The sequence below is a fragment of the Anser anser genome, assembly GCF_964211835.1.
Source record: "Anser anser genome assembly, chromosome: 3".
NCBI lineage: Eukaryota > Metazoa > Chordata > Aves > Anseriformes > Anatidae > Anser > Anser anser.
The window spans coordinates 41,211,395-41,283,483 of NC_139722.1; the positions used below are offsets into that span (position 1 = coordinate 41,211,395).

The 72,089-nt window shown below is 37.2% G+C and overlaps 2 long non-coding RNA genes across 2 annotated transcripts; one reads left to right on the forward strand and one right to left on the reverse strand.

Annotated features, from left to right (window-relative positions):
• The first annotated feature begins 22,764 nt into the window (after positions 1–22,764).
• LOC310896130 lies at positions 22,765–35,711 on the forward strand. Its single transcript, XR_014581211.1, has 3 exons — positions 22,765–22,797; positions 25,253–25,370; positions 26,084–35,711. It is a non-coding gene; the product is annotated as an uncharacterized lncRNA (long non-coding RNA).
• A 16,336-nt stretch (positions 35,712–52,047) lies between these two features.
• LOC310898050 lies at positions 52,048–55,974 on the reverse strand. The gene is made up of 2 exons (XR_014582919.1): positions 55,620–55,974; positions 52,048–53,228 (listed from the first exon to the last, which is right to left on the reverse strand). It is a non-coding gene; the product is annotated as an uncharacterized lncRNA (long non-coding RNA).
• Between the last annotated feature and the right edge of the window lie 16,115 nt (positions 55,975–72,089).

Sequence of the window (72,089 nt, forward strand, 5' to 3'; positions counted from 1 at the left end):
GTGTTTGAGGAAGAAGAAAATACAGCCTACTGCCTGCTCATTTTATCCTATGTACTTTGAATGGAGTAATTGTAATGCACCATTTTTATGGGAAAATAAGAAACTTTCCCCATTCATATGGAATAAATGGCCATCCCATTCTTGAGGGAACTGCAGTTCCTCATGGCTTATTTCACATAGAGTGATAAAGAAGAATATTTAGCTCTGGTACCCAAAGTACCTTTTGCAATTTGGCATATTTATGTTTTCAGTTTACAACATAGGACTGTGCATTTATGACATCCTTGACCTCTAAGTAATTATAAGTCTCAGCCCTTGTATGGTACTTGTAATTTTCCTACCTATTTTACATGTTTTAAAGATGAGGGAGATAGGATATTCTCAAGAAACCAAGTGGAAGTGCCTTTTGCAGCCTGTAACACTTAGAAACAAATTTATCAATAGTGCTTATTCTGCATGTCTGCACAATGTTATCCCCTTTCAAATACAAATCCTCCATAGTCTCTGTTTCGATTTCTTTTTAGGTTAGACCCATCAAGTTCCTCCACAAAAGGCAATTCAAGGTCACAATCCTCAAAGGATATTTTTATCAAATCAATCTTTCATAAAGCTTGAAATATATAAAAGCATTATTGAACAAATTGGAAGCAGCATCTTTTTTAACAATTATTTGGTTCTGTACTGAAATTTTTCAAGCTTGTCTCTTTAATTCACTCTAACAAATTCATGCCTGCCAGAAGTGGAATTTTCTTTATTTAATTTTGCTAATTTCTCTTGGACAAACGGGGTAAGGAGATACGGTGGAAGTGGAATGGAGAGACAATGCAATATGCAAAGCCCAAAAGGCTGAGGGTAAAAACAAAATAAAATGAACATTACCAAACAGATAAATAAGTTTTGCATTAGTAGATTAAACAACAACAAAAACAGAAAAAAAAAATAGCCCCAAATGAGCAGCTCATGAAAGCATTAATATGGAGGCATATGTGATACATAGCAAGTACAGTATTCAAGAGACATCAACACCAGATGTGTTTGTTTAATAGCTCAAGCAATTAAGATGTGAAACAGACAGTGTTGTAGTCTCCTTAATGTTTCTTCCATCCTCACGTTGTTTTGCCTTAAGTTGGTTCTGTGAAGTAAATGATTCCAGTGAAGTCGACAGCTGGTTATTCTGGGGTAGGTTCTCTTTTCTCATGGCCCAAGCAACTTATTAAGAGTAGATTCCTGGTGCTCAGATCTATCCATAATTAATCATGAAATGATGAAATACTATCCATCATGAGTTTTTAATAAATCTGGAGACAACATTTTATAGATGCAAATGGGCTTATTCTGAATCAAGGAGCAGAATTTAAAGATTGAATTATGAATAAGTATTTTTTTAATTATTATTTATGTAATTTAATTTGACTCTGGCATCCTATCTTCCTACTGACATTGCTATTGAACTTTTAATACACTATTATTGTGCTCAGAGACGTTTTCCTAGCACTGCTGCCAATTTGCTTTAATTTATATGTGCTACTTTCAGGGATTTGCCTTGTGGTCTGATTTTGAGATCTGTTTCCTCCTACGACCATGAAAATGAATGTCATAACCTAAAAAATACAGACTAATTTTGGGTAGTAAATTCATATGATTAGTACAGTTTCTGTGTATTTAAGATGAAGTGAAAACACAGCCTTTATATATGTACATATAGCATCAAGCTAAAATTCATCTGTGCTACTCATGCACAATAGTGATGTAAAAGAAGTGAACAATCATGACTGCAGATGTTCCTGAGATGTGGATGAGGCCAGACTTCTGGACTAGCTTTGTGTCTACTTAATTAGTCTGTATCTGAGAGGAAGATACCATGCATAGTATTGCACTATTGCATTTTTTGCTCTATTACTTTCTCCAGTCAAGCCAAGAAGCATTGAAAAGCACCTTACTCTGTGAAGCCTGATACTGCTTGTAAGTAAGATGGCTCTAAGAACTTGATAATCCCTCAGTCTTCATCTTTGCCTAAACAGAGTCATAATTTAGCCCTTAGCAAGAATATATTGACAGATGCTAAAGACCTTGATGCTCCTCTGTTTTCAGAAAGATGAGCTAGTCCTCCAGGGACATAATGTAATTTTAGTTGAACAAAGAGGCATGCCTTGATTAGAGCTGAGCTAAGAGCAAACCTTCATATTTCTCACTTTGTCTAACTGTTATATAGATGTTTGTTTTCTTGCTTCTTTATGCCTGGTAAGCTTAGGATTTGTCTCCAGAGTCATATTTCTAAGCCCATTGTGTTCTACTACATGTTCCTCTGTCCTTTGAAACCTTGTTTTCATAGCTTGTGTATACATTTAAAAGTCTTATCTGAAAATTTATCTACGTGTTGCAGTAAAAATACTTACCTTTTTAGATTAATTTCTCTTTGACATATCTGACAAACAGATTGCATGGTTTTATTAACTAACTCTGTAAATCCACTGCATATTTAAGAAATGTAATGAATTCTGTTGAAGCAGTCCCTCGAGTGTTTCCTTTTATTTAGTAAGACTACAGAAAAGACCAGCCTTCACATCTTGTTAAACTAGAAACCCCCCAGACACCTAACAGTTCCAAGAGCTGCTGATAGAGAAGTTATCTAATACGATTATCAAGACAGTAATATTTATTATCTTGGAAGACTTCAATGACAACGTAAGTGATGTTCCCATCTATCCACTGAAATTTTCACGAAATGTTTCTTTCAGACAGTCTAACTCACATATTTTTTTATAGCATTATTTACTTTAATGTCTGACCAGGACATAAAACAACAGTTGTTTCCACACTTCCCTCACACAGTAACAGTTAAAATTGTTGGTCAGCTGGGATGACTTGTGAATGATGAAGGAAAAACTTCCATACGCAAAAAAGAGAAACAGTCAAACCTAAACTCATGAAAGAAAAGAAAGAGTATTGACATTACATTCAGAATGAAAACACATTTATTTATTTTTCAAGCTTTTTTTTTTTTTCACAAATGTTAATATTTAAATATCTGTAGGTAACAGACAATACATACAGCTGAGTGACTGATGACATTTGTTCATTGAAAGTGGGGCTTTTATGTATATCTGATTCTTATGATGCAGGTTTAGGTCACTTGGATTATCTAGATATCTCATGCAGCCTCATTAACCATGATTTCAGGCATCTGTCTCAATTCAGACCCATATCTCAGTTAGCAACAAAAAATAGGTACATAAGGAATATAGAATAGCATTACATTTCAGATATTTTAAATTTTATGTAAATCTAAAAAAAATAATCTGTTAATCTTTACCTGACGCTACATATATATATATATTAAAATGTGCATTGAAATATGTCACAAATATTTCTGACTGTAGACATCTGACTTATTTAATTCCAGCTCTAGGAAAAAAAAAAAAGTCAGAAAGAGAAATGGTTAACAGTTTTTCTTCTTTAATACCTGCCCATGAATTAATTAATTAAGGGACAATAAATAATGGGACCCAGAGAAAGGGGTGAATGGAAATCCTGATGTGAAGCTGTGTAACTGCTTTTCATTGAGAACAGCTACTTCTGGTTACATCACTTTGGGATGTGGACCACAATTTAGAAAATGCTCAAAATGCAGTGCACATTACTTATGCCCAGGAATGTCTTATCAGTTTGACAATAATGCAATATTAATATGAAACAATGACACTTGTGCTGTGCAGTGATATTATCCCTTTAAAATAATATTTACAGAAAAACTCAACTTTATTTAATTTCACAGGAAAGAATATTTTATAGATGTATGTGTATGCATGTCTAGGCAAAGCGCAATATAGGACTTCAGTTTGTTTATTTTCCCACAAATTAAAACCAAAGCAAGCAAACTTTTGTTACTGGAATAAGTTTAGATTTTAGTCTGATCAGGCTGCAGAAAATTTCAGCTCGGAATATTGCACCTGTCATCTGCTTTTCATTTCAAGGAATTAATCAAGCTGGCTGTTCAGAGTGTTTTTGAGAATGTTCATTATTTCAGCTATTAATTTTTAAAAGCGGCAAATGTTGCAAGTCAACAGCATCCATAAAAATTGATTTATTGCGCAATTTACCTCATGCTACTGGAAGAAAAGAGAAGGGTTTATATATATACTACTCCCCCTCTCCAGTGTATGTGACTTTTTTTTTTTTAATTGTTTTAAAGGAAAATTATTTAGCTGAAAGTAATAGAATCCTTTTTTGCATTTGTGTTACACCAATGTGAATAGGTAAGATTTGGCCACGTGAAATAACTGCAGAATTTAACATTAAAGAGAATGAAAAACAAAAGCAATTTCATAGAGTAGTAGTCACAGACATGTAATCTGAAACTGGTGGGCTCTCACTGTAAGAATTGGTTAGGCATCAATATAGTACTCTAGGCTTCAGTCTCAGAAAAGTCTATTAAGAGTTTTTCTTTCATAACATGTATTCGATGTATTTTTGCTGTGGGCCCCATAAAGACAAGTTTTAGAAGTTTAGAAGTGTCCAAAATATATGAAATGAGGCCTTTATGTTAAATAAGGTTTACAGAATGGTACAATGCATGAATCTGGTGCAAAAGTACATCTTGGGAGCAATTTCAGGCCTTGGTACATAACACCTTCTCCACAGTGTTGGCTAAAAACATAGTCCCATTGTGATTTGGGGAATTCAGTTAGCGATAGGATTCAATCTCTGCTTCTTTATGTGGCATAGTATAGTCTGGACTTGAGGGTTCTGTCTTTTGCATGTCAATGCTAAAAATGACAGACAATGAAGAACCCTGTTTTATGTATGTATTTATTTATTTATTTTTAATACAAGTTAGATGCACCATGGGGATTCCTACCCTGAATGTCAAATATAACATGCTAAATCTGCACTCCTGTAACAACATTGATCCAACTTGAGAGCATTGGGCTTGACCTGCTTATGCAAGGCTCCAAAGGGGAATGGAGGAAGGGAGAGAAAGGAAACTGTTCCAGGAGATAACTCCTGAACAGATTTTTTAAGAGGTTTAGAGTGAAAAGCTGTGGAGCACAGACCTTCCAAAAGATTATTAGTAACACAAAAGAGAGGCACAAATCTTATTATTTTGGCTTGAAAATCTTGACTATTCATGTAAAGAACATTACACAGTTCACAAAACTGCCCATTATAATTAAAGAAATGTTAGCTCTTTTCTATCTAAGTTTCTAAAATTGTGGATATGAGGATCAAAGATCTACTCTACTACAATATGAAGGAAAGACCATATAACATTTTTATAGTGTTTGTCTGCTTGATAGCTTTGCTCAAGAAAATATTAACTCACTTTGGACTTTCATATCTGAAATATAGACCAGATTATGAAATGAATAACATTGTGTTTGTTCTGACTGGAGAAATCTAGAGTGCAGGGAGCCATTATTTGTTTTACAAATCCTTTTTATATTACATATCCAAATATTCCACAGATAAAAGAAGAGATGAGAGATCACTCATGTATACTTTTTAAAAAGAAAAGACAGCATGTAGTGACATTTCCTGAATGGTTTTATAGGAGAGAGCCACAAAGGAAGTAAGGCTTTTATGTACACATTTCCCATACATTATTTTTACTTCCCATTAACTTCTATTAATAACATAAAGTCCCTACAAAACAGACTGTTTAGGCTGTGTTATAAGACCTTTATGTGTTATGTTCTTTATGACCCATTTATGTGTCTTAGCTTCAGGCTTTCATATAACCGTTGGGCAAACATTCAATGACACCAAAGCACACCTGTGGGTTGCTTGTGGATTAAATTCTAAATGGTGAGTGCTCTGCTGGGACATTCCACTTATCATCTTGATTCTTGTCATGGTTTTGTCTGGGAAATAGTTAATTTTCTTCATAGAGGAATATCAGGACATTGTGTTTTGGATTTGTGATTAAAACAATGGTGGTAACACAAGGATGTTTTCAGTTGTTGCAGAGCAGGGCTTACACAGAGCCAAAAACTTTTCAGTTTCTTGTGCTGCCCTGCCAGCAAGAGGCTGGGGATGCACCGGAAGCTGGGATGAGACACAGCTAGGACAGCTGACCCAAACTGGCCAAAGGGATGTCCCATACCATATAGCGTCATGCTGAAAAATAAAAGCTGGGGTAAAGAAGGAGGAAAGAGGGGGACATTCAGACTGATTGTATTTGTCTTCACAAGAAACTGCTATGTGTGATGAGCTCTGCTTTCCTGGAAATGGCTGAATATGCACCTGCTGATGGGAAGTAGTGAATGAATTCCTTGTTCTGTTTTGCTTTCCTTGAGCATGCAGCTTTTCCTTTACCTAGTAAACTGTTTTTACCTCAGCCCATGAGCTCTCGCACTTTTGCTTCTCTGATTCTCTCCCCCATCCCACTTGGGAAGACTGAGCAAATGGCTGTGTGGTACTTAGCTGCCTTCCAGGGTTAAATCACAACAATCCTCAAAAATATTCAAGCTGGAAATGATTTTATGCTGCTTACTGTGTAAGATTTCAGCTTCAGTGTAATATTTAATAAAGCATTATCTGTGGAATTCAGTGGTGCTGTATTGAAAAGAGTTGCCATTTCGAGACTTTTTGAGGCTTAGCAGTGGTGGCTATGAAACACAAACACGAGAAATAATGAAAAAAAATAAACTACATGATATGCAGAGATAAAATTTCACTGCAACTAATGAAGAAAAGCAATAGCAAAAGGAAAAATATTGTTGAATGAGAATGAAAACAAATAAAGAAATAGCAAAGAAGAAAAAAATAGCAAGAGCAAACTAAAAAATGAATAACAAATAATAAAATAATAATGAATAATGAACAATAGCGAACCAGACTTCAGAGGTAATCAAAGGGAGAAAGAAAGGGAAAGAGTGTATTATAGGAGAAGATGATTAGTGCTGCAGGCTCTTGGGATCAAGAACTCCAATACCTTTCATAAGTAAAATAGGTTAGGGAATATTTTTGCTGAAGTTTTGCACATCACAATAAACACCTCACAGTTTGCAGCACTGATTGTTTGTCAACAGAGATCTCAGAATTGCTAACCCATGAATTAACATGCAGGTTCATGGAAGGAGTGTGATATAGGGAAGCACGTAAGTTGCCTTGTGCTTGGCCCAACATTTGCTGTCCTGGTAAGTGTTTTGAGGAATCTCCCCATTAATTTCCAAGGTCTTTGGATCAGACAAGAAATAAAATGAATACATGAGTGAAAGAATGGAAACCAGGTATTTGCTTTTAATTCATGTTGGTTTCCTTCACTTTTTTTTTTCTTCCCCTCTATAAAAGCATTGCCTGTTTAGCATTGATCAGAACTTGCAAATACATTTTCACTGAAAATGAAATGCTTTGTAGAGGTATGTACATGCAGTTAACTCTTTATTTTTGCAAAAAATGAATGCTAATTTTTAATATTCTTAGTACAAGATGGTTTAATTTCTTATTTGAAATGACTAAACTTTTATTCTGTTATTACACATATTACTCCACTGTATTTTGAAATAAGTCGAAATCATATTGCAAGACTAATTTAATCAAAATGAAATGTTTTGATTGATCAAAATCAATTTCCAGTTATTCATTTCAGAATTTTCTTTCACTGAGCAATATCCCGTTCAAGTTGAAATAAAGATAGATTTGAAAACTCAGTATACTGCTTGTACTATGCATTCTCTGCATGTACCTACTTCTACAGTTGTGCAGTCTTTAACAATAGGACGTTCAGTGAATAAACATTTTAGGAAAAACACTTGGAAAAACATTATGTTTCTCTCATGTTCTTTTTGACCTTGACAGCAGCATATAGAGAAAGGGGCAATCTCAGAGGAAGAAAGGCAGAGGAGAGAGCAGATCATGAACGAGACGATGAGCTCTCCATCTGCAGAGAAGCTGCACATTCTGCAGGAATACAGAAAAGAGAGAGACAGGGAGAGAGAGAAAAAAAAAAACAACAATATTTGACCAGTTTCCCACTAACCCAGTGGTCAGGTCACTCTTGACTGAACTGTCTCTTCCTTAATTCATAATTTTGATCTGTCTCTTGTGTCTTCCCATGTCACCATGAGAGCTAGAAACAGCTCTCATCTACAGGTAGAGGCATCATGTGATTCATGTGCCGCTGGAAGGGCACTGTGTTTGTATGCTGCAGACATTGATTTCAGCAAACCATCAGTTTCAGTTGATACTGGTGACACTGAAAAACTACTGGTCTTCTTTATTTTGATAGCTCTCCAAACCATCTTGCACATGGAAATAGCATGCCCACTTCATGCCTCCTATTATTGCCCTTTACTTATTGCTTTGAAGGACAGGTTATCTCACAGAGAAAAGCCTTCCAACTGAGATTTTGGTACACTTTCTATCTTCCTTGTTTAAAATGCGTTCTTGTCTTCTCACAACTTACTATTTTAAAACATTGGATTTTAATGACATAAAAAAGCACTGAGCCAGCTGTCACTATATTACAAATGTGAGTTTGAGAGCAAAACTGATGAGAGCTAGAATCCACTAGGACTAGAATTATTGCGGAAGAGGTCTAAGGTCCTCTTCCTATACTGTTGACTGTGCAGACCTTATTGGATTGCAGACAGACATTTTTGAGTCAGTGAGGAAGAAAATAATATTGTAATGATCAAGTGAATTATGTTTAAATGACCCTAACCGGACCCAAAGAGAACCCCCTTTCTTCTTCCTCTCCACCCTTACAGCCTCTGACAGGTTTCCTTGCTGACTTCAAATGTGGCAAACTGCTTACAGCTCTGAATAAGGCAAACCAGCCAGGTAGCTAAGGGTATATTGACAGTGAAATGGAACACCACATCTACTTGTGTTAGCTTCAGAATAAAGCAATATTTCACTTGGTTTCTGCCTGACCTGAATAGCAAAGCCCAGATTCCTGCTTAGAGCCTGGTGCTGTACATTATTGTCCCAGTATTGTTACCTGAGGTTCAAACTTTAGTTTCCAGAAGTTTGCACTGTGCTAGACAGATTTGCCAACCAGAGTAATGCTTCCTCAGGTGTTTGTGATATATTCTAGAAAGCTCAAATGACCAGGAGTTAGAAGGACAAAGGTCTTTCTTTTTATTTATAAATGAACCTCTAGCTTCTCAACCACTAAACTTCTAATTTTGATAAACAAACAAAAAAGGATTTAGATATTTTTGCTAATCTAACACTAACTATCCTCCACTTTCTTTTGTTTTGCAGAATTGGATGAAAAAGTGTTGAGGTCAAATGCTGGTTATGCTAACAATTTTTCTGCTGAACTAAGATATTGGAAATCCAGGACACAAATAGGTATATCTCTTACAATTCCATTGCCTTAAGTCAAAGCTGAATTCAGCAGGGATCTCATTTTATGATAACTAGTATCATTATAACATAAATTGAAGTCAGAATAAATGTTGGTATGTAGTACTAAAAATAACATTTCATGCTGGCTTGGGATTTAGGAGGTTAACATGGGAACAGACACATTTTGCAAATGATTAAAATGTTAGACTTTTATCCATCTTTCTTTGCTATTCAGCTGTGTAATCTATTTTACTCTAACTCAGATTTTGTGCTGATACAACAGTGATGACCACAGATGCTAAGCCTTTATTTTTAAATGACTTCTCTGTATATTATATCATATTTCTCTATAATCTGATCTATGGATGTTAAATTAGCCCTAGAGAAGCCCAGGTTGCTGGCAGGGGTATCATATATGCATCCTGAAACCACTGAGTAAAAGATAATTGAAATATATGGAACAGCTAGATCAGTAAATCAGGTCCAGTATCGTTTATTCCATGCTCACTAATAGCCGCTGAATACTATAATAAGTTGCATATATATCAGTGCAGTTCTAGTGGAAAGAAGGCGCTGAGTTTAAACCTGGCCATAGGTCTCAGGCAACTCTGCTGAGTTTGGTGGAATTTCCTTGGATTCACAGCTACAAATATGAGATTTTATTCTAGTAGGATTTCTAACTGCAGAAGATGTACGCAGAAAGTTAAAACAGCTTCTGTCTGTTTTGTCTTTACATGAAATTTCTGCAGGGCTGGGTAGGAAGGACTAAGAATGTGCTCTCCAATTTACCCTCTCCATATTGGCTGGAGATATCCTTTAGCCCTTTAACTCATCAACTTGTGTGGCTACTCTTTGCTGTGTGAATGTTCATTTTTTTTTAAAGTTCACCACTGGTCTGAGTGAATACAAGAGGAATCTATTAGACAGCTGAAATGAGAAAATATGTTCAATGATAGTCCTAAATTTACATGGAATTTAGTGCTAGAACTGAGACTCAAATTCTGCCCAAATGCAGGTTTATGTTAATTTTTTAAATTGTTTTGATTGTCATCTGCTTGATATTTTGAAAATATTTAATCTCTTTTTTTTTTTTTTTTTTCCTAAATTGAATTGGATCAAGATTAAGCCAAGGATATGAGAAACATTAAAAATGGGGAAAGTAGAATCTGAAATTAATGTACTGCTTCAAATTATTTTTCTTTTTTTTTTTTTTTTTTTTTTTGTGGCTCTGCCTGCATTAGAAGGAACTCTGTGCCTTATTCAATTGATGTTCTCATGACAGCCCTTAGAATTGCAAAGAGTTAAAAACTCACAGAGAACTGTAATGGTAATGTGTCCTGAGAGATATTCATTTGGCCTCAGCTGTCCATTTTATTCCAAGTGCTAAATGCTTTAATATACATAGACTATCATTTACATAGCAAGTGGCTATGCACGATGAATTATTTATTTTGTGACAAATACCTAATACCCAATGTACTGTCAAATACAAAGAACTTCCTTATTTGACCCCCATGTGTAAATTTGCATTAGAGAATTCATTATCTTTGCACATAAGTCACATTGAAGTTATGTGCAGATATCTGTCAGTGGAACTGCAGATTATCTCAGCTTTGATTTAATTGCACTATTTCCTGTTATGCCATACCTGAACAGCAAGGAACACTTCTTTTTTTTTTTTTTTTTGGAAAGCTTTGTGCCACAGAAGCTGGTTTATTAAGAGCTATACTTCCAATGTAAAAAGGGTAGGTGAAATAGAAAGAGAAAGTCAAATTATGATGAAAATATGATGAAAGTCAATAATTTACGTGAGACAAATTGCACCAGGATTTCTCACCTCTGGAGGAAGACAGGTTGGAAAGCAAAGCTCCTAAGTTCGACAAGACAGTATCACAGAATCACGGAATGGCTGAGGCTGGAACGAACCTCTGGAGGTTATCTGGTCCAACCCACTTGCTGAAGCAGGGTTACCTAAAGAAGGTTGCCCAGTTCCGTGTCTGGGTGGCTTTTGAAAATCTTCAAGGAGGGAGACCCCACAACCTTTCTGGGCAATCTGTGCAAGTGCTCCATCATCCACGCAACAAAGAAGTGCTTCCAGGTTGTGCCCATTGCTTCTTGTGCTGGCACTGGGTACCACTGAAAAGAGCTTGGCTCTGTCCTCTTTACATCTTCCCTTCAGGTATTTATACACATTGATAAGATCCCCCCTGAACCTCCTCTTCTCTAGGTTCAACGGTCCCAGCTCTCTCAGCCTTTCCTCACAGGAGAGGTTCTCCAGTCCCTTCACAAACTCTGTGGCCTTCTGTTGGACTCTTTCCAATATGACCATGTCTCTCTTGTACTGGGTGCCCCAGAAATGGACACAGTACGTCCATAGAGATGCGGCCTCACCGCTGTTGAGTAGATGGGAAGGACCACCCGCTGGTGATACTTTACCTAATACATCCAAGAATACTATTAGCTTTCTTAGCAGCAAAGGCATATTGCTCGCTCATGTTCATCTTGGTGTCCACCAGGACTCACAGGTCCTTTTCTGCAGAGCTGCTTTCCAGCTGGGTGGCCCCAGAATGTACTGGTGCCTGGGATTTTTCCTACCCAGGTGTGTGACTCTGCACTTCTCCTTGCTGGACTTCATGAGATTCTTGTCAGCCCACCTCTCCAGCCTGTCAAGGTCTCTCTGCATGGCTATGCAGCCCTCTGGTGAGTTTGCCACTCTCCCCACTTTTTTGTCATCTGTGAATTTACTGAGGGTACACTTAACCCCATCATACAGATTGTTAATGAATACATTAAACAGGACTGGACACAGTATTGACCCCTGGGGTACTCTGCTCATTACTGGCTTCCAACTAGACTTTGCACTACTGACCCTTGCCCTCTGGGCCCAGCTCTTGAGCCAGTTTTTGATCCATCTCACTGTCTGCTCATCCAGCCCATACTTCAACAGCTTCTCTATGAGGATCTTATGGGGAACAGTGTCAAAGGCCTTACAGATATCAGTAAATATCCACTGCTCTGACCTCATCCATCAGGCTGGTCATTTCATCAGGTTGGTCTATCATGACTTCACCTTGGTGAATCCATGCTGACTACTCATTGATATCCTTCTCCTTCATGTGCCTGGAAATAGTTTCCAAAATAGCTGTTCCATCACCTTCCCAGGTATCAGGGTGAAGCTGACCAGCCTGAAGTTCCCTGGGTCCTCCTTCTTGCCCTGATTGATGATAGGAGTGACATTTGCTTTCTTCTAGTCTTTGGGCACTTCTCCCAGTTGTCACAATTAAGTGAAGATTACAGAGAGTGACCTCACAATCACATCTGCTATCTCCCTCAGCACTCATGGGTACATCCAGTCAGGGACTGCATAATTCAGTCAGCTTTCCCCAGGCAATAGGTGACCTGATCTTATGCAGCCAGCTCCATGTTTACATTCCAGAAAAAGGTAAAAGAAGTCAGCTTGCATAAGAAATTGTATCACATCAGATTTACAATTCTTATATTGCATACAGTTCTGTTCATTCTTACAAAATCTTACATTAAATTTTGATACTCTCTCTGCTTAGAATCTAAATCTCATATTAACTACATTTTAACCATTTATATACCTGTATTACTGTAAAGACTATAAATTGTATCCCAGGATAAATATCATACTGCTCAGCCTAATAACTGTTTGCCAAATTTGACATTTATCACCATGTACTTACATGACAGTGATGAGAGGAGAGGAGAGGAGAGGAGAGGAGAGGAGAGGAGAGGAGAGGAGAGGAGAGGAGAGGAGAGGAGAGGAGAGGAGAGGAGAGGAGAGGAGAGGAGAGGAGAGGAGAGGAGAGGAGAGGAGAGGAGAGGAGAGGAGAGGAGAGGAGAGGAGAGGAGAGGAGGAGTCCTCAGTGTTTAGTGTATCAAAGATGGAGAAAATGCTGAGTTCAGAAACATTGCATCTTCTCTCTGACATTGGATGGGTATACTTCAAAGGGTTCTGGGGTATGATTTAATTTGTGTGCACAGCACACAAGATTCAGATATTTATTTGCATAATTTGGAGCCATAAAACATGATTAAAGATCTCACATAAAAAAACTACATCTTATACATTTTTTTTTACCCTTCTGGTTTGACATTTGACATAACATGTGGGAGAAAGAGTAAATAAAACATTTCTGAAACTTGAAAGAGATTTTGCCTGGGATGAAGTCAGAACGGGAAGGTCAGGTCAATTTTTATTGAATCAGTCCAGCTTCCCACCCTTTTCTGAGATACAGTTTCTGAAGCTGCTGCCTTTTAGGCTGGCTCATTTTAGCAGTTAGCAGATGAGAGGGAGCTGACAGAGCACCAAATATTTTCATTCTGTAGGTTAGAAAGTTGGTAGAGTCACAGACCAAACTCAGCCAGAGGGAGTTTATGCCTGCTAAGTGAACTGAAAATTAGTATTGACCCTGAAAAAAAGCTCCTCTGTAGTTGTGGAATTTGTTTATCTGCACTTTGACACATCTTGGATAATGAAAGCCTTTAAAGCACAATAGGCCAATTACAGACCTGGTGTGAATGGGCACAATGCCACTGAAACCAGACAAGCTGCGCCCACTCACACCAGGTTTGAATTTGGCACATTGCCTTTGTCAATGGCAAAACAATGTTTTCAACAAATTTCCTGGCAGAAGCTATGCTGCATGGAAAATGCATTCACTTAATATGTTTATTTGCATTACAGCTCTGAGCTTCAGCAGAGCTTATTATTCATTATGCAAGTTCATTCCCTTCCCAGGCAGCTTTCTGAAATGCACATCAGAAAGTATAGTTAGAGTCTTTTAGAACTGAAGAGACATTCTTCTGTTTGTTTTTATTAGAGATAATACAGATCTTGTTATCTCCCTCTACTTTTTCCCCCACAAAGAAACAACTTGAATGCTGGGCCAAACCCTTCAAAAAATGAGAGTTCAGGAGTAGATAAAAATAAGGTCTTATTCAAAGACCTGCTTGGTTTTCAGTAGCATGGACTGCTCTCCGGCTCTTCTGCTGATGCATTCTTTGATTCTTAAACAATCTCAAAGAAAGTAATAGGAGCTCGGATTTTAATTGGGCAGCGAACTAAATATGGATTTAGGAGACTGACTTCAGGCTTCTATTTTCAAGAATCGCCCCAGATTTTCAGAAAGAATGATCATTCAACTTAAATTCTTAAACTTACTTAAAAGTAAGAAAAATTCCTGTGGGAGGTAGAGGATGATGTATTTCTATGGGGAGAAAATGTAATTTCTTCTGCTACCCTATATGAAATTTTATTTATTTGGTACCATTCACTATTTAGTGATTTTCTACCTGCAGTTTTAAGGATTATGACCCTCTGAGCAGGCAGTAAGCCATGCCTTTTATTGGGAAGTATCTTAGAATCATAGAATCTTAGAATCATGGCTTGTGTTGGGAGGGACCTTAAGCATTATCTAGTTCCAAACCTCCTTGACATGGGCAGGAACACCTCCCACTAGATCAGGTTGCACAAAGCCCAATCCAACCTGGCCTTAAACACTTCCAGGGATGGGGCATCCACAACCTCTCCAGGAAATCTGTGCTAGTACCTCATCACCCTCATAGTAAAGAATTTCCTCATAATATCTAATCTAAATCTACCCTCTTTTAGCTTTAAACTATCACCCCTTGTCTTATCCTTACACTCCGTGACAAAGAGTCCCTCCCCAGATTTCCTGTAGGCCCTGTTTAGGTATTGGAAGGCTGCTATTAGGATGAAGGTCTGTTAGCAGGAAGTACACGCATACATATATAGATACACTGTATGTCTGCCTGCTGTCTTTAAACACCCAGGTCTATCCAGTAGCTGGCCCTGGATCCCTCGTCTTCCCAGCTGCTGGCACCAGGATGCATGAACCCCCAAATACCATAGATCTACTTCATTTACTGTTGCTTAAACCTACACACGTATGCATGGACACATGCACTATGGATCCCCCCCCAGTAGCGGGCCTTATACTCCCATTCTAACCAGTAGATGGTGATGGGTTTCCTTGGTATCCCTGCTGCCTCATGCACAAACACACACATGCAAATGAGTCTTTCTGGTAGATGGTCCAGACTTATAACCTTGCCACTAGCCAATTCCCAGACCTTACCTCCTGCCCATATGCTGAATTAGACCTCCTGGTTTCGACAGTAGCCAGCACTCTGTCTTTATGGTCTCTCTGACAGACTTATGGTTACTTCAATATCTGACTCCCAAACTTCTGGCCTATTCATGAGCTAGTCTAGCTTCATCTTTGCTAGTGGTGACAGACTGACACACACGCTCATGCAATGTGCACACACTGTAGTCTCTTAAGTTGCTGGCACCCTGGGTACGCAGTGCTTATGACCCATGGCCTCCACTCCAATTGCTGGCACTTAGACCTCTATACACATACACGCACACACAGTAGAGTCTCCTTGTCCAGGAAAATAATTAGAAATGTAGAAGACAGTACAGACTGTACAGATCAGATGCAGGACATGACTAGATATGCACACTTGCCAGCAGCCTGTTTATATGCTTGTCTCGTCCCTTTTATCACCTTATCCTTCAGTTATACAGGAGTCCCATACCACTGTGGCAGTATCCACCCTCAGACTGTAAGGTGGCCTGGAGAGCCTACCTCACTGTCTGATGGTGATGGGTCTTGTTCCTGGGCCATGGGGCTGACACCCTCCTGGAATGCTTGGTGAGAGGATGCGTCAGAGGCTCATTCCTCTCATTGTGTTATTGGGGTTCCACCACTTTCTGTTGTGCCTTTGAGCTCCTTTGTGTGTGTAGATGAGCCTTTAGTAGTCTAACCTAATGTTTTCAACACATAGATATCTGTACCTAGAGTCGAGAAATAAGTGGGGTCCTGAAAGAAAACAGAAAGGGTGGAGGGGTGAGTGAACTGGGAACAGAAAAAGAAGCCAGTTTCAACTCCAGTAATAAGAAAAAACAGCTGAGACCTACCCATTATCCAGTGGCTTGGGAAGAATATCAAACTGTCATCTGCTTGCTTACTTTCTATTTCTTCTTCTTCTTCTTCTTCTTCTTCTTCTTCTTCTTCTTCTTCTTCTTCTTCTTCTTCTTCTTCTTCTTCTTCTTCTTCTTCTTCTTCTTCTTCTTCTTCTTCTTCTTCTTCTTCTTCTTCTTCTTCTTCTTCTTCTTCTTCTTCTTCTTCTTCTTCTTCTTCTTCTTCTTCTTCTTCTTCTTCTTCTTCTTCTTCTTCTTCTTCTTCTTTCTTCTTCTTCTTCTTCTTTTAATACACAGTGCAATTTGAAAAATGAGGCATAATACAATACAGAGAGAACAAGGTTCAAAGACCAAGTGAACTGAAGTAGAGAGGATGGATGAGACAGAAGCATTATAAAGGAAGACAATAAACTGATGAGTCTGCCCCTGAGGTTTGGGTAACTGAAGGTGATCTTCAACATTCCTTCCCATTGAAGACATATGGTGGCAACATTTGCTGTGATACTGTCTGTGAAGCATGCAATGAGCTTTATGTCCGCTAAAATATATGCTATCACTTAAAGTTTTGTAGAAATATGCATTGTTTATAGTTCTATCTGAATAAATACAGGAACAAACATTCCTTTTTACAGTTTCAGAATGTGGTTAGTTTTACAGCACAAAATATTTTTCTAAGCCCTGTCTTGGGCAGTTATTGAGGTCATGAATTTTGTTTCCCAAAGCTGCATGTGCAAATTATTTAACTCATGTTGTTTCATATCCATCATATTCACCAAAGGTCCAGAACTGCAAATGTAAGCTTTAAGTTATACTTTACCTGTTTTTACAAGTGACCATTTTAGCACACAATGATAAATAACAACTGTCATCACAGAACTCAGAGGAAAAGGCTTTAAAATGTTTCTTAATATTTCTGTAGGAAGAAACCAATGATTATGTGAACTCAAAATACAGTAGTAGCATCTTGGTACTTTTGTGTGTGTGTGTAAACACTATGAGAGTTTATGTGGGTGCTTATCTATCTATAGAACTATAAATAGTTCAAAAATAATTTAACATTCTTGGTATATATGTGTCCATTTGTTCTGTGGTGAACTTGCTGGTAGACATGATATTTGTAAAGTTGGCAGTGTGCATATTTATGACTGAGATTTTTCTTTTCTACTTAAAGAAAACATGCACAGTCAGTAAAAAGCTGTGTATAATCAAATTGAAAGAATTAATGTATTCCATTCCTAAATGAAATACTTTCTTCTAGACCTAAAGCTTAGGATTTTAGTTTTCCATTGCCTTGTAGGGCTTTTGGTCTCAGACTCTGAACTGTCTATCTTGTTTGAATTGACATCAATGGGACTTTTATTTTTTAAAGCATAAATGAGGGAAGGATCATTTAAGAAAACTGAGTAACATTAATTGGATCTGACATGAGACATTATAAATCTCCAAATGTTCCAGGTTCTATCAAGAATGAACAAAGTCTTTTTCTTGTAAGGATGAGACAATAAAAATAATAGGGTGTTTATTATAAACTATGTTTCATCAACACATTTCCTGATTAATTCAATGTTTTTTTTTTCTTTTTTTTCCCACTGTATTGTTGCAGATTCCTCTAACATTTTACCAGCTATGTTCTTAATGAATATTTTAATAAGTAGAGTAGATAATAAATGTTTTGTGTAGTAGTTTCATTCCAGTTCTTCCACAGCCTAGAACAGTAACTTAAAGATAGCCCTTCTGATATGATATGGAGTTGAGAACAGCCATTAACAGCAACAGACATGGACTTGGAGTCACTATGGTATTGTGGCTTCAGCCTTCCTAATTCAATTCCCATGTCATGAAACTTCATTTGGAGGTATGGATCCTTGACGTATTCAGCTTTACTGTGACTCTTTCCAAAGTTTTCATTTCACTATTCATAACTTGCCTGTAATAAGGAACCACCTCTAATGGATATTGCCAATTCCTATTGTACTGGAATCATTAGCACATGTGTTTGGCCATGAGCTTATGTTCCATTGAGATACTTCCTGTCAAATACCCATATTCTCCTCAGTTTATATTATGTTGAGTCAAATATATTAGCACATATATATTAACAGCATATCTTCTCTTTCTGATCTGAAATTATTAAATGATTACTCTAGGATCAAGCTATTTGCTCACATCTTTGAGAAAAGTAGGAATTTTGCAGTTTAATGATTTGTCGAAGATCACATTAGTTTCCTCTTCTACATTAATACCTTTAGTTGCACCAGAATTGTGATGCTCAGCCCAAGATGGGGGACAAAAGGTGACACTTGAATGCACTATCTACTGACTGAAAAAATGGACTGGATGAATTTAAAGCCACTTTCATTAGAAACCTTTTTACCCTTTCTTTTCTATCCAGTGATTCATTACAGAGCTCACTACAGATTTTTTTTTTTTTTTCTGTTGGGAATTGACCTGTTGTTTAGAGGAAACTATAGAGAGGAATAGAATTATAATCCATTGTAACACAGACTTTGGGTCTGCCAGTTTCTGATTTGCCTGAGATGTGATCACAGTTGGAAAAAGGATACCACTGCTACTTGAATGGATTACATAGCCTTGCTTTACTGTGCTTTAAAGTTTAGGTCAGTGGTATGCAAGGATGCAGACAGATACTCTGATGTGAAATATTTAAACGGAAAGAGAAAATGTATAAATAATTAAACTATCTGCATTAGTTTTTAACTCCTAATCATGAACTGAAAATTAAACTGTTTGTCTTGCTGGAGAGAGGAATGTGCAGTATGCTCCAAAGATAGTTTGCAATAAACAAATGATTGTAATAAAGACAAACAATAGTTTGTTTTCTTTACTATTTTACATCTTTTCTTATATTTAAAATATTATGAAGCATCCATCATGCTATGCCCAGATTCTGATATTTGAATGAACAACAGATCAGAAAATACATTTATAGAAATATATGAGATAGTATTTATACATTTGTATCCTTTTTATGTTAACTACACCAATTTAAAAAAATGGCAATACACCAACATGAAAATTGGGCTTGTAAAAACACTTAGGCACGAATGTAATGATGTTCATACTACAAGTTCTACCAATGAAGTTATCTCCCCTGTAACGTAAAGTACTAAAATTGACTGATGTTAAAACTGTGAAGAAATAGATGCTGTGTGACACAGGAAGAGATGGAAAGAGATGAAGGGAAAAAAAGACAACTCAGCCTCAGAATATGCACCAAACACGAGTTCTGTACTTTTCAAACTTGTAGAATCCCCACCCCTCTCCCACCACATTTTTTTTTTCCTTTTATCTTTGAAATGTGATTTGCAAACCCTACTGGCTTTATGGGGGAAGGTTTTGGTAACAGGGGGGCTGCAGGGGTGGCCTCTGTGAGAAAATCCCAGAAGCTGCCCCATATCAGATAAGAGCCAGCTCCAGATGGCTCCAAAAGGCACCTGCTGCTGGCCATAGTCAATCCAGTGAGCAATGCTGGGTGGGCCTCTGGGAGAGCAGATTGAATGAAGGGAAAAAAACTACTTTGTGACAGCATCTGGGAGAGAGGAGTGAGCAAATGGGAGAGAACCAGCCCTGCAGACCCCTCGGTCAGTGCAGAAAGTGGGCAGGAGGTGCTCCAGGCAAGGAGCAGCAGTTCCCCTGCGGCCTGTGGAGAGGCCCCTGGTGGAGCAGGCTGTCCCTCTGCAGCCCATGGGTCCCACACGGAGCAGATCTCCACGCTGCAGCCCGTGGAGGAGCCCCCGGTGGAGCAGGTGGATGTGGCCTGGAGGAGGCTGCGGCCCATGGAGAGCCCCCGCAGGAGCAGGCCCCGGGCCGGAGCCGCAGCCCGTGGAGAGGAGCCCACGCAGGAGCAGGGGGTCTGGGGGGAGCTGCCGCCCGTGGGGGACCCGTGCTGGAGCAGTTTGCTCCTGGGGGATGGACCCCGTGGTACGGAGCCATGTGGGAACAGCTCTTGAAGCTACCACAGGATCAGTTTGGGAGGGACCCCACGTGGAGCAGGGGCAGAGAGTAACCATGAGGGAGCTGCAGAGACAAGTGTTTAGTGACTGACTGTAACCCCCAATCCCTGTTCCCCTGCGCCGCTCAGAGGGAGGAGGGAGATAGAGGGGAATAGATGTGGGGAAGGTGTTTTTAGTTGGCTTTTCACTTCTCACTGCTCTAGTATGCTAGTGATAGGCAATAAATATTAATTTTCCTATGCTGAGTCTTTTTTGCTTGTGACAACAATTGTTGAGTGATCTCCCTGTCCTTATCTCGACCATTGAGCCCTTTTCATCATATTTTCTCCTTCTTTCGCTTTGTGGAGGGGAGAGAAAGCAGCTGTGGTGAAGTTCAGCTGCCCAGCCAGGTAAAACCACCACACAAACATCTATCAGCTGGGTACTAGTTCTTACCATATTTTTTATCATTGTTCTTTTGGGAGGAATTCTGGATGCTGCAAAACAATATTCATTTGGCTGCTTAGTTTTCAATTAAATAGTGCAATATCAACTGCAGTAACACAGTCAGGGGGATGGTCCAGATGAACCAATGCTGTTTTGATAATTTTTTTTTCTTTGAATATAGCAAAAAGCCAGATGCTGTGAATAAATGTTCTCTTTTTATGGACAGTTAAATCAGCACTTGTACTTCTGTTAAAAATTACTGTAAAGGAAATTGTAGATATGGGGGACTTAGTCTAGAAAATATTCTGTTAAAATGTAACCCATATATATAAAAGGCATGTTTAGTTTAACACTTTTACAAAAGTGAAAACAAGTTAATATATTTTATAAACAACTCAGAAGGAAGAGTACCAGGAATTAAAAAAAAAAAAAAGTGCTTGGGAAACAATGAATTATCTGCTATTATCAATCTATCAGGCTTAAATTATGATTCTCTATGGACTTATTAGTCATATGAAGACCTCAACAATCTCAAATAAATCTTCCAGTCATAAATTCCCAGAAATGTTGAATTTACACTGTAACAGTTCCTCTTACATGAAATGACACTTCTTTTAATTCTAGCTAGATCATAGAATCATAGAATCATAAAATCATAGAATCATAGAATCATAGAATGGCTCAGGTTGGAAGGGACCTTAAAAATCATCCAACTACAACCCTCCTGCTATACTGGGTTTCCCAGTATGTTTTGCAAAGGTAGTTCCTTGACCAGCATGCTGGCACTGTCTCTGGGAGTTGTCATCTCTACTGACAGCTGCAGATGAAATGTTCCTCCTGCCAAAGTTGAACCCACACTTGCACCATTCTTGAGTTAGAATTGTACATACAGGATTTCATTTAGGGCCTAGCTGTATTTATTACATAGACTTACAAGAAACTGCAGCTGTCACAAGAATGGGTGTCAATGCCAACAGTAGGAGATAATTTAATGTACTTATGAGAATTCTGGAACTTGTCTCTTCTATACTTCTCTCTAGACAAAAGGAATTTACTCATTTTACTGTCCCTTCATCCTGGGTGCATTAATTTTTGAAAGACATTTCAATCACCCACAAATGAATACAGAAACCTATGCATTAGTTAGCTCCCTCGTATTGTAAATAAATCATCAGTACACAAAGGGCTCACATGTGAGCTGTACTAACTTATATGGACTACTAAAGAATCTGTGATGAGTGTAAAACAACCTTAGTATCTCTGTCTCCAAGACAAAATTATTTCATAGTGACTGTATTTGTTTTCTATGTACTATACTTCTGATCAAAAAATCTATAACCAAACCTTGGTCAGTTCTTGCCTTGTGTCACCTGAACTTCATATCCCTTAGTAAAATATTATTTATAAAATCTTATGATCTGAGTCTTATTTTCTCTCATGTTGTAAAGAGGGTGATGAGGATGGTTCGCAGGCAAGCCCAGCAGTGCAACACATTGGATCATTCTTTACACGCCAGAATGGGAAGGATACTGTAATTGTGAAACAGCCCTCAGTGGAGGTTTTGCTGGCTACTCCAAACTCACAAAAATGTGCAGATGGCACTTTAAGCCTACGGAAGAAGTTGGGATTATGAAAAGTTATAAAGTCCTTTTCCAGCTAATGAACTATTTTTTTTTTTCTGTTTTCCAACTTATGACATCTAGTTTTTTTAGTCTTTGTTTTCTAAGACATTATTTTCTTGAAAATCTGTTGTATCATACATGAACATACTACTCACTGTCCTGGTTCCAGTTAGGACAGAGTTAATTTTCCCTCATAGTAGCTGGTAGGGTGCTATGTTTTGGATTAGGATGAGAAGAGCGCTGATAACATGCTGATGTTTTAATTGTTGCAGAGCAGTGTTTACACCAGGCCAAGGACTTTTCGGCTTCTCGCTCTGTCCTGCCAGCGAGCAGGCTGGGGGTGCAGCAGGAGCTGGGAGGGGACAGACCCAGGACAGCTGACCCAAACTGGCCAAAGGGGTATTCCATACCATCTGACGTCATGCTAAACAATATATAGGGGTGGCTGGCCGGGGTGGGGGGCCGGCTGCTCGGGGATAGGCTGGGCATCGGTCAGCGGGTGGTGAGCAATTGCATTGTGCATCACTTGTTTTCTTACACTTTATTATTATTAATACTATTATCATTATCACTATTATTATTATTATTGTTATCATTATATTCCTGTCTTAATAAACTGTCTTTATCTCAACTCACCGGCTTCACTTTCCCATTTCTCTCCCCCATCCCAGAGAGGGAGGGGGGAGGGTGAGCGAACGGCTGTGTGGTGTTTAGCTGCCAGCCGGGTTAAACCACAACACTCACACACATAACATACCCTCCCCCCCCCCCCCCCCCAATTTAGTTCAAAATTTTCTCTTGTGATCCTTGTTAACAAACACTTGAGCAACTGTGTATTAGAAACTGGCTTCAGACTGTAAATATTTTTTCTTTCATGACTTTCATATTGCCCACAAAGTATGTTAAGCTTTATTTTATGATCCACTGGATGTGTTATTCTGAATCTAAATATACATTCCTGATTTAGTCTTCATACTTTTCTTTAAATATATTAGATTTCAGTATACTTTGTGAATCAGGAAGATATTGCTTGTTTCTTTTCAAACAAGCAGTACCATTTAACATTGCTAGGAATTATAAACTTACTGTCTATGTTTTAAATAACATAGTAGAGTAGAGATGCTTGTCTACTTCTGAAATCCTATAATTTATAGAACACGCTGACACCAGAGTTATACTAACTTAGATCTTGGCTGTACATTTTTTTTCAGGTTGTGAAAGACAGTTAATCTTGAAATTGTAATATCAAGTTGAACCAAAATTTAGTAGACTAATCAAAAAGTCATTATGTCAGATGACTTATCCTTATGTCTTTGCATTCTCTTGTTTCAGAAGAAAAGTTTGATCCCATGACTCTATCAAAGAGTGTCAACTGTCTAAATGTTTGATTTTCATGAACTAGATACACATTCTTTTCCCCAATAATCTGGATTTTTTTTGGCAAGATTTTCACAGGTCAAAAGTTCTAGGTGTCTAGAACAAGTAGGAGGAATCCAGCAGCACAGGTTTATCCTGTTTTTACAATGCAAATTTAAAATATTCAGGTTATGAATGTGCTATATTGAAAGCTGTAGGGACTGGATTTCTACTTCCTCTTCACAGAATACATTTGGTGAAGGTACCCTCAAAAGGATTTTTTCCTGGACCCAAACATTCTATTTGTAGGGATAAGAAAATAGAAATTTAAAAGTATAGTTTCTACGAAGTTTCTTACATTACATGATCAACAGCAATGCAACTTATTTACAGTTATGCTAATAAGTTTTGTGATAAATATGAATGTCACATCGGACATAGACCATGACTGACTCATTTGTCACCATATAGGTTATACTACTATGTCTCTACCAGCCTCAAAAAGCTTAATGTGAATACCAAGGCAACTTCTCCACAGATTACAACCTATAAGAAACCATTTTTAAAACACATGTTGCCAGAAACTGAGGGTTTTACAAATTGGAGTATATTCAGCTCAAATTATTCCAATCAGTGAAGCATTTTTCTTGTACACTCTCAGGCTTCTACTGTAATTACAGTCCACATTGCATTTCTAGTGTTTTTTGCATGCCTATAAAACCAGAGCCTTTCAATACTATCTACTAGTAATTTCATAAACGTTCATCATAGCTTTCTTTACTATTGGCTGTCCTCAAGTCTTCTGCCGTTCAATGTGCCTGCTTAGATAGCTCAGCAACACTGAAGTTTATTGACATTTCTTTTTGCTCTTCTGCAGCCATGCTCTGTAACATTTACTCTGTCAATTACTTTCATCTTGATATTCATAGTTCTATCTCTTTGTGACTTTAATTGCATTTTACTAAATTAAAGAGACATTATAAAGTTGTTATCATTTGATTTTATAGCTTTAATTTCACTTTTCTTTAATCTTTGGAGAACACCAGATTATCAATTAGCATAAGAAACTGGTCACTGTGGAATTTAGTAACAATTCTGGATATTCTGTGAAGTGAATCAACACATTTTATGTTAGTAGTATGACAACAGTATGTCCAATAAGCAAGAAAGTGGCTAAAATCTTACTCAGTGTTTCTACAATATTTCTGTACATGAATTAAAGGATTTATTTATTTATTTATTTATTTATTTATTTATTTATGAACAATGGTCTTCTTTTGAAAGTTTTATCCACTCAGAAGTTGTAAAAAATTCAGTAGATCTTAATTCTTTATATATTTTCTTCATGTTAGAAGGTGTAGTCACTGTTAATAGCAGGCTGAATAAAATCAGTTGATATTGTAGCACTATCTTAGAGAGCTCATTTCAAAATAATGACCTCTAAACTAACATTGGGTCATAGTATTTGCTTTACTTTAGTGGGCAATACTTAATAGCCTATTCCTTTCTGATACCCTGGAGAGAGTAATAACCTTTGTGCTTTTCCTGTAGTTGAGTTGAGTTTTTGTGTTTATTCTCCTAAATTATCTGTTTTTTTGAAGGGAGGCCAATTCTACTGGTGCTTATTATCCATGCCCTGAGAACACAGAGGAAAATTAGAAAGCAACCTATTTCTTCTGTTTTGGTCTGTCTGCTTAGACAATGCTGAGGTCAGCCACAGTAAGTGACAGGATTCTAAGCATCTACTTTTTGATTTCTTAACCAAATGATGTTTGTAGTGGATTTAGACTCCAGGTTTATACGAAAGCCAAGAGGTTATAAAGTTATAAGTAGTCCAATTGTAGTATACCAAATATTCTGTTGCATTCTGTGCTTTTTACTTAAAATGCAGAGGCTTATCAGGCCACAAAATATATGTTTCAAAATCTAGGAATAGCAGACAACTCTAAGAGATGCCAATAGTTATTCATGCAATCTTTTAAATAACAGAGAGTCATTGTGGTTGGATACAGGAATTGTGAACAAGTCACTGCAATTACCCAAAGATTTCTGAAGCAGTTAAAGGAGAAGTGGGAAGGAATCGTATAAAGAAAAGAAGTGAAAAAAGCAGACCAAGAAGAAAGAGCAGTCAATCTACACATTCACCAAACCAGTGGCAGTCCAGCTGTTTTCCCTATAAAGAATAAAAGTTCGTTGTTACGAGGGTATAAGCTTTTCTGAGTCACTGTAAAAGATTTCTCTCTGTATCGTACCACAAAACCTTCTAAAAAAGTTTTGAAGGAACATATGCATACAATAAAAGGTGTTTTTTTTGTTTGTTTGTTTATTTGTTTGCTTTTTTTGAGTATTCTTTATAATTTGGGTGTATTTAAAAGTGGCCTGCCTAAATACCTCCTTTTCTTCTGCTCATGGTCACCTTCTGTCTACAACAGAATTCTGCTGGAAGAGAAAAACCTTGGTGAGCTGAGTTCCTCTGCTGTTGGTCCTGCCAATCCATTTCCATGGTCATTCTGGATGAGTCATTGCCAAGGACTGGTGAAATTGGCCAGTGATACTTGCTGCAGACTTGGCAGCTCCATGCTTCCCTATCAGGTTCACCCTAGACAGAAAACAACATAGGGCTGCCAAACAGAATGGAGTCTATTTCACATGTGAGAAGTTGGGGAGAGAGATGTGAGTGAGAGCTCCTCTTCTGAAATATTTCAGTTAAACCATGTCAGTTGTTTCCCCTCCTCTGTTAACACCAAAGCTGATCTTAAACATGCTGCATTCCAGACATCATGTGCTTTCTATTTGTATTCATTGCAGATGTACACTAAAACTACTGCAAATAATTTAGGTAATTGGCAAACCACAGGGGCATTAACCCTGTTCACTGGCCTATTTTAGGCTGGTTCATCATCACCATTGTAATTGATGACAGATCTCTAGTTTTCCACTTGCCAGGCTGTAAGACAAGGAATACTAATAAAGTATTCTGGCAGTGTGAATGTTGTAGTTGTTCCCAGCCTTTTGCAAACAAAGAGCTGCTCCCGCCCCACCCCTGCTGCTAATGCACAAGTGATGTGGTGGGGAACTTTTTCAATAAAAGAATACTCTCTTTTCTCCATCCTCTCAGCCCATGCAATTACCTAATTCTAATGCGATTAGGGCTTTTTTAATACAATACTGTACACTGTGACATTTTGTTAATACAAAGTAATGCCATAAAAGTATATGACATTCTTATTTCAATAAATCTTTTCTCCCTTAAATAAAGAACACTTCACAAACTGAAATCTGTTTTATTTACTGTTTTTTTCTTTTTTTCTTTCTTTCTTTCTTTTTTTTCCTGCTATTTCCTAGATACTCAGCATTTATAATTATGCTTATTAGTTGGAAAAAATTCTCATATGTGCTCCACTGTGATACTTTCTGCACAGACTCACCATAGAAGCCAATTCCTGCCCCCCAAAAAAGCTCTCTAGCTAACAGGAGCAGAGATAATAGAGAACACTATTGTTTCCACCGTACAGTGTGCAGAGGTACAGAACTCATGGAGCTGCAACAAACAAAGGACTCCTGGACCTATAAATTATTTTTCCTATATCTCCATTTTCCTGTCACCTTGTAGTGAAAATACTGTAGAATTTCTCTATACTGTGCATAAGTCACATGAAGAATTAAATTCCTGAAGGTAACAAACCCCCAAACCCCACCAAATCCAACCAACCAACCAACCAAACAAACAAAAACAAACAAACAAACAAAAAAAACCCACAACACCAGTGCTTGCTGAACAGAACTAGTGCTAGTCAACACAAAACACTAAGCACAAGCGTATACAACACAAATGACTGCATGTCACCTGTCATGGCTTGGCTCACAGTTTTAGATAAGCTCAAAGTTATCTCCTCAGAGAAGGCAGTGGAAGTGGCTCATGCCAAATTTTTGTGTAGCATTGTTGAACTGCGAGGACCTCACTTGTGTCTCTGTTTTCTACTTCTGCTCCTCCTGGTGCTGATCACATTACCCCATTGTCTTTGAGCTGGAGTGCATTTGTCACTAGCCAGTAGAACAGTCAAAGGAAATGAAATGCTTAAAGTACTGAAGTCTTTTATAGAACATAACTCTAATGACTAATCCAAGATCAAGTACTTAACCTAAGGCGTGCTTAATAATTGTGTATGCATTTCTCTTTAGTTGGTGTTTTATCCACCTTCTGTTCAAAGTAAAATCTCATCACCCATCTAAGGCCATAATTTCATACATGACTTAAGTCAGCATAAGATGTTCTGTTGTTGAAAGTGCTGCCTTCTGTTTGTTCTTTTTCTCTTTCCTTTTGACAGTGCAAGCATTTGAATGGCCACAATGTCCAAAAAAACCCAAAACACAAACACCAGAAAAACAGGGCCGTGATATGACAGTAATACATGAGACTCATAGAAAATTCACTCCAAACAAGGCATAATAATACAAACTGGATAAAGGTTTCTTCCAGAGGAGAATGGGAGCAAAACCTCAGGAGGGTATGTGACTTGGTCTATTCAGTAGTAGACCTGGTCTATCTGTCATCACAGTTGGAAGAATCTGTTGTTGTGCTTGAAAGAACACCATGTTTACCATTCCTTTCAATCTCTTGAAGATATCTAGAGATAGGGTATGAATTTGCGACAAGGTGCATAATGTATAATTGCAAGACACGAGAGACCTAGGCTTGACCACAGTTCTCAGATCTTTTCGGAAGCTCAAAATTAGAATTCTTTCTTCATGGTTAGTCAAAGTCAAAATGATTTCATCACAAGTTAGCTACAAATTCAGTAAAAGACACAGCAACTTTTGACTGACTTGTTTAAGACCATTAAAATAATTCCCAGCACTTTAGTCCTGTTAAGCATGAATGAAATTCCTGTTACCCAGCATCAGATACTTTACGCATAGAAGCTTAGTGTAAGAGAACCTGCTCTAAGGAACCTGCTTTGGCAGTGGGGTTGGACCCGATGATCTCTCGAGGTCCCTTCCAACCCCTACAATTCTGTGATTCTTTGATTACTTCTAAAAACTAAAGTTATTTATTGAAGTTACTTTCACAGTCAATGGAAATGTAATTCCTTACGTCCTAAAAAAAGCTTCGTAATATAGAACAGTGGAAAACACCTCATAAAAGTTCTTATTTTGTCCCATGACTATACAGGGAATTAAAAGAGATAGCTTCAAATAGTTCACCTGACATTAGGTGAGATGAAGTACGCTTTCAGTGTCCTCATTTTAGGTGCTTCCTTTTGGCTCATGCATTCAACTTTGCACATTAACAGCAAAGTGACACGTAGTATGCTGTGTTTCATGGAAGTAGCAATGTGTGCTCTATTAATTTTTGTTCTGTTTTGTCCTACAATAACAATTCAAACAAAATAGAGTAGAACATGAAGACAGTCTTTATACTGTCTTTGGATGAGTCTCTATACTGTTCCTTGGATAGGAAGCTATTCCTTGGTCTTGTTTTCCTTGTATTCCTTGGAGACTTGTGTTTGAAATATCACCAACTTCTTTTCTTCTTGGATTCAGTATTGCTGAATGGCAATATTGGATGGCTAGGGAGGGAGTTTGAGTGAGTTAATTTTGGTATCACTTTCATCACACCATAATAAAGGTTAAGTTAGAGTTCAGTGACCAGTATAAGTTAAAACCACTATCCTGCTTGGGTTCCTGGGCAGAAACATACTTCTAGAACTTTTACAACAATATGCAAAAATATAAATAAAATAAAAATAAAAAGTAAAAATAAATAAAAACAAAAATAAGGTTTCTATGCCTGATGTTCCACAGTTCTAGATTTAGCACTGAGTTTAGTACTAAATTTCATCACTCTATTCCAAAGACCACCCAAGTAATAAAGAAATCCTCTGAAACATTCGTCCCTGAACCTGTCAGCGTTAATTGGTGTAGAAAAAAGAAAGGAGTAAGTGTTCACTGTACTTAACACTTCTCTAAATCAGGCCTGAAGGGAGAAATACACTATTGAAAGGGGAGAGCATAGAAGGGAGTGTTATTTTATTCATTGTAAATAAATGTCTGGAGCTTAAACATGTTGACAAGCTAAAGCTCTATTCTGAGAGGCATTGAGTGCCCTTGAATCCCTTTGAAGTTAGAGGTAGGTGAGGTTACTCAGTACTCTACAGAACTGAGCCCTGAGGATCACCTATAAGGAAAGCCACAAATTAGAATGATGCCTATGGGTTTTAAGCTGAACACTACTTCCACCCCATTCTTTCTCTCTCCTAAATCTATGTCTATCTAGATGTGTATGGTTAATTCATTTGAATATATTACACACATACTAGAAGATTTACTGTGCAGTTCAGCATAGTGTCTTTCAGTTTAAATGTCTTTCAGTTTAAATGGCTCATTTCTTTGAGATGTGCTCTTGTGAGTGCCTTGGAGAGCAACGGAGGCAATGCTTGTGCAATCCAACCTGTTTGCTATGTACTTCAATCTTGCCACATAATCCTGAATTTCCCAGACCAATCTTGAAAATAAAAGAAGCTACTCCTGGAAATAAAGTGAAGATGGAATTTAATACCTGGGGAATTTAATGACATAAATATTTTAGAAAATATGAAGGATCTGCAAGGAAGTCCCAGATTATATTTTGTAGCAGTTCTTATACATCATGGTAAGGAAGTTCAGAACTGCTTTATCAGTTACATCAGATTCCTATTGTTTCTTGTGAATACATTGCAAATCCTAGACTTCTCTCTGCAGCCTGCTCCCTCATTGTAACCACCCTTGTTGTAATGTATATTCCTTAAATTGAATTGGCATTTCCCATGTCCATTGCTTCTTGTCCTTTTACTGTGCACAGCTGGAAAGAGTTTGGCTGTATCTTTCCTATATCCTCCCCTGAGATAATTGTAGAGTTAAATGGTCTACACAGTAGCAAGAGATTACGTTGTTTCACAGCAGCTGTGCAATCTTATTGGTGTAGAAATTTCATTTTAGTTACACTTCAAAATTGAGTAATCGTTTGCAAAAACCCTGAAGTGTATCAGTATTTGAGGAAAAAATGAAAAATCCTTCCAGGACCAGGATAATTGCCATATTTCCTGTCAGAAGGTGAGACTTCACACCTGCTCTGCTGAGCAGTGCAGGATGTTTCTGGGGCTCTTGGGCTTACACTAGATATTTCAGTTGTCCTTCGTCTTTTCTGAGGACTGGGTGGTGAATCTCTAAGTGCAAGCAGCTGTGGATACCACTATTGCATAAACAAATTACACATGTATATGCATGCATAAGCATGTTCACATATGTATTATACACATGCTGTATATTTGTAGTTTAATTTATAGTGGAGACAATAATCAGATCCTATACAGTTTAGTCACATATGCTGTTATGTTATATACTTAGTGAATGTTTATTTATTTATTTTTTAAGCAGTGACATTAATGACAGACTGCCTTTGATTTCAGTATTGATGAATACAGTGAGAAACAATTTTTCTTATGTGAACTCATCACAAAAAGCATCTAAAAGACTGGATAAAAGTACTCAAAATATTCCCACATTGCATGTGGAAATGATTGTCTACTGCTGATCTGAGGCTTGTGTACATTTTGTATTTAACCCCTTATCAACCTGTCAGAAGTCCAATAGTTCCTTTAGTATGGAAACTCAAGCCTCCTTTTATTGTCAGTAATTTCTCCATTTCCCACTGAAACCAAAATGAATAGAGAACACTGATATTACAGTGAAGTCTGTAATGGTCATACTGAGGAGAATAGCATAATATTTTTCAAAGAGATTTCAAAGATGAAATCATTTGAAATTTGAGCATTTCCACAGCTCACTACTGTATTTACTAAAAGTGACTGCTCTTGTTAGATTGATTTCCCATATGAATAATATAATGTGGAGTTTCAACAACAACAAACAATAAAAAAAAAAACTCTTCAATAAAGTTTAGACCAATAGGCACTGAAATTAATATCATAGAATCACAGAATCATAGAATCATTAAGGTTGGAAAAGACCTCCAAGATCATGTGGTCCAATCATCTCCCTACCACCATTATCAGCCACTAAAACATGTCCCTAAGCACCAAGTCCAACCTTTCCTTGAACACCCCCAGGGACAGTGACTCCATCACCTCTCTGGGCAACCCATTTCAATGACTGACTGCCCTTTCTGAGAATAAATTTCTCCTAATTTCCAACCTGAACCTCCCCTGGTCCAACTTGTGTCTATTCCCTCTTGTCCTATCACTAGTTATCTGCAAGAAGAGGCTGACCCCCAGCTCCCGACAACCTCCTTTCAAGTACTTGTAGAGAGCAATAAGGTCTCCCCTGAGCCTCCTCTTCTCCACACTAAACAACCCCAGTTCCCTCAGCTGGTCCTCATAGGACTTGCGTTCCAGGCCCTTCACCAGCTTCATAGCCCTTCTCTGGACATGCTCCAGGGCCTTGATGTCCTTCTTGTACTGAGGGGCCCAAAACTGAACACAGTACTTGAGGTATGGCATCAACAGAACTGAGTACAGGGGGACAATCACCTCCCTGATCTTGCTGACTACACTATTCCTGTTACAACTCAGGATGCCATTGGCTTTCTTGGCCACCTGGGCACACTGCTGGCTCATGTTCAGGCAAGTGCCGACCAGCACCCCCAGATCCTTTTCCTCTGCACAGCTTTCCAGCCACTCTGCCCCAAGTGTTGCATGGGGTTGTTGTGGCCAAAGTGCAGGACCCAGCACTTAGCCATGTACAACCTCATCCCATTGGCCTCTGCCCATTGACCCATCCTGTCCAGGTCCCTCTGCAAGGCCTTCCTACACTCCGGCGGATTGACACTTTCCCCCAGCTTGGTGTCATCTGCAAACTTACTGAGGGTGCACTCAATTCCCTCATCCAAATCATCAGTAAAGATATTAAAGAGGATGAGCCTCAACACTGACCCCTGGGAAGCACCACTCCTGACTGGTGGTCATCAGTGGGATTTCACTCCATTCACCACTACTCTCTGGGCCCGTCTGTCTAGCCAGTTATTAACCCAGCAAAGATCGTACCTGTCCAAGCTGTGGGCTTCCTGCTTCTCCAGAAGAATACTATGGGAGACCATGTGAAAGGCTTTGCTGAAGTCTAGGTAGACTACATCAACAGCCTTTCCCTCATCCACCAGCAGCTCACCCAGTCATAGAAAGAGATGAGACTGGTCAGGCAGGACTTGCCTTTCATGAACCCATGCTGACTGGGCCTGATCCCCTGGCTGTCCCACATACGCTGCGTGATTGCATTCAAGATGACCTGTTCCATCACCTTTCCTGGCACCGAGGTCAGGCTGACAGGCCTGTAGTTCCCCAGGTCCTCTTTATGACCATTCTTATAGAAGATAGGGAAAGTCTTCTGTTTTCAGGAGAAATTAAGCTCATTTGTCTCTGAAGATAAAAGGCAGAGGAAATGCAAACAAGGAGTGTACAAGACATGTATGCTTATGCCACAGAATTCAACTATACTGGTATTCTGCTTGTGATCATTTCATCTCAAATATTCTTACAAACTTAAATCCTTGTTATACATTTCAGTAATTAGCTTTTACCCTGAATAAGTAGTATACTGAACTGTTAATGTCAAATCTGCCCATGGTCTGCCTGTTAGACTCATGAACTGTTTTTAATTCTGTCATGGAGTTCTGCTTTTGAGATCAAACAATGTATAACATAGGTATTATATTGGAAATGTATATGTAGTTGGTTATTTAGCGAGAGAATTTTCTATCAGGGAGGGTTAATCTTGCCAGGGTTTGCTTGCTAGAGATCCAGTGTCCTTCTCGCACCCACACAGCTGTCTGCCACAGAGCAGGTGAGCTCCAAAATGTGATGGCAGAGTGCTCAGAGCTGCTGCATGGATTCATGAAGATATTCTCCCTGACATGTAAGACAAGTTCTGCAAGCAGCTGCAGCTTTGTTGACTAAGTATTCCCGAGAGTCATATGTGATGCCACAAAATAGATGCACTGGGAACCATATTTTATGATGTTGCAAGAATTTTAGGTGAGTTTTAGCATGGTAAGGCTTCATCATGCCGTAAAACAGATTCATGCAAAAGAAGAATGTGTTTTAAGGGAGGTGATTCAACAAGCTCACTTCCTTTAACACTGCAAAGACCTGATTATATCTGAATGTACTATTTGTCATGAATACTTCTGTCTTGTTGTCAATATAGTTCCTACTATATCTGTATCTATATACCTGCATCTACGATAAATATTATAATTATTTCATCCATACAGTATACTATATATAGAGAATATATTATGACTGTAGGTAGAGAAACCTAATTATCAGAAATATTATAAAAACACCATGTACTATGTTATGAAGAACAGCAGATTTCCTAGTTTAATGTATGGGGATATAGTCACACAACTCTTTCATACTAACAGAGGTACATGGCCAAAGACTTTACATCTAACATTGAGTGATCTCCTAACAGCTTGCTCTGTCAATAAAAACTCTGTACTTATATTTAATAATCTTAACACTTGTGTGGAGATATGAACATTTTGAAATTGTCTGATGGAACACAATGTTCTGATCTTTTGATCATTTGATTCTTTTTACTCTCTCACTTTGTCCAGGACATATTTCTTCCTTCATTCTCTTTCTTCCTTCCAGTCTAGAAGAATCACTTTTCAAAGACTTATGTAGCTATTTTTCAACAGAGTACACATTTGGCTGTGGAGGATTCTGCAAGATGGCCAAGTGAGTCAGTAAAAAAAAACGTCTTAGGGAATTACTATATAATTGTTTCTGAACTGATGTGAGAGATATTTTTTTCCCATATTAATTGGATATTTCCAGCCCAAAAGAATGACTGTAATGACTCTGGCCAGCAGATGGTGAAAGCAAAAAGGGAAACGTGCTTTGGATATCTTTTCTTGTCATAAAGATGCTTGGTTGGCTCAATTGTCCTGCTCAGATAAATTATTTGAATCATTCAAATTATGTTCAATCTGAAGCTTACATACAAAAAACAAACAAACAAACAAACAAAAAATCAACACCACAGTAAGAATAATCTTGTATCTCATGACGCAAGGCATGGTGAGAGGCCAAGACTGAAGAAAAGCCATTAGAAAAAAACAGCCTAGCAAGAAATTTCATTCTTCCCTAAGCAATCTCTGGAGATTTTACTTTCTGCCAGCAAAGACATAAAAGCAGATGATTATTAATGTGTAACCAACACAAAAGCATGATATGCTTTGCTCTTAAATTGACACAGTTTAGCTAACAATGAATAAATTTTGACAGAGCCGTCTTATTGCAGGCCTATCAACTCACCTGGCTCAAGTATTTACTTCAATGTATGGCAGAGCACAGAGCCGAAGAACAGCACAGATTTACTCACAGAGTCCTTGCAGATCTTCATTATGCTCTTGCAGATATCCATTATGCCCTACCCCCTTGATGCTGACCAGTCACCCAGGAGTTACTAAGCACAAAAAGTCTTGTTCTCTTCAAACTAAATAGAATGGGAACAAAAAGTGTGGATCTTCAGCACCAACTCATTAGCTCTAGAGATCCACTGGGTTGCATTGCACTGATCATTAACGTAAACATTACTTACTCTTCTTATACTCTGTTTATGCTCCTTTTCATGGAATCCTTCTATCCTTTTGCCTGCTGCCAAACATCATCAATAAAGAGATAACTATAAATTGAATAGAGTATCATAGGAAGAACTTGGGAACCACTCAACACAATAAAATACAGGAGATTTTTTGCACATAAAAATATTTAACATGTCCATTGTCCTACTCTGAATAGGTAGAAAAATAGCTTGAAGACTATAAGTTTTCCTCTAAAAGAAATCATGAGAGAGATGACAAGGAGTGATGATTCTTGTTCATTATGAATTCTTACACTTACATACTACAGGAATCTCATTTTATTTCAGAAATTGTTGTGCCAATAATAAGGGATAGGCTTTTAAAGGGAGCTAGACACAATATACTTTTGGCTGCTGGAGAGGAACAAAAAAGTATAAGGAGAAAGAAAAGAAGGTACCCCCTGCTGGAGTAGAATGAAAAATAATTTCATAAGGTATGTTCACTCATGACCATTAGAGAATGATTCTTCTGAAAGAAGAGGCAACTTTGAGAGCACGTGGGTTGGGTTCTTAGTGGACTTTAGTAACCTGAGTTCTTCAGCTTGGACATAAGGTAAAGTGTCAGAAGAGAAGAAAATATCCCTTTATTATAAGGGATTTTACACAGGACTAAATATTTGTAAATGAAGAAGAAAATTAATGAAGACAACTAAATGACTTTAGATAAGATATATATCAGATTCTTCAAAAAGACAAGGGAACTAGGAATCCAGCAGGATCCAGATCCAAACAAACTAAGCAGGTACTAAACTATGTATGCACTAAACCATGTGCTAGACTAAACTTGTACTAAATATGACCAAACATATTGAAACAAACCTAGGTAATCATCAATTTTAACCCATACCATTAACAGTAGCTTCATAACAAGCAATATATCCAGACAAGCTTCTGCTGTAAGAGATGCATGAATAAGAAACTATTCCAAAATTTATTATTCATGAAGAACAGTAAATTATTTTAATCACATTTTCTGCATTATGAATACTCTAAAAAGTGGTGCTGAAGGCAAATGAATGGCCATCAAATGTGTGATCATTCATACCAATCCTTTTTTTTTCCAATAAACCTTTTTCAAATTAAAGGGAAAAAATAATTATAGAGAAGTAAGTTGGGAAAACTATGAAGAAGACTTTGAAGACTACTCAAGAAATGACCATTTGCTCCAGAAGGACATCAGAAGCCTCTTCAGAGCAAAATCATATTGCCTGCATTAAATCTTTAGACCAGCCCCAGACAGTAACACCTGTCTTTAGAAAGTTTGTTAAAATGCTTTCAATTTCAGTACCAATTAATATATAGTTATGGGCTCTTCACTTTGCACAGTCACAGAAATAGTTTTATTCTGAGTAAATGGATAAATGAGAATCCACTAAAATACAATGAATATGAATGTTTTGATTTGTTTAATAATTAGAAAGATAAACCAATGGCTTGGCTAAGCAAAGCTAGGTGACGCTTGACTTTCAGGATGCTTACAAACTGTTTTGCATATGAATTAGTATTTTGGGTATTTTATAAAACTTCAATGTGTTGATACGTTTGTGTCTCAAGTATTTTAAAAGCATTCAAATGTAATTTCAGTTGTGTTTTCACTGAACAGATGTTTTAAAAAACACAGCTTTTATGGACTCTAATACCTATTATTTTTCCTTTTCTTCTAGACTAAGGAATCAAATCCTGTGCTGAACATCATTGTTTCCAGAGGAAGGAGAGAACCACTAGGAAACTCCTTGAGGCCTTTAACATTGCCATTCTAAAATTCTGAGAGGTGCTAAAACTCTCAGAAAGGGACTAGAAAACCTCTAGACATTCTTTTTGTTCCTATATTCTATAACTGTATATTCCTGTACTATCATTAAGGTTGCCAGTACAAAATATAAATGGGAATCCCTAGCAGCTTTCCAAGTGAGGTATCTAGTCATTTTTCTCTTCTGAGGTTTAGTGACATTATAAGCTTATGCCTCATGTTACAAGGTTTTTGTTTATTTGTTTGTTACAATTTTAGATTTGTATCCTTCTTAGTAAGTTGTCACAAAGTCTTAGCTCCAATTCCAATAACATACCTTAATGGACTGCTTCTAAATGCCAGTTTACTGTGAGAATGACAACAGTACTGTCTGTACAGTGGAGAAATGCTTAGCCTGCATTAAGCTCCATACTGTCTTGATTAAACTGCTATCATACTAGACCAGTTATTTTAAAAATAGCTTAGCTGTGTAAGTTCGTGACTAAAGTATAGACCGTGTCATTGAATGGTCGATTAAAATGGATTTCATCATAATCAAAAGATGCTAAGCCTAAGGAAAAAAAAAATCAAGACAACATCTTCTAAGTTGGATTCTCATGAAGGGCACAAAAAAAAAAAAAACAAAAAAACAGGGAAATTTATGCCAACAATACATAAATTTAATTCTTCAGGAAGGTGATCTAGCACATGTGGAAATGTGTCCAATACAGGCAATGTTCTCTGAGAAGGGTGCCTACATGATTTATGTTGAGCTAGAGAGCTAATCTGTATGGGACCAAGCTTTGGTGAGATGAACCCCTCTCAAAAGTCTTTTGAAATGGAGATGTCATTAGGCATTTTTTGCTAAGCAAATGTAGTGTTTCGGGTAAGCCAGCAAGAAAATGACATAAAAAGAGTGAAAAGTATAGCTACTGTGAGACATTATTTGCTTAAATGAACTGGGGCCAAATGTTGGTTAAGAAGGTATCTATTGTCTTTACTACTATAGACTTCCTGCCATCATATTTTTCTTAGAGCTATTGCTGAAAATCATATGCATACAGAGAAAAAAGTAAAAGCCTCAGGGCTAGACAACGGTTTATTCAGCCCCCAGGGAAGTGTACTGGTCCTCTTTTGGCATGGTATGCCACAGCCAACTGTATTTAGTGGAGAGGAGCATTTTCAGAGATGTATTCCTTCATGCTGGTGACCAGGGAGACCAGGAGCAGGGAACACCTAAAGTCTTTCTCCGCCTTTAGTGTACTTTCTTACACAAAATGTTGCAGAAAGAATATAATATTTTGGATGTAGATTGAGGTCATTCTTCTCTTTTGGGAAGCTGGGAGACTTAGAGAGAGGCTAAGAGTGACCCCCTAAGTTAGCATCTTGGGTTGATGTTGAGGCAACACCACTGCTCCATACACTGGGCTAGGCTGGAAGCAGTTGTAATGAATGCCCTCCAGTATTTAGTTTGTCACTTGCACCCACGTTTCCTTTCTTATTAAAAGGGAGATGTATTTCTCATCTTAGTGAAAGGAGAGAGCTCTGCTGATGGCATAGAAGCTGGATCATGCTGCAATACAGTTAATGTTACAGGACAGCACAGTGTTGCCAGCAAAACTAATCCTGGCAGTGGCATATCAAATCACCCCATTTCCATTTAGCATTCATTGGTATCATACACGGGCAGATATGGATTCTGTCCATGGAGTGTTATTTGCTTTTAAAGTCTTTTTTTTAAAAAAATATTATTTTTATTATTTATTATTATTTTTTTTTTATTCCTCTATACATCATGTATTTGGCACTAATACAAGATTTCTGTTTAGGAATGAATTTCATTTAGTTGCTGAACATGCATCAGCTATACTGCTGATCAGCAGTGTGATAGGAAAATTTTAGGTTTTCTCTTCTGCATAAACCTCATCTCTTTTTCTCTGCTTTGCCTGGCTGTTCGTTTTTGACATGTAGCATCTTACTTGCTGTAATTGTTCTGGAGATTGCTTTGATATTTGCTCTTTTGTTGTGCTAATAGAACAACTAGTCTCTCTTACTTTGACCTTGCATTATTTTGTCAAGGCTCTCAGGCTCCACAATCTTCTTTATAGGCAGTCCTAATTTTTGCAAAGCTTTAATTACAGATTAGCCCTTCCTGCAGCATTGGAAATGAATGTGTTTAGGCAGCTTTATAAAATATGCCAGAGAGAAGTCCAACATTATTATTTTTTTCTGGTCGTGCAATTGGTTGTTATTGGATTTAGTTTACCCTTGTGTTTGTCATGCATCTTGGAACAAGGTCAGATATTTATTTTTTTGTGTGTATTTGGTTCTGATTCTTCTCTGTTGATTTTGTGGTTAGGCACCACTAGATGTAGCCCAGTCAAAACCTGTAGCTTTTCTTTTGGTTTCCAATGTACAGTAATCTATTTTGACATATAGTTCATTTTTCTTTCATTGAAGTATTTTCCGCCAGAAATATGTCAGATGCTTCTGGATATACCACAAAGTGAAAAAAAAAAATAATCTAGATCTGTCTCAGTATTGAGAATGCTGCATTTACCCCTATATAAGAATTTAAAGCCTGGAATGAAAACTGTTCAAACACTATTGTGAGCTTGGAAATGATATTTCAAAGGAGAACATGGATAGACATGAGAATCTGAACATTTATGCAACATTATTTCTAGGGTTCTTCTCACATCAAAATCCCTTTTATGAATATTCACATTACCACCTCAGTCACCTAGCACTTCTCAGCTCTTAAACACAATCTCTGGCTGAATTTTGTGATGTTTCAGGAATGTACTGTAGCTAAATCTTATACAGTAGAAACTTGTTCTCTTTAATGTTTTCTCTTCAAAATGTTTTACTCTTGCTAATTAAATTTTGTATGGTGTCGGATACGGAAGATTCCTTACAGTATGAAGATTTTGTTCCATTTTAAGGTTAAAGATTGAAGACATATTGAATTATCCATCTGATTCAGGCTTGTCTCTTTTGAATTTTCTGTTAGCATGTTTTAAGGGGAAGATATTCTTGTTTATATGAGATTACAATTCTTCCTGAATTTTGCTAGATTACTGGTCTTGGATTAAGTTGTTTCCAAATATAATTGTGTTATACAAGAAGATAATTCTGTTAATCAGATTTAAATTTCCACAATTAAATTTTATGTTCCTCTTTAACTTTCATAGAAAATCTCATACCTGCAAGTATCTGTGAAATAACATTTCAGCAAGGGAAAGCAATATTTTCATATAAATGTATGCATGTACATATGTCTCAGTCAGATTTATTGTGTTTCAGGCTTCCAGCATGAACAAATGAGTTTGACATACTGTTTTTTTTGGGACAGTAAAATCTCCCTCAGGTCAAATCATATAGTATATATATGGTATATAGTATATAATCCCAATTGTAACTTTTGTTTGTTTATTTTTGTTTTGTTTTGTTGTAATTAAACCACTTATTTTGTAAGATATTAACAATAAAACATAATGCAGATACTTTCCCTTCACTGTTTCTGTCTTTATTTCTAACATAAACACCAGTCTTATTTTGAAAAAACAGCAAACAAAAAACACATCAATAAAGAAAAAAATGTTACCTTATGAAAAAAAAGAAAGAAAAATGTAGCTGTAAACAGTACTTATTAATATTTCTAGAGGATCTACTCAAATACTATATGAAAAAAAATTAAGGGTTTATTTTGTTCTAGAAACATTTATCATGCTTGCCTTTCTTATAAATAAAGCAATATCTTAAGGTAGATTAAAGTAAGCAAACAAAACAAAAGTAGAATAAAACTTTTTGCCAGTAGACCTGTAAACAATTAGGAAACTGATATGAATCCATGTTTCTGAAGGTGTGTTGTACTTTAGCCCTGCCAAGTACCACACAGCTGCTCACTCACTCTCCCCAGGTGGGATGGGGTAGAGAAAGGTAAAAGTGCGAGAACTCATGGGTTGAGATAAAGACAGTTTACTAGGTAAAGCAAAAGCTGCATGCACAATCAAACAGAACAAGATCATTTGCTACTTCCCACTAGCAGGCAGATGAGGTTCAGCCACTTCCAGAAAAGCAGGGCTCATCACACATTTCTTGGGAAGACAAATGCCATTATTCCAAATGTCCCCTCACTTCTTTCTTTATCCCAGCAAGATGGTATGGGACATCCCTTTGATCAGTTCAGCCAGCTGTCCTGGCTGTGTCCCCTCCCAGCTTCTTGTGACCCCCAACATCCTTGCTGGCAGGGCAGCATGAGAAGCTGAAAACTCCTTGGCTCAATATAAGCTCTGCAACAACTATAAACATTGGTTTATAGAAAATACTGTTATCACCACTACTTTTATCAAAAATCCAAGACTCAGCATCATACAAGCCTCTACGAAGAAAATTAATTCCATCTCAGCAAAACCATGACAAGGTATGACAAACTATATGGTATGACAAACTATACCATGTGTTATCAAGCGTTGTCCATAGAGTTTTTGCAGCCCATGTCACTTAGAGTGTTTTTTCATTTTACCATTTGCTGGTAAAGTCATATTGGCAAAAGCACTTTTATAGATATTGTTGTATTAGCAACCTATTTTTGAGCATGAATCTTTCTTATTTATTATTTTTTGACCATTTGATGTTAGCTAAAGCCACAAAAGAACTGTTTCCAAGTTGAGCTATGTCTCTAAACATACTGGTTTGTTGCTATAGTTCTATTGGTATGACTACATTTACAATTCTTTTTGATTATACATAGGAGCTCAGAAGAAAATTGATATCTGTTGTCTATCTCTCATGTTCAAATTTCATAGCTTATATCAAGTGGACTATCTCTCACCTTGAACTAGCAATGAACTAGCATTTTACCTCAAATGATTTCAAGTTGTAATGAACAGTTGATGGCTGAAAAGAAAAATAGAAGAAAAGCCAAAATGTTAGTCTACCATAGACTAAAATCCTCAGAAATATTTTCCCCTTCTTTATTCTTCTTGATTACAGCCCTGGAAGTCCTTGTTGAGTATGAACCATTTTCTTGACATTACCATGTAAAAATATCACTTAGGAAAATTAAAAGTATCTATTAACATGGCTCAGCGCTGATCTTTCTAAGGTTCCTAGGAAAGTAGGGCCAGTCTTATTTTGACATCTTTTCTGAAGTCATATAAAATTTATTTTATGTTTTTACCCTGAAACAGTGGTGGATATGGTAAACTTTCATTCTCTTTTGAAAAATGTATAAGGTTGATATGAAAAAAACATCTGTAAGGCCTATGCACTGCTATGAGTCATGTTGTCTAAGAAAAAAATCTGAGTGCTATTAGCATTCTCTTACGTATGTTCAGGTTTAGAAAAGCTTTTCTGTTCAGTTTTTCTTAGGCCTTGAGATTTAAACATGCATTACAATATTCTATACATTTTCCAGATTTTCTAGTGAATAGTTTTGTTTTGTTTTGTTTTGTTTTGTTTTGTTTTTTTTTTACCTCCTGGGAATGAAATGGTGAATTTGAGCCATGTTAGTGATAGACTCTGAAGAAAAATATATATAATATATATTTAAGCATAATTTCTTTATGAATTAAAAAGGCTGTAAATGTTTGAATGCTCTCTGAGGATATATTTATAAGATTTGTAAGCAATTAGTAGCATCTACAGAAATAATAAAGTGTCATGAATAAGACAAGTGCCATTCCTCCGTAGATCACTTGGACCCAACGAAATGAATATTATTCACCATGGAATAGTTCTATTGAACAGTTTTGAATGGGTTAGGTTTGAATGTATTAAGACTGGTTTATTGCATCATTGGCCACTACAAGCAATATGTTCATATCTCATACCTTGGCCAAGAATTGTTTATGATTACAAATACATGTTTCTTCTTATTTTCTTTGGCATTATTGTTTCTGTTTCATCAGTATGACACCAGATATAAAATTGTGGGAAATTAATGGGATGGAAATTAAAAGAGGATTCAGACTTTCTCCTAGTGAATTCTAAAAAAGCAGAAACAATGTTTATCCACAGCAAATACGGAAGATATTTCATAATCTGCTTTTCAAATGGAACTTGTGACATGGTCCTGGAAAATTCTATTGTACTGAGCAAAAACTGGACTTTAGTAGAGAAAGCCCAATTGCCTTCATATGTTTTCCATCAATAGGTCAGGAACACTGAAAAATATAAAAGAAAATATTTTTAAAAGCCCACTACAGTACCCATACTGCAAACACATATAAAAATTGTTTCATTCTATAACAAGGTATATTCTACACCTGACCACTTTTCCCAGTAGACCTGTTTGTTCTATTCCAGTTACACAGAATGCCATATTCTGAATTCACCTGTGTCACACACCACCCATCTTTCTGTTTTCAAACATTAATTCACCTTAGGGCCAAATCAGACTTTTATTGTCATTATGGCTTGGACAGAAGAACAGAAAGGGCAAATTTTCAAATTTGCATGGCCAGTTACTTACATAGCAGTTAATAAGAGTTGTAGGACCTTTCTCCCAAACCTCTGCTGTTGTCACTAAGATCCTTGTCACTTCTTAAATTTAATTAGTACCTTTGTCCTTGTTCATACAAGAGAAATATTGATGGCGTTGGAATACATTCAAATTAGACTTCACACATTTTCTCTCTTAGGGCATCTGTGCTAGGTATGAAGCACAGTCTGCAGGACCAGCTGGCATTTTGGACCAATGTCCTAAATGGGACTAGCTTATCAGCCACTGTCTGTTTAGCAGCATAAGAGTTTTTATCTGGCTAGAAACATCCATTAAAAACACACTGGTACAGGGAAGACATAGATCTTTTGTTCATCTCAGCTTTCTGAACATATTTTAGGGCCAGTTTTCTTTAATGTTTTCTTAAATTATCTGGATGCAGTACTCAAATACATATTAAATAAGTTTGCAGACTACACTAAATTAGGAGGAGCTGTTGACTCCCTAAAGGGTAAAGAATCTCAACAAATTAGGGATTAAGCAATCTTGCAATCTTGCAATTAAGCAATCCAACTACTTGAAATTTAATGAGAGCAAGTGCTGGATTCTGTACCTGGGATGGGGTAATCATGGGCATATATACAGACTGGGGAATGATAGGCTGCAGGGCAGTCCCACAGAAAGGGATCTAGGGGAGGTTCAGGCTGGACATCATGAAAAGTTTCTTCACCAACTGGAACAGGCTCGCCAGGGAAGTGGTAATGGCACCAAGGCTGCCAGAGTTCAAGAAGCATTAGGACAATGTTCTCAGATACATGGTCTGATTTTTGGGTAGTCCTGTGTAGAGGCAGGAGTTAGACTTGTTGAGGAAGTGTTGGCCCCTTCCAAGTTGGGATATTCAATGATTTAATGATTCTATTACATTAAGGTGATATAAATCTGTATTGTTGGACTTAGATGTCAGAGAGAATTCAAAACACTGATCTATGTTTGAATATACCTGTTTAAGTGGAGTAATAATGCCTGTATGACATAGGCCAACTCAGAGATCTTTATGAAAATCTGTGCCTGGCAAAGCTGAGCACAATCTGCCAAGGTGGCACTACTGAATTTTGCAGTAGGAAACATTCAAAACATTTTATTTTTTTTTAAGGTTTGTGGAACTCTCTGGTTCTCTCCACTGTCAGAGGAGATTTGAAGAAAAAGGTCTCTTCACATCCTCCTTGATAGGCTGTAGAAGCTTTTCAAATGTAAAAAAATGTTGTGGGAAAGAAAACCCAGAAAAGCTTGGTGAGCTTAGCAGGAGCTTTAAAGAGATTATATCCAAAGTTCACAGGCAGACTTATCAAAAGTTGAACTCGACTGTTATCTTGAAAAGCTTTCGAAGGCAGGGATCATCAACACCACCATGGCTCTCATCTCTGGCAAACAATTTCAAGCAGCTTTAGGTATCAGATAGTATAACCTGGGGACTCAAGAAAGAATTTTCATGACTGCTGTTTCTTTATAGGTTTCTGATTCAGAAGCAAAGTTTACCATTGCTACATCTAGAGGAAGAAAAATAGCAGTTAGATACTGAAGATGTATAAGGTCATTCTCTCAGTGTAGTCCATATTATTTTCAGTTGCAACAAGAGTAAATCTGAAGTGATTTTTTTTTTTTTTAATTTGTATTTTTTTTCTAGATCTAACTAAAGCAATAGGTGTATTTGGAAATAGTACAATAGGAAACTCATCCCTCTGACAAGGACGGTGTATTGTCTGCTCGGAAGGCAGACATTATTGGTACCTCATGGTGGCTTGGTGAGTATATGAAATAAAATCTTGGCTTTCAGCTTGTTCAAAGGGAAAACAAAAAACAAAAACAAACAACAACAACAACAAAAACAAGCAGCACCACCATGGCACCTTTGTTGACAGTCTTATTATAAACATCAAAGATCGACTGAGTATGTTATCTGAAGTGATCGCTTAATGTTTTTTTAGTATTTGCTTTGTGGAACAAGTGACTGGGCAATGTTCCTTTCAAAAGACTGGGAGACAGAAAATGCTAATATAATTTGCTAAACAAGCTCTTTTTAAAGTCCCCTGTGTTTTGGAAAATGAGAGATGAGGTTCATGGTCTTCATCCCTGGAAAGAATGAATAATGTATAAACAATTATGCCTGCCTGCTGCAATGGTATGCACTGCCACAAGCTGCCAGACCAGCAATGTGGGTGACACAGCTGTCATAAATGGCAAACACTTATATAGTTCTATATAAGATCACATTCTTCCAGACTACTAGTCTGTTACTAGTATTAAATACAGTTTTTAAATCAGTTAGTCGAGGCAAAGGTCAGCAGTAAAGATTGATTTGACGGTTTTAGCTTTTTTTGCTATGTTGCATGTTACAAAACCAGCGCCTCAAGTGAGATTTCACAAGTATCTGAGAGTCAGATGGAAGCATGTTATATTCAGTTTGATCAAGCTCTCTCATAACTGATAACCTCTGCTCAAGCATCTTGGAGAATAATAACAAGAGTGACACGATAGTACTGAAGAACATTTGCAGACTCAAGGAAATGTAAATTTTCTTATCTTTAATTTATTCTATTACATCAAAAAAATTATGTAAAATTCAGTAATTTTCAGAGAAGAAAATAAAGTCACTATCTAATGCATCTAGATGGTGCATTATTTTTTTTAATATATATTCTGTTGTAGTGGCAAGAAGCTATCCCTAGCTACCATGCTGGACACTGTATTTGACAGCTGCATTCTCAGTATCTGTTAAGAAATTGACATGTTCATTTTAGGAACTTCCCCTGACCTCCAGCAGCAAAGATTCATACAAACACTTCCTCTGCCTTCTATTACACGATGCTTTACTGGATCTCATATTTGCCAGTACTCTGAACAAAGACATGTTGCTTACGATGTTTTGCATTATTAACCTAGTCATTAGAATTTAAGCTGCAGTAAGTAACTTCTGTTCATTTTTATGATGTGTATACTCAATCTACTACAAGGAAAAATGTTGAGACAACAAGTTTTCAATGCTTATCTTAGCATTTATATAGTTTATTCATCATTAAAATCAATGTGTACTCATAACTGGATGTATGACAAGGCTGGCACACACAGTGACAGATCAAAGGAGGCAAGTCGTTTACCTAAGTCTGTACATTTGGGTAAGACATAAAAGGCTATGGTGGTAAATTTTCCAAATGATAATTTTAAGCTAATTTTTCAATGCAGATTTATATAAATGCCCTTGAAAATTTAGTACAAGGACAAAATATTAAAATATGTAACTAATGAAATATCTCAAAGTGCTAAGAATATGATAGGTACATGATAATGTAACTGCTTGCACCTGTAGTTTTCTTATCTATTTTAATTTATTTCAGTGCTCACACTAACAGGTAATTAAGATGTCTTTTAACAAACTGGGACTAAACATATGAATTAGTAGTCTGTCCATGACAATAAGAAATCTGAGATGTTGTATATTGAATGTATAGAATAAACACGGGTCCATTTCTTAGTCTTTATCCAAGAACTGAACCATATTTTACAGAAGTTAAGCATGAGCTAAATCCTGTTGCCATTGTAGTCTCTGAAAAGCTTACAGACTCTCACCTTTTAGTGAAAATCTTTTCACAAGCTGACAGCAAAAAGCTTTCAGATGAGAAATGAATCAGGTGCTGAATGACTGCAGTGCTACAGAAGCAAGCTTTGAGATGTTTCCCATTGATTTTGATGAAGAAGGCACTTAGCACCTCTTTGTAGTTTTATAAAGGACCAAGTGGCAATATAAAAATTACTTTGGGGCAAATACAACATTGATTTACCTATGCTTAAATCTCAGACACTGGAAGGTTGTTTTTTTTTTTTTTTTTTTTTTAAATTCTTGATTGATATCAGCATTCAGTACAGAGGGATTTTCACACAGCCAGGAAGGCACCATAATTGCTTCAGATTGAATAGTGGGTGCCTTGCAGATATGGGTACATTTTTTTTGTTGTTGTTGTTTGTTTGTTTGTCACATAGCAAGCTACACACAACACTTTTTTTTCTGTTTTGTTCTAGATCATAAAAAATTTTAACTAGTTCTATGAACAGCTGTATCATGTTTACTTTGAATGACTTACTGTAGTGGGTTGACCCTGGCCAGCAGCTAAACACCACACAATCTCTCTCTTACTCCTCCTCTCTGCAGTGTGACAGGTGAGAGAATAGAAAGAGCAAAAGCAAAAAAAAAAAAAAAACAAACAAACCACCACATTGGGATATTATCAACACTCTTTCAGCCACAAATCCAAAACACAGAACCATATGGGTATCTATGAAGAAATTTAACTCCATCCTGGGAAGACCCAGTACATTTTCTTCCCTAGCAGAGGTATACCACAGACACTGACAATGGCAAAGACAATGAACCATTCAAAACAGGATAGCTAAAATAACGCAGCAGTAAGGATTGAGACTGGCAGGTAGACACGTGCTAAAAACAGCAAAATAAATAATTTTGTCTGGAATATTTATTTATTGTAGCACTATTTATTTATGGTGTGCAACCCAATTAATTTGGACCTTAAAAGCACACGACAAAAGAAAGTAAACCCAACTTTCTTACTAAAGTCTTTGAAAACAAGTAGTCAAATTATAAGCATACTTCAAGGTTTCTATATTTCACTGAGTTTTATTTTTAAATAAGAGTTCAAATGGAGTTTACTGGACACCAATGTGCTTATTGAAAGCCAGTCACAGGAAATGCTGAAGGTGGAGGTAATATTAGGTCGATTTGTCACATATTATTTACTCCTTCATAAACTGTGCAATTATTGAAAACACCTATTTAGAGTTCCTACCACAACCATAAGGTTTTGAATTCAACCATCATATAACTATATGCGTATTATAATTATATGTGCATAGTGGAGAAAGAGGATGAATTAATGTTTCTGAATGATGTAAGGAAATTGATAACTGTACTATTCTGTTGGCTAAGTGGAACATCTGGAAGAGATGAAAACTAATGACATTTATACATAAAGATTACTTAATGAGTCAGTGCTTCAAGGCACACTGTCTCCTCATGGGTATTGAATGTCCTCTTCTCTAATTTAATGAGATTTTCAAAAGCATGGTGAAAGCAATGTGGAAGCACTTGCCACAGTTCCCTAGAGGGAAGGAATGGGTCTTAATGCTTGTAACTTAAAGAAGATATTCAGCATGATTATGAAATGAATTGCACTCAGTGACACATTGAATAGCAAAAACCATAGTGATGTGGTCTTTCCCCCTTCCCCCAGTAATCTGAATATCTGAATTTTCTCTCCCGCATGTATATTGTGGTTCAGGAGAGAAACAGTAGAGTTCTCCTTAGCTTTCATAAGATTTCTAGGTGTCTGTTAGAGTCAGCAATGTGTGCTGTTATATTGTGGAAATATGTTCATGTTGAGTTGGTTTTCTTACTAATTTATTTTCTGCAGAATGTACCTTTACACTTAATTATGCACATGGACAACCTGGGAAGCAATTTTAAAAGAAATGTCAAATGCATCTACAAATGTATGTCCCTTACTGTGTGTGTGTGTGTCACTGGAGAACCATATCTTAGAGTTTGGATAGTATATAAAAAAAAACCTAATAGCTAACTAATACACTAATAGCATTAGATTATAGTCATTTCAGGAGTGGTGCTGAGCTTCATTACTTTGAGAAAGTGAAGAGACAATTATGCCTTAGCAGTCAGTCTTCCCCAAAGTTTTTTGTTGCATGCAGAAAGCATGCTCTTACTTCAAGATTGTATACATCTCACCAAAACTTAAACATTTCCAAATCAAGGTGTCTTTGAAACACAGGATGAATTGCCTTGCAGAAGTTTTAGCTCTTGATTACAGAGGGAGCCCAGAGATTGCCTTTGTTTAGATGTTTATTTTCCCAGATGAATGAAGGTAGACAAAATGAATCCGATCTCTAATGTCTTCTGGCATATTTTGACTGAGATCTTTCTTATACTGTCTTCATCTTTTTGCTCTCTGGATGGCAGATTTTGTAGAAAGCCCTTGCTTTTGAATATGGGTATGTTCAAACGGCAGGAGTTTCTCATGTGCTCTTATAACATGCCCATACGCTGAATTTGCAGACTGTGTGCAGGAAAAAGCAACTTTTTTTTTTTCCCAAAAAGTTTTTTGTTCATAAACAACTAAACCTTCTAAATGATTTTTTTTGTATGTGCATATATATATATATATATTTATAAAAAATCCTAGTAAGATTAGACAAAGCTGGTCAAAAGACAAATGCAAGTTATTTCAGGGCCAAAGCAGCACATAAAGATGTATCATTTGGCAGAGTAAGACACCCTGCGGGCTGAGCACTGTTTGGGGATATAGACGGTTAAGGTTCTGCTTGTTGCTGTGCTGGTCTAGACTGATTAAATAAGGGTTTGAAACTAATCTCCTGTTAGCTTAGCAAAGTTCCCCAGCCAACCGTGTGCAGAAACACCCTTGCTTTTCTGAACTAGAAAGAAAATTGTGTCTCAGTCTGAAAACAAACTTGCTGACACATCTATTTTTACCTTGAAGAAAAAAAAAAAAAAGTTGATTCCACAACAGAACCGTCATGTTAAAGATGGTCCTTTAGGAAGATCACCTTGGAGCCTGCCTGAATTATCACACTAGTGACTAAGGAAGTATAAGTAAGTTATTTCTCCTCTTTCCTTTGATAACTGAAGATCCTGGAAAATTTCGCAGGTCAATTTCCTCTCCTAGATCAGATAATAATGTTTTTAAATGCTAGGATTTATAATGGTTTTAAATGCTAGGATTTCTTGTGGAACAGCAATTCTGTAGATGAGCAGGCTGCTAGAAATTCTGTGTTAAGAGGATTTTGCAAGACTGGGTTCAGCAATACACAGCAGCTGGTCTAGTACAGAGATTCTTGGAACTACAGTAACTGGAATAAAAATTACATATATTAAAGATGCTTGGGAAAGAAAGCAATGAGATATATTACATTATATCCTTTGAAGCAATATGCCAGACTGGGGTAACGTTAAATGTCATCTGCTCCATTTGACAGAAGTAGTGAGTGATAGATTCAAACAAAAAGAAAACCTTAAGCCCATCACTGATCTATAAAATATATATTTCAGCTACAAATGAAACATTTATTGCCTTTTTTTTTTTTTTTGGCCATTTATAACGTCTATTTAATATTCCTCAGAAAACAGGATTAAGAAGGATGCAAAGGTCTCCTAAGATCTGCACATTCTTACTTTTGCAGCATTTAGTGTCTTTTTCCTGTGCAGTATGTATTGACACTAGATTTGCTCTCTTTTCTCCTCTCTCAAGCACCCTCTTCTTGGATGTTTAGTCCTGTATAAGCAAATTTATTCCATGGTAGCCTTCTCTTCTGCTTCTTTCTCAGACAGATATCTGTGCCCTATAGATGTATTAACATTTGGTATATTATGTACCTAAATTGTTTTATCTATGTATTGGTTTGTAAATTCCTTGATTCAGAGACAGTGTTTACTTACCAGTTTGTCCAGCACCCAGCACCCAGCTGATGTATACAAAATGAAATTAGGTCTTTAAAGAAAACTATTAATTTTTAAGCATCCAATTTAATACACAATTAATGGACATGCAAATCAGGAGATGCTGAACATCATCATTAAATAGTATCAGCCTTAAAATTACTGGTGTAGGTAATACTGATGACAGTAACTAGCTGGAGTTCTGACCACTGCTATGTTTTTTCTTCTCTGAGACATGAGGTGATGTATCTCCAAGGACTTAGACTTCTCGAAAGACTCATAACTCAGTTTGAGACCTCCATAGAGCCCAGAACTTAGACAACCTCTTTTATCCAAACTGGTGATCCAAATATTGCTTCAACATACTACTAGGTTTAAATTTCTTGTCTAGAAACAGCACTGATATCTATGTTCTTTACATGTAAGTAATCTATCTCATGTTGCAGTGGTTTTGCTCCAGTCTAAAGCCAAAGGTGCTAATGAGGTGAAAGCTTTCACTTTTTTTTTTTTTTTTTCCCAGAAGTGAGCTCTGCTGACATTTGCTCTAAGAGTCTGTGAAAAATAAATGAAAGCAAAAGAATATATTTTTGCAACATGTATCAATCCTCAGGTAGTCTTTGATCTCTTTAAGGGTATTCACGGTCTAAATGACTACCACACTTTTATAGAAATAACCGAAACCTGGATTTGAAATAATTGACACCAAAGGGAAAACATATTAAATACAGTAATCTCTACCCACCACTTAATTTATTTTCCCAGTGCCGACATTAAAGGTAAACTAATCCTTTTTTTTTTTCTTTTTTTTTTTCTTGAAAACCAGAGATTTAGCCAAAGTAAAGACAATACATTATGAAAGCAGACACACACACTATTCACAAGGAGGACACCTAACAAAGATGTAAGAAAAAAAACATTTATTACAACAAAACAAGTTTCCTTGAGCATTTTTTTTGTTATCTTTTGTTTGGGAGACTTTTCTTTTCTTAGTTCTAAGTCGTAAGTGAAAATGAAAAACAAAACCAAACAGAAGAAACCTGTAGCACACATTGTGTTCAGGTACAGCTTCAGAAAGTGCAAGAAAGATGTATTTACCTCTTATAAATTTGCTTTTTGCAAAACTTGTTGAGACTTTGTGGCAATGTAATTTCTCCTTTACATTTCTGGAAAGAACTTTTGATTAAAACAGTCAATGGGAAAATAAAAACATGGAGGACTTGCTTCTACTGGTTTGGGCAGATTTTATATCAGAGGAGGGTATTTATTCTTGCAGCCTCTGTTGAATTTCATGGGCCAGATCACATAATGCTGTGCAAAAAAAAAGCAATGTGATGCCCAGAGTTAATCAAAAGAGTATGGCAAGTAGCTCTTTGCTAGAGATATAGATGCTGAATGAAGCAGATCTCCGAAAATTCCCTGCCTAAGAACAATTTCTAAACAAGCAGGGGAACATAAGGCATCTAAGAGCCCCTGTGGATTGTTGGGACTGACAGAGGCATCTGCAATGGGGCTTAGGGTTTCCTGGTTGCTCTGTCAACTCTGGTGGTAAAACTTCTCCCTCCTGGGCCCACGCTTTCCACAACAACATCATAAAAACATTGTCTATAAAGACATGATATGGCAAAGCATTGAGATGCATCAACTATGTGCCAGAATTCCTTTAAAAATGAATACCGACATCATCAGTGTTCAGCTGAAGATAAATTCTTCATAGGTATGTCAGAGGGTACTGAGGTGATAAGTAAATTATTTTTACTTTTTCCCCTTTTTCTGTTCATCCATACTTGAAACCATGATCATTTAGGTGGCAGGGAGCTGCTGTGTAAGAACAGAAATTCAAAGACTTTTACCTAAAACTAATGATAGAGAATTGAAAATGGGACAGAATGTAATTAAATCACATCCAATTTAGAAAGTAATATGAATGCCTTTATTCAGTGCTAATGCCTAAATTTCACTTCTCTAAAAGAAAAGTAGTAGCCCCTAATATTAGTATTTGACATAGTAGCTTGTAATTCATTTGGGATCTTGATTCCATTTTTAAAGGATATTCTTCATCCTTGTTATACTTTGCCCACTTCAGCCAAGAAGAAGAACAGCTTATTGAAGATACCACAGAAGAGGTGGTTGAATCAGTCATCTTGGTAAAGTGTTCAGGGTTAAGCCAGGTTCATCTGTGGTCAGGCATTGCATCGTTTTTTTATTTCATGGACATCTCATTCACTGATTACAAAAAAAAAAAAGAAAAAAGTGTTGAGATCAAAACATGTATCAGAGGTAAATCCAGTTGCTGGAATGGGGGACACCTGAAACCATTTGCCTCTGACTTCAATCTCCATGTTACACAACATTTGAAGTTCAAAAAAATCCACAGATTCACAGATTAAGCCTTTTTTCCAATAATTGTTAAAGCTCTCTTAGTAGATAGAAATATAATATTGAGCTCATTGTCATTCTCCTTAGATGTTTACAACAAAGAAAACGGAATAAAGTTCAATGTAAGTTTTGAGAGATTTCCAAAGAAAAAAAGTGATTATAACTTCTCTTTTCCAAAGGGTCAGCTGTTCATTGAGGCAGTCTCTGAGGGTGACGTTACATTATTATACCAATTTGTCACCTAAATTAAATCCATTTAGCCTGTTATTTAGTGTGCAGCTGTAGAACTGATGTGTTTTATTTATTTATTTATTTATTTATTTTTTAACAGATGGGAAAAAGAAAACTATGTGGAGGTTAAAATCACATCAGAATCCTCTAAAGATGTTGCTCATGATAGAAACTGTCCCTTACAAGAGGAACAATAATCTGAACAGATCAAAGTGCTCTTCTTTGTTACATATATTGTATTTGTTGGTTAAAAACACAGCAGTACAGAAATACTCCTTTACACAGCTATATCATTTTCTTTATGTCTGTTCTGTTTTTCTGACAAGGTGGTTTCTCTAAATCAGGTGTAAGTACATTCATACATCCACAGGAACTACTTTGTCATGATATGGATAATGTTGTCCTACTTATGAAATTGCTTAATTTCTCTTTTATATGTTGGTTCTAGTATTATTTTATATGTTTATACATTTTACTTAATGTGTTTAAAAAGTTTGGCCATTCTATCAGGCATAAGAAACAATATCAACAAGATAGATGGCCATGTGAAAAATAGTTACTAGAGAAAAGCAAAAATTTTTTAAAATGTTGTAAGATGAAATATGAACAGCTCTACTTCCACTTTAATCTAGCTAGAAGCATCTTCAAAATTTCTTGAAATACTGGTCTAATTTTTATCCTTTTATTACTTCATAATCCAGAGTGATACTGTATTAACCAGAGACATCATTTGTGTCAAGATTATAAAATGGAATCCTAGCTGGTCAACTCTCCACATCTACCAATGGTTTTGATATACAAAACCATTTAGATATCCTAAACAAATTTATTTGCCTGAAGTTCCTGAATTTTCTTCCTGTTTCTATACCTAGCATTTATTCCGAGAGTTGTTGGCCTTCAAATGACCACACTCTTCCTATTCTTTTGCTCCCTTTTTTGTTTTGCACTAAAGTATTTTTTTTTTCCATTCCTTCTTCTTGTTTTCCCTTCAGTCTCTTTGCTTTTGATTGATTTTCTAAATTGCACTTCAGCTTTTGGTGTCTCCTCATTATAACTCTGTCATCTTTTCTTTCTTTTCTTTTTTTTTTTTTTCCTTTTTTTTTTTTCCCTTTTTTTCTTTTCAAAGAACCGCATTTATATGTCAGAGAATAATAGTGCTGGATTATTTTTATAACAATGCTCATGTCTCCTTTTATTCAACCCGAAGTAATTGTCATGTGGTGCAATCTTATGTGTGAAGACTCTGTACAAGTCATTTACTTCCAGTTGCACTCTGTTATCTTACTTTAAAGCCTGTCAGCTCCATTTGGCATCTTTAAATCTGCACAAGAGTAAATGCATAGTATTTATAATTTTTATCAACATACACACTCACAAACAGGCATATCATGGAGTCATGTTTTCCATGGGCAATTGACATGGAATTAAATCAAAGGGGTGCCAAGCTGTAGGGTGAAGCTGCAATGAATAGCATTAGGCTGACTTTTTAGTGATGGGATCATACACAGAGAGTATAGGTGCTGGCAGTTACTGGAGTGAGCTTGGATTAGTTATGAAGACTCATAGTTCTGCCCTCTGACAGAGTTGTCCGATGGCTGGTAAATCCCAAACTCTTACAGTTTGGTTGCAATTATAAATAATTTCCTCTTTCTGCTGCTAAATATGACACTGGGGAGTATGAGGACACCTCAGATTAAAATTCAACACTACCTGTTCCTTATTTCTGTCTATTGAAATGAAATTTTTGAGATATTTTCTGAAATGATTCATGGCCCATCAGTATTTCACTGAGGTGTTGTTGCTAGTCTCTTTAAGAAGTCTTTCTTGTATAGTGTGATAGGAAATAATGTCAACCTTGATAGAAGGACTCAGTAGGGAATGTCGTAGCACCCTGTCAGGCATCTCTGCACCTTTTTATCATAGCATACGCAGAAAACACTGCTCTGTAATGATAACTCACTGCTTTTGTGCAGTTCAAGAGAAAACAGTAGCAAAAATACTACTCACGACAACTAGTTTCCTTCCTGCCCCTTGGAATTCTTCATCCGTATACAGGCTTCCATTCTTTTTGCATCATGAGGCAATTTCCTTTCAGCAGAGACTCATGCTGTTAGAAAGATCGCATCATCGCATACCTGAATTTTCTCTGTTGCTGAAAAACAGATGAATTTTTGCACATTTTTTTTTTCAAATTTTTCTCATCAGTTCCTCTCTTATGAAGAGCTCCTTTCCTATGATACGGCTGTGAGAAATATTTTTTCCTCAGAAATGTCTTTTTGATTTCAACTAATCTAGCAAATCAGAGTTTAAACTGCAAAATTAAATTAACTTGTTCATCTAGGTGCTTAGTGTAATTATATTTTGACATATCTGAAAAAAAAGAAGCATCTAAGTTGTGTAAAAAAGAAACAGAGGGATTCAAGTTCTTTCTGATTAGTAAACAATGTAAGCATCTGCAGTCTGACAGTCTTTCTGCCAAAAGCTCCAATTTAAACAATTAACATTTCCTTCCATCCATATTAAGAAAACAGACTTATTTTAAATAACACTTTATTTAAATATTAATTATTTAACCTTTCAGTAAAAAAAATATATATTTTTCATCTTATAAAAATAAATAATACCAGAAATTATATTTAAATAATAATATATATATATTACTTAAATTAATGCAAGGCAAGGAGATCTAAACTCAAGTTGAAAGTATGTTATTTGTATTCAATTTAAAATAAAATAAGCCAAAGAACAATGGTAGAATACGAAACAGTCATGGGAGGTACAGGGATGATAAATGAATTATTTTGAGGACATTATACTTTGTTTGTTTGTTTGTTTTTAAGTCCTCTTTCATATCAATTATTAAAAACAGCTACAATAACATACCTCTGGAAGAAATAGTTTCTTTTATTCTTAAAGCTTTAAGAAATTTAATGTAAATTTTTATTAACTTCTTAAACATTTCTTTGACCAGATCTGAAAGGTGTTGGCATATTAAAAACTAAGCAATACAGGTAACCTGATCATAAAGACGAAGCAGATGAGGCCCTCTACAAATAAAAGCAGTCTCACCTTCCCAAGCCCTGGCCTTCATGCGCAGACTTCAACCACCCTGGTATCTGTTGGAGGGACATAGCAGGGCATAAGCAATCCAGAAGGTTCCTGGAATGCACTGATGGTAACTTCCTTTTTCAAATGATAGAGGAGCCAATGAGGAGAGGCTCTATGCTGCATTCTCACCAACAAGGAAGGGCTAGTGAGGAATGTGAAACTAAAGAGCAGCCTTGGCTGTAGGGCCAATGAAATGGTGCAGTTTTGGATCCTGAGGGCAGTGAAGAAGGAGCACAGAATGTTCGCTACCCTGGACTTTGGGAGATCAGACTTTGGCTTCTTCAGAGATCTGCTTGATAGAATACCATGGGACAAAGCCCTGGAGGGAAGAGGGGTCCGAGAAAGCTGTTTAATATTCAAGGATCACCTCCTCCAAGCTCAGCTGCGAGTTATCCCAAGAAAGAGTAAGTTGGGCAAAAACACCAGGAGGCTTGCTTGGATGAACAAGGAGCTCCTGGCCAAACTCAAGCAGAAAAAGAAGGCTTACAGGGGATGGAAGCAATAGCAGATAACCCAGGAAGAATAAAGAGAAATTGTCTGTGCAGATGGGGATCAGGTTAGGAAAGCTAATGACCTATTAAAATTCAATTTGGCCAGGAATCAAGGTCAAGGGCAACAAGAAAGGCTTCTATTGGTATGTCAATGATAAAAGGAAAACTAGGGAAATTGGCTCTTCCTGTAAGGAAACAGGAAACCTGGTTACCTGGGAAAAAAGAGAAGGCTGAGGTATTCAATGATTTTCTTTGCCTCAGTCTTCACCGGCAAGCACTCAAGTCACATAGCCCAAGTCCCATAAGGCAAAGGCAGGGACTGGAAGAATGAAGAACCACCCAGTGTAGGAGAAGATCAGATTTGAGATCATCTAAGGAACCTGAAGATGCACAAATCCACAAGACCTGATGAGATGCATCCACAGGTCTTGAGGGAACAGGTGGATGAAGTTGCTAAACCACTGTCCATCATATTTGAGAAGCTGTGGCAGTCCAGTGACGTTCCCACTGACTGAAAGAGGGGAAACATAGCCCCCATTTTCAAAAAGGAAAAAAAAAAAAAAAAAGGAATACCCAGGAAACTACAGGCCAGTCAGTTTCACCTTTGTGCCTGGCAAGATCATGGAGCAGATCCTCCTTGAAACTATGCTGAGGCACATGGAAAATAAGGAGATGATTGGTGACAGCCAACATGGCTTCACTAAGGACAGATCATGCCTGATAAACCTGGTGGCCTTCTACAATGGGGTTGCAGCTTTGGTGGACAGGGGAAGAGCAACTAGTGTAATCTACCTGGAATTGTGCAAAGCATTTGACACTCTCCCGCATGACACCCTTGTCTTTAAATTGGAAAGACAAAGATGGGATGGATGGACCACTCAGTGGATAAGGAATTGGCTGGATGGTTGCGCATGTGTTCTTGTGGTCAACAGCTCAGTGTCCAAGGGGAGATCAGTAACGAGTGGTGTTCCTCAGGGGTCTGTATTGGGACTGGTGCAGTTTACCATCTTTGCCAGAGACATTGACTGTGGGATCGAGTGCACCCTCAGCCAGTTTGCCAATGACACGAAGCTGTGTGGTGTAGCTGACACAGTGGAGGGAAGGGACGCCATCCAGAGGGACCTGGACAGGCCTGAGAGGTGGGCCTGTGCAAACCTCATGAGGTTCAACAAGACCAAGTGCAAGGTCCCGCATCTGGGCCAGGGCAATCCCAAGCACAAATACAGGCTGAGTGGAGAATGGATTGAGAGCAGCCCCAAGGAGAAGGCCCTGGGGGTATTGGTTGATGAGAAGCTTGACATGAGCAGGCAATGTGCACTTGCAGCCCAAGAAAGCCAGCTGTATCCTGGGCTGCATCAAAAGAAGCGTGGCCAGCAGGTCGAGGGAGGTGATTCTCCCCCTCTACTCTGTTCTTGTGAGACCCCATCTGAAGTACTGCATTCAGCTCTGGGGCCCCCAGCACAAGAAGGACATGGACCTTACTAGAGCAAGTCCAGAGGATGATCAGAGGGTGGAGCACCTCTCCTATGAAGAGAAGCTGGGGGAAATGGGGTTGTTCAGCCTAGAGAAGAGAAGACTTTGGGAACACTTTACAGTCGCCTTCCAGTACTTAAAGTAGGCCTACAGGAAAGCTCGAGAGAAACCCTTTATCAGGGAGTATAATGCTAGGACAAGGCGTAGTGGATTTAAACTAAAAGAGGATAGATTTAGATTAGATATTAGTAAGAAATTCTTTACTCTGGGGGTGGTGAGGCACTGGCATCAGTTGCCCAGAGGAGTTGTTGGTGCCCCATCCCTGGCATTGTTTAAGGTCAGGTTGGATGGGTCTTTGAGCAACCTGTTCTAGTGGAAGGTGATCCTGCCAATGGCAGACAGGTTGGAACTAGATGATTATTAAGGTCCCTTCCAACCCAAAACATTCTTCAATTCTATGATTCTATTTGTCAAAATTTGCTGTTTTAGCAAAGCTAAAATAATTTATGAAGAGATAGCTGGATCCGTGGCATTTTCAGAGGGAGACAAAGACCAGAATAAAGTATCAAAGACACAGATTCAGATCCTTACTGTATCTTACTTGGAGTGATTTTTGGGAAATCATTTAATTTTTAATCAGAAAAAAAAAATGTTCACTTGCCGTTTTATCCTTCGCTACCTTTGCAAATGGACTGACATCTTAAAGGACACATTTCTTTAAAACAAAATGAAAAGCTTCTATTTCTACACGATGGGAAGAGAAAATAGAAAATTTTGTAACCTTGACTCTTGTTATAGTAACGGAGTGTCATTTACTTTGCAGATCTATTCTAAAGGCATCTTTCTATGTTTTATGAATATACTGACTCATATGCGAACTCCAGCTCATGGTTCAGTTGACACATCCCCACCTAGTGTATGTTAAGTGGCTTGCAGGTGCTGCCTTTGAAGATATCCCCTAATGCTTGTGTCATGTCCAACAACTGCATGTATATGTTTTGGATATTGTAGGATGTCTCAAATGAGACTAGTTATTTATGTATCCACTAAATTTGTTAATTCTACTGCTGGCAACACCCATCCCATCCCCTGTTTGTATTTCACTGGTTTAAAGGGAAGTGTCTAGGTTAGATAGTCTTCATACACATAAATAGGGATTAAGACTGCATTTCTGTGGTAGGTCCCTGTACGTAGGCAGCATATGAATGGAAAAATCAGTTATGACTGGTTCATCTTATCTGGAATAGCAGTTTTAAATAAGTTAATTAGCTATATACTTAATTAGGTGTATATTAGTCATGGTACTGTTTAGTGAATAAGCTTTTTGAACTATATAAATGAAGAGATTTTAGAATGGTCAAACTTTTGAATGCAAAAGGCTGCACAAGACTGTTCTTAAGAAACAATGGTTCTTTAGTCATCCCTCAGAAACACTACTGAGAGGGAGGCCATACCAAATATCTGCATCTGTCTAAAGAAGCCTTTGTGTATAGAGTGCTTTCTTTTATATTCTTCTAATTCTCTCTACCTCCCTCTTCCCTGTTTTAAGGGAATTTAGTATGAAGACAAGAAACTGACCTGGGTTGCAAATATACTTAGAGTTTATTTGAATAATGCTAAAGCTGAAGAGGTAAGCTTTACCTGAAGGTTGTTTCTTAAACCTGCCGCTTTCTGATTATGATTCCTTCCTCTTTTCACTATCATTAGAAGCCACTCTGTGAAGAAAGTTGAAAAGTAAGTGGGTACCATGTATTATTTCATTCAGAATTCCTGGAGCACACTGAAGATGGGAGGAGAGTCAAATAACTTGACAGATATCAAGTCCATAACTTTCTCCATTTTACCCTTCTTTGCTTTCCTCTACTCCCCCAGTTGAGATAAACAGACCTAGTATGCACATGGATAACAGCTCTCAAATTCATGGAACATCCAATTTGATTTTGCTTTATTATAAAAGCTAGATGAGAACATAAGACCAGAATACTAATCAATCAAATGGGGGCTCTTTTTAGCTGAGATAGAAAAAAAAAACAAACAAAAAAAAACTATTTGTGAACCAATGCTGAGATGTCTTTTACACAAATTGCAAATTCAAGTTTTGTATGAAAAACAGTTCAGTAATAATATATCATCCTAGAATAGTTTTTAAAAAACCTTATGGCTAGAGTACTACTAAGTTTGCAAAGGCAAACCCTTCAACATTAACGAAAGATTTTTTACTCAGCAACTTTAATATAGATTTGTTTATTTCCTATCACTGTAATTAAAGTGATCATGTAATTTTTTTTTTTCCTCCCATGGGACTCCATCCTTATCTGATGCTCAGAGTACCATGCATTAGACAGTGGATTATCTGTTTTAAAAAAAAATCATTAATCACATATGAGATGTTGGAGTAAGCAATAGCACTGATAGGGTTGCCATCTTTTATTTGGTCAGATTTATTGAAATTTGTTGTCTGTGGTGAACCAAAGACTTGCAAATTTCCTCATAATAGTTTTAAGTTTGGCAGTTATAAAAAAATGAAAACCCAGATCCTATGATAGATATCGTATGATATCCTATGATATTTTCCAGGTGTATTTCATTAACTGTTAATATGCCAAAGAACAGCCAACAATAGTAATCATTGTCTTGGTGTCAGATTTTTTTACATATAAACAAGTCTCATTATTTTTTGAAGGAGCCTTTGGAATGAATTGTACAAAGTATGATAATACATTGTAGATGGTAATAGGCTTAGCCAAATGAAATATATATTTAGCGTTTAAAAGTTTTTGAAATCTCATGGAAATTGTATTGTGTTAAATTAATCAGGTTTTTTTTTTTTTTTTTTAGCCAAGAAGGTTGAATAGAAATGTGGAAAAAAATGAGACATAATTAAAACTTACATATTAAATGATTCTTATTTCTAAGGGTGTAAGAAAGTAACTACAGTATCTGATACCATTTTTCTTCCTTTATCTCCAGAACTGCTAAAAGAGCAGTGGGAAGTAAAGGCCGTGACACTGAGCTGGAGCCATTGTAGACGAGTTCTGTTCACAGCTCTGAAAGTGGTTTGCTTTCTGACCTCTTCACCTTCTTTCTCTCCTTTTAGACTGTGATAGTTTATATATATATATATATATATATATATATATATATTTGGTGTGTAGTATCAGAAATGTTATACCTTGATAAATCTTTTATGTATGCCTAACCAAAATAGGAATCTATACAGAAAAACAGACAATAATAAGAAAATAAAAAGTTATATTTAAACCTCACTTTTTTAATAATCCCTCTGAAAAGAACAGAAAAGATTTGATTTCATACATTTTTAATATTCCATTTCTAATTTTGGGAATCTTCAGGTTCTTATTTAAACTATGACTGGTACTGATAGAAAACTGTCTATAGGACTTGCATTTTATCCTTAATGTATTAAGATACTTTGAGATAAAGTATCCATGGTATTAAAACTGTGACAGTCTTGGCCAAATTGTGCCTTATCTGTCTTTAACCACAGTCCAGAAACTCTCAGTAGTTTCAGCCCTCAAAGCAAAGGCTGCTGTTATTGTTGGCGCTAACCTTGGCTTAGAATGTCTAGTTTGCCCTAGCCTTACAGGTAGCTTGTCAGTTCTTCTGGTCCCTACCACATTTTAGTAACTAAAGCTCATCTAAAGCTTCTGAGCAGATGAGGTCAAAAGCTACAGCAAGTCCAAATATTGGGCCTATCTCACTAATCTCTACCAACATTTTTATTTATTTATTTATTTATTTTTTTACCTAGACCAGATCAGATGAGGGCAAACGTAATGAAAAACTAGTTTCCTCTTCTAGATTGTTTTCCAAACTATAGGATGTAAGCAGACAGAACTTTAACTCAGCAACCCCCCCCCTTCATTAAATATGCTCTCACAGAGGTGCAAACAACAGCTTTTCTTGGCTTGTCTCTGGCCAGCAGTGGGTCCCTTTAGGATCATCTGGAGCTGGTTTTTATCTGATATAGGGAATCTTCTGGGCTGTTTTTACAGAGACCACCCCTTTAGTGCTGCGCTACAAAAATCTTGACACATAAGCCCAATACACTGTTCACAGAATCACAGAATCATCTAGGTTGGAAGAGACCTCCAAGATCACCTAGTCCAACCTGTGACCTAACACTAACAAGTCCTCCACTGAACCATATCACTAAGCTCAACATCTAAATGTCTTTTAAAGACCTCCAGGGATGGCGACTGAACCACTTCCCTGGGCAGCCCATTCCAATGCCTGACAACCCTTTCAGTAAAGAAGTTCTTCCTAATATCCACCCTAAACCTCCCTTGGTTCAACTTTAGCCCATTCCCCCTTGTCCTGTCACCAGGCACGTGGGTTTAAACCAATTGTTCAGACATTTAAGGAGTATGACACTCCCCCTCCTAGTTTCCTTGTAATTTAGCTCTAGTTTGCATGGTTTTCCTTCCTTCAACATTTTTTTTAGCTCAAGAATTTTGTCTTGTCACTATATATCATAAAAGCAAACCAACAATTCCACACATGACAATTCCCAAAACATCCATATCTGAAGAAATCCTCTCCTTTAGAACATGTTTTATGATGCTTCTTGTTGCACAAATTGATTTGCTCTGTTTTCAGTGACTATTGTGCAGTTCTAATAGCACTCAAGTTGAAATGTAGCTATATGTATACATAATGTGTTTATATATGCATATATGTATACACACAGAAACATATATATATTTTTTTCCCCCACAAACTACCATGCTCTAACTTTACTGAAATACCAAGTGTGTGGCAAGCTCTTTCTCAGCAGTTGTAATAAATGGATGTTTCTTTTAAGACTGCAGATAACATTGCTTTGTGGCATGAGAGAATTTTTCATTCTTGTACTGATGTAAATTGTTTAGGTGTTATTGATGGAGAGGGTGGGCATTGAATAGTATTGTCCTGGATGGAGCTACTTTGTAAAAAATCGAGGCACTCTGTAGTACAAAGCATTGACTCTTTCTAATGAAGCATGTGAAAATGTACAAGTGCTTTGCACTAAATCAATCTGTGGTTGCATTATTCACAACACACCATTACTGATGATTGTTCTGATTAAACTTGTCAGAGGATTATTGTGAATCATCCACTTATATAGCAGCACAGTTTATAAACCTCATGCAAACAGAAAAAACATGGTGTAGGGTTGATATTTGGCTTTTTTATTCAGTAAAATATTCTCACTATTCACTTTCATTGAAAGTATATGGAATGCAAACAGAAGATCTCTGAAACGCTTTTTGGAAATTAATCCCACTTAATTATTTACATGTACTTTGTTGTGATCATGGTATTGAAAATGTTGTATCAGTTCTTATTTTATCTTCTGTCAGGTATATCCTATTTAACTACTAGTTCATTACTCTGTCACTGGTGGAGGTTCTGTAAGTGGTTGAGAACCATATCAAGGGCTTTATCTTATTCTCTTTCCGTACAGTCCCTGAAGTCCTCTGACATTCTGCATACAGCTTGCAATTGCAATCTATTTTTTAAATGTAGTCAATTACTCATTTGCTTTGTAATGAAATCTCCATTAGAAGCCCTCTATTCAGCTTCTGTCAAAGGACTTTCTTTTGTTTTGACTATGGTGTATTTTCCAAGAAACAATCTGTTGATTTAACTTGAAGAAAACATACTAGAAAATGAAGGGGGAAAAATTGTTTCTGATATATTTAGTAATTGTGATGTGAATCATCTAAAGCTGTCTTATGGGAGTATTCAAAAGTGTAGAGTGATATGTGTAAGTAAATTTTTGCTGAATGAGGGCCTGAAATGTTGTTAAATACGCTCAAAAATCCTGGTTAAGTCATGTACGTGTAAACATTGTGAAAATAAATATATCCATTGATCATTTTCCTAATGGTGCCGTTCTTGACCATGAGGATCACTGCTGATTCCAAACACTAATCTGATATCATCTTGATTTTTACTGTTCCCCTTAAAAAGAAAAAAAAAAAGGTGCATAAGATGTAATAAGATTCAAATGGCTAGGAAGATTTTTCTGCTTCAGACTGAATTTTGACAGCCTGAGTCACTTTATAGCAATTTGCCTGACCACCCAACACTAGAACAAATTTTGGTATTGGTATTGGATATTTGGTATTTGGTATTGGATATTGGAATTTGGTATTGGAAATTGGAAATTTTGGAAGTTGGTATTTCCTTTTCAGACATTTCTGTGATTGTTTTGAAGTAGCACATGCAGTAGCCTTAAACTAGCTTTCACTTCCGTTATTAATAGAATAGAATAGAATAGAATGGAATGGAATGGAATGGAATGGAATGGAATGGAATGGAATGGAATGGAATGGAATGGTTCAGTTGAACTAAGACTAAGATCATCTAAGATCATTTAGTCCAAATGACTGATCTCTTCAGGGCTAACCAAAAGTTAAAGTATATTACTGAGGGCATTGTCCAAATGCCTCTTGAACACTGACAGACATGGGGCCTGTTACGGTGTTTCGCCACCCTTCTGGTAAAACATATTTTCTTTACATGTAGTCTGAACCTCCCCTGATGCAGCTTTGTGCCATTCCTGTGTGTTCTGTCATCCATTACCAAGGAGAAACCAGCGCCTCCAACTCTATTTCCCCTCCTCATGAAGTTCTAAAGAGAATCAGGTCACCTCTTGGACTCCCTTTATCCAAACTAGACAACACAAGTGTCCTCAGCCTTTCCTCATAGGACATCCCTTCCAGTCCTTTTAACAGTTTTGTTGCCATCCTTTGAATGCTGTCAAGGACCCTAACATCCTTTTTATCTTGTGGAGTCCTGAACTGTGTACAATATTCAAGGTGAGACCACACCAACACTAAATATAGTGGGAGAAACATGTATTTTGACCAACTGGCTGTGCTGTGTTTAATGTATCCCAAAATGCAATTTGCCCTCTTGGCTGCAGAGCACGCTGCTGACTGATGTTGAGCCTATTGTAAACCAGCACCCCCAGATCCCTTTCTGCCGAGCTGCACTCTAGCCACTTCCGTCCGGGTCTGTACCTGTGTGCAGCATTACTCTGTCCCAGGTGCAGAACCCAGAATTATTCTTTGTTGAACTTTATGCCAATGCTGATTGTCCAATGCTCCAATCTATCTAGATCCCTCTGCAAGGCCTCTTATCCCTCCAGAGGCGAGATTCATTAAAATAAATAAAATGCTATGATACAATCATGTGCTCTTTGCTGGTATTTTACTTGAGATTAGGATGTTCTCCCAGTCAGCTCTACTTATTGTTCTCAGGGTGATCTCAGAGTACACAAACTGGTTTCCTTTCATCTGAAGCTAAACAGGAAGGTGTGATAAAGGAGTGGACCAAGTTAATTCACTGCAGACACAAACGGACATTCAGCCCATACTAGCCATATAAAAGCTAGTCTGAAGTAATCTCCCTGCCCTGAAACATGTGCAGTATGGATGTCAGATCTTTATCACCAACTGTCTCACTCTATGCATCAGTACGGAATGTACTGCGCCATGCTATTTGCTAGTGCAGACACTACCTAAAATGTGCATTTGTTAGTCTAAATCTTCTGCAATGTGATCATATCAGTAACAGTTCAGGCTTGAACATGTGTAAAACCCCAAATGAGTCTATAAAGGGAAAGCAGAAGGTTGCACAGATACAGGAGCAATATCAGTATCACACACGTAAACAACGCAGGGTAGAAGAAAGTCCATCAACGATGGGCCACATACTTGCACATAGCTTTGTTATAATATATACAGAAAGAACAGAACTGTCAAGAGCAGACTTTCTGTGAAAAGTAAGTTTTCAAAGTAGCCTATGTGATACTTCTGAAGAAATATGGGTGGGCTCCGGAATTAAAGCTTGAAATTAAAAAAAAAAAAAAAAAAAAGGAGTAAACTGACAATAGAAGATCACTATGTGCTGTCTGATAGCAGAAATCAAAAGGGGAAACTGTCTAACCTCTACTCCCAGGCACAGCTATTTAGAATGAGTAGTAAATATGCACTAGTTGGAATGATGAATGACTGTTTTCATGTTCCTAATAATGCCCTTGAGTGGGCTAATTGCTGCTCTGAAAATACGCCAGAAAGCATGTGCTGTTTCATTCTCATGGGAAAGATGTAGTGTGCACGTTTTTGATGCTGTTATGATTATTATTATGTTCAGCATAGCAGCAAGACTGTGTAAATCCTTACAGGAAAGGGTCTGCAGTGTTTAAGTGTGTATTTATTTATGTACGTAGGAGAAGGACAGTCCTCATTCTATAGTATGTGCTATCTAAAAAGTATTACATTCTTCTGATTTCCCTATGAAATGGTTAATGATCAGCCTAAGCAATGAACAAGAAATAGGGTTCTCTAAACAGTAACTTTTTCCTTGATCCAAATTAGACAGTTTTATTTCTGTGGAATGTGTACACCTTGGTCACTGACCTAACTTCAGTCATCTAAAATTTGACATCTATTTTGAGCTTATGCATTTTGGCTGCTCATCTATGGTCATTGAAGAAAGAGAGTGACATCTCTTGAAGCAGACTTATGCCACCTGTTTGAAATACTGAGATGGTTACAGTGTGCGAATAACCTTTGGAAGTCCCTATTTCTCTCCAGAACTATAAAGTAACCTAGAAAACTTGTGTATAGTATATTGTGTGTGTATATATGTATATATTTAGAAGGCTGAAGTTACTTGAGCTGAAAATCAATAAAAAGAGCCTAGCATCTCCAGAAAAGATGAAAGTAGTCATGGGATCCATGCAACCTCTTCTTGACAGCAGAGGGTGGCACCTGAGTTAGTGTCCGTAGCCCTCCCTTCTAGCCAATGAAGAGAAGAAAGTGCTTCTGAGGTGCAGTTCATTTCCTAGAATCACAGAGTTATAGAATATCCTGAGTTGGAAGGGATCCATAAGGATCATCAAGTCCAATTCCTGGGTCCTCATAGAACCACCAAAAAAATCAGACCATTTTGAGAGCATTGTCCAATTCCTCTTGAACTCTGGCAGGCTTGGTGCTATGGCCACTGTCCTGGGGAGCCTGTTCCAGTGCCCAACCACTCTTTCAGTGAAGAACCTTTTCCTGATATCCAACCTGAACCGTCCCTGTCACAGCTTCAAGACATTTCCTCAGGTACTACTACTGGTCCCCAGAGAGAAGAGATCAGTGACTGCCCCTCTGCTCCCCTTCATGAGGAAGCTGTAGGCCACCATGAGGTCTCCCCTCAGCCTCCTCTTCCCCAGGCTGAACAAACCAAGTGACTTCAGCCGCTCATCATATGTCTTCCCTCCATACCCTTCACCATCTCTGTAGCCCTCCTTTGGACACTCTCCAACAGTTGTATATCTTTCTTAGACTGTGGTGCCCAGAACTGCAGAAAGTACTTGAGGTGAGGTCACACCAGCGCAGAGTGGAGTGGGAAAGTCACTTCCCTTGACCAGCTATCAATGCTGTGCCTGATGCACCCCAGGGTATGGCTGGCCCTCCTGACTGCCAGGGCACACTGCTGGCTCGTGTTCATCTTGCTGTCGACTAAAACCCCCAGATCCCTTTCTGCAGGGCTGTTGTCCAGCATTTCGTCCCCCTGTTGCTCCTTCCCACGTGTAGAATACAGCACTCGCTCTCATTAAAATTCATATTGTTCATGATCGTACAGCTATTGAATTTGTCTAGATCTCTTTGCAAGGCCTCACCACCCTCTACAGAGTCAACAGCTCCACCCAGTTTGGTATCATCCGCGAACGTGCTCAAAAAACCTTCAAATCCTACATCCAAATAGTTTATGAAAACATTTCATCCTAACTTAGTTGTCTGAAATGCTCCAAAGATATTGTGACCTAGAACACCTATTTCCTTTTATATAAGGAGCCTAGGGACATTAGTAGTCTGTGTTGTTTCAAGTTAAGCGATGTAAGTTAGCTTTTGAAAGTGTAATCCTTATCACCAAAATACAAGTGAAGGATTTAATGTAGTGTTATCAAGACTAATAAATATCTATTTATGCCTTCTTTGTTCACACTGGATGAATGTGGACAAGTAGTTTCAATGGGCTACTTGTATGAGAAACTATTCACTTGTAATAAGAACAAGATGACAATACAAGCCAGCTTTGTATTGCATAGCAATGAGGTTAGTTTTGTTGGGACAGGAGAAATACTAAAAATGGTAGCACTCATTCTGTTATTAATGTTGCTTTGTGGCTACAATGCTTCAGACCACGAGAGAATAGCTGAATCACTGTGGTCCCTAGCAATCTATGCAACAACAAAATCCAGTGTTTTATTGAAGCTTGCAACATTGTGTAAAGACAAATAATTAAATACAGTTTGCTGTTTCTCCATATCTCCCATTAAGGTTTCTCAGAACTGCCATTCTTAGTAGAATACTGCTAATAGGGGAAAGCTCGTGGAAATAATAACTTGTAATGGTAGAAAAATCCCCAAAGTCTACTAGTATTTGAGAAAAGCAATCTGAGGAAGAATTTCTTCCTAAGGAAAGAAATATAGCCAAATGCCAGGGAGAAATACATAATTAGAGCAAGTAAATATGGAAATCTTTTCTTTTCTCTTTAGGAGAATTTGTTATTGATTCCTTTCTCTCTCTGAAAGCTCCTGTTTCCCTTTGCTTTTTAATTTGCCTGAGTGATTGCACAATTTTTATTAGCAGAACATATGGTGACTACCTGACCCTGTGTATTCAATCACGCAGAATCCAGCCAGAGAACCAGTCATTGCTGCACACTAAACTGTTTCTGAAAATGATCATTTGATGTGACCATTTTTGTTCTGGGTCTCCATTGCTGCTGTCAATAACCAACTTAGCAAAATGTTCAAGACTATATTTATCTGTGGGGGAATATGTCTGCCTTTTTGCTGGATATCTGCTGCACAATATGTCTTAGGGCATGAAAGGGTGTCAAGACTGCCAAGGACTAGATTATGTGCACATTGTACAAACCATACCATTTCCTTAACTCTTCCATGGCCTGCTCAGCTATAGCAAAGACTAAGACCATTGTACTTAACAGAGATAAAGATGTCTTAAGAAAATTAAAAAGTGGTGGGAAAGATTTTCACACTCTGGAATCTCAAATCTTTTTCTGCCCAGATAAGAAAAATATGTTTACTGTTGGAGACTTGCTGTTCAAGAAAAGGTTTTTAAAATATAACATTATATTCTCAGAAATGGCATTGAAATGAAAGCCAAGTTTTGAATTTGAAAAGTGCTATGATTCTTCTTTTAAACATATCTAAAGTATTCTTTCCACCTATCCTTGTGCATAATTATTATTTATAACAATAGCCTGCCATGGCTCTAAAGAGACTAATTCCAAAAAGAAAATACAGTGGGGTGATTAGGACTGCTTCCTGATTTTACCACATTCAAGGCCTACTTTAAGTCAGACAATTTTTTTCAAATCCTTCTTTTCCTGCAGTTCCTTGATGGCAACCGTACCTTTGATTTCAGTGGGGTTTAGCTGCCTGGACTTTTGGCCTTAGTCAATTAATTTTATGAAAGGATATTTTCTAACTGAGAGAAATCATGTTGACATCTTTACTTTGTGCTCACAGAATGATATTTCCTTTTTCATGCCAATCTTCCATATTGACGATGGGAGAAAAGAGCTTATATACAGATGACATATAAACTAAAACTACTCTGTATCTTTTCTTTTGGTTCTGTTTTGATGGGAAAAGCCTTTTCTTAGGCATTTGCACAAAAAGGAAATCAGTATGTCTATGTTCTGGCTCTCTATTCAATTATCTAATGCCATTCAAATATCCTGTAGTTGACAAAGACACATAAAGGCTTGTGTATCTTGAAGCTGTTCATACCAATTCTTCTGCATCGTGTCTTTAATCTGATCTAAGCAGGAGTTCTTTCTTCTCCCTCCAAGAAGAGCTACCAGCATGTACAGGTGGTACACAGCAATAGTAACTGTTGGCATTAACTTTGAGGATTCAAAAGACATAACTTTGCTGATGAGTAAACTCAAAGAGAAAGCTACAGTGGCTCATGCTTGCCTGTGGACAGCACAGGCAATGGAATGAACCCCACTGATTCCTCTGAGATTTTTTTTTCTGTTTTATTCGATAATTTGCAGGAAACACTTAAAAGTAGATTTTTTTAAATATATTTGTATCATTGATGATACAGAAATAGATTTCAGCAGATGTTTTACATCCTCTTCAATGATCTTCCACTAAATCTGTGACCCATTTTTATTCAGAAACCCTAGAAATGATAAAGATAATAATGGTATAAAATTATTCCTTTACAAACAATCCCATGGCAGTTAGAAGGGATTCCTTCCCTCCTCCCCTCCCTTCTGTATTCCTCCCCCTCAAACCATTGTAATGTAATTTTTTAAAATTAGATCATCTACAGGTCACCTACTTACATGTTGACTGCAGCAGTTTTTTGTTGTAGACCTTCACTTACCTTTGTTATGCCTGGACATTCAAGAGTTTTTTCTGGTTTTGCTTTTGTTGGTCTTTTTCCTCCCTTTACTTTGTATAGTATTAATTACATTATTATTATTATTATTATTATTTTAAAACATGCAAGAAAAATGACATTATGTTAGAGTGACTTTTCTCAATTAAATCAAAGGTATCAGATAAGATTAAGGAAAATGCTTGCAAAACACTGGTCCAATAGAATTAGCCTCTTTATGTTAAATAAGCTTTAAGAAAAAAAAAATCCAAATGATCTCACTTGTAATATTTGTTGAATACAAACACAGATTATATTTGAACAAGCAAATAACAACATGATCCTGATTTTCCCCTAAATAAACAGAAAGAGAGGATATTTTTTCATGCCTGTACCTATAAATATATGCTTATGGCTTATACAGAGTAAATAAATCAGTAGTTTAGGACTGGGCTTAATTCTGCTCTCAGATAATTTTTAATGCTGCAGTGAATTCAGTGAAATTTCAGTGAAATTGAGATTCACTGGCTGATGAGAAGAATTAGGCTTGTTGGTCTGATGAAATGAATTTGAATTGCAGGCATTTAACCAAGACAATTTCATTAGTGATTAAAAAGCATACAGAAAACTGAAATATGGAGCATAAGGGTCAATAACTCAAAGTTTTGGAATGGATTTAAGGGTGATGTTATTTCACAAACTTTAAAGGTATTTTGGTTCTTTTTCTTCCTTGTTTCCTGTGGTTCCTTACAGGCATTTTCATGTGTGATAGAGTAAATATTTGTTACTGTCTTTGGTGGGCAGATAATGATAAGTTAAAACTGACCATTTTTAAATCAAAAAAGTTAATTTTAACTTGCCTCATCCTGTTAACCTGGTTCCCCATGAATACATGATGGCTGAGGAAGGGAGTGGTGGTGTAGGAGAATAAATATAAAGCCATGATGATAATACAGTCTAAACTCTGTGAAAGTGCA